This window comes from Morchella sextelata (assembly GCF_020137385.1).
Source record: "Morchella sextelata strain SCLS chromosome Unknown scls_3, whole genome shotgun sequence".
Lineage (NCBI taxonomy): Eukaryota > Fungi > Ascomycota > Pezizomycetes > Pezizales > Morchellaceae > Morchella > Morchella sextelata.
In genome coordinates, this window is record NW_025408618.1 from 1,756,199 (window position 1) to 1,820,993 (window position 64,795).

At 45.9% G+C, this 64,795-nt stretch overlaps 14 protein-coding genes across 14 annotated transcripts; 4 read left to right on the top strand and 10 right to left on the bottom strand.

The window, feature by feature from the left end:
* Window positions 1–2,926: 2,926 nt before the first annotated feature.
* On the bottom strand, window positions 2,927–5,431 carry H6S33_009293 (uncharacterized protein; the record flags this gene model as incomplete). The annotated part of the gene is made up of 4 exons (XM_044840672.1): window positions 2,927–3,930; window positions 3,989–4,142; window positions 4,241–4,566; window positions 4,642–5,431. The coding sequence occupies 4 exons, from the start codon at window positions 5,429–5,431 to the stop codon at window positions 2,927–2,929; spliced, it is 2,274 nt and encodes a 757-aa protein (XP_044698108.1).
* Window positions 5,432–8,102: 2,671 nt separating this feature from the next.
* On the bottom strand, window positions 8,103–10,040 carry H6S33_009294 (uncharacterized protein; the record flags this gene model as incomplete). The annotated part of the gene is made up of 4 exons (XM_044840673.1): window positions 8,103–8,423; window positions 8,474–9,607; window positions 9,673–9,747; window positions 9,810–10,040. 4 exons carry the CDS (start codon window positions 10,038–10,040, stop codon window positions 8,103–8,105), a joined length of 1,761 nt encoding a protein of 586 aa, XP_044698109.1.
* A 1,663-nt stretch (window positions 10,041–11,703) lies between these two features.
* Window positions 11,704–12,108, bottom strand: H6S33_009295 (uncharacterized protein; the record flags this gene model as incomplete). The annotated part of the gene is made up of 2 exons (XM_044840674.1): window positions 11,704–11,973; window positions 12,073–12,108. 2 exons carry the CDS (start codon window positions 12,106–12,108, stop codon window positions 11,704–11,706), a joined length of 306 nt encoding a protein of 101 aa, XP_044698110.1.
* Window positions 12,109–12,774: 666 nt separating this feature from the next.
* H6S33_009296 (uncharacterized protein) lies at window positions 12,775–13,692 on the top strand (the record flags this gene model as incomplete). Its single annotated transcript, XM_044840676.1, has 6 exons — window positions 12,775–12,786; window positions 12,863–12,926; window positions 12,991–13,031; window positions 13,117–13,169; window positions 13,228–13,250; window positions 13,667–13,692. 6 exons carry the CDS (start codon window positions 12,775–12,777, stop codon window positions 13,690–13,692), a joined length of 219 nt encoding a protein of 72 aa, XP_044698111.1.
* A 1,578-nt stretch (window positions 13,693–15,270) lies between these two features.
* Window positions 15,271–17,331, bottom strand: H6S33_009297 (uncharacterized protein; the record flags this gene model as incomplete). The annotated part of the gene is made up of 1 exon (XM_044840677.1): window positions 15,271–17,331. The coding sequence occupies one exon, from the start codon at window positions 17,329–17,331 to the stop codon at window positions 15,271–15,273; it is 2,061 nt and encodes a 686-aa protein (XP_044698112.1).
* Window positions 17,332–20,076: 2,745 nt separating this feature from the next.
* Window positions 20,077–23,448, bottom strand: H6S33_009298 (uncharacterized protein; the record flags this gene model as incomplete). The annotated part of the gene is made up of 4 exons (XM_044840678.1): window positions 20,077–20,656; window positions 20,718–23,059; window positions 23,109–23,333; window positions 23,407–23,448. 4 exons carry the CDS (start codon window positions 23,446–23,448, stop codon window positions 20,077–20,079), a joined length of 3,189 nt encoding a protein of 1,062 aa, XP_044698113.1.
* A 2,119-nt stretch (window positions 23,449–25,567) lies between these two features.
* Window positions 25,568–26,314, top strand: H6S33_009299 (uncharacterized protein; the record flags this gene model as incomplete). The annotated part of the gene is made up of 4 exons (XM_044840679.1): window positions 25,568–25,665; window positions 25,818–25,875; window positions 26,052–26,061; window positions 26,118–26,314. 4 exons carry the CDS (start codon window positions 25,568–25,570, stop codon window positions 26,312–26,314), a joined length of 363 nt encoding a protein of 120 aa, XP_044698114.1.
* Window positions 26,315–34,863: 8,549 nt separating this feature from the next.
* Window positions 34,864–37,236, bottom strand: H6S33_009300 (uncharacterized protein; the record flags this gene model as incomplete). Its single annotated transcript, XM_044840680.1, has 2 exons — window positions 34,864–35,955; window positions 36,013–37,236. 2 exons carry the CDS (start codon window positions 37,234–37,236, stop codon window positions 34,864–34,866), a joined length of 2,316 nt encoding a protein of 771 aa, XP_044698115.1.
* An 8,942-nt stretch (window positions 37,237–46,178) lies between these two features.
* H6S33_009301 (uncharacterized protein) lies at window positions 46,179–47,258 on the bottom strand (the record flags this gene model as incomplete). The annotated part of the gene is made up of 3 exons (XM_044840681.1): window positions 46,179–46,910; window positions 46,974–47,047; window positions 47,117–47,258. The coding sequence occupies 3 exons, from the start codon at window positions 47,256–47,258 to the stop codon at window positions 46,179–46,181; spliced, it is 948 nt and encodes a 315-aa protein (XP_044698116.1).
* Window positions 47,259–49,177: 1,919 nt separating this feature from the next.
* Window positions 49,178–50,174, bottom strand: H6S33_009302 (uncharacterized protein; the record flags this gene model as incomplete). The annotated part of the gene is made up of 3 exons (XM_044840682.1): window positions 49,178–49,581; window positions 49,640–49,821; window positions 49,888–50,174. The coding sequence occupies 3 exons, from the start codon at window positions 50,172–50,174 to the stop codon at window positions 49,178–49,180; spliced, it is 873 nt and encodes a 290-aa protein (XP_044698117.1).
* A 3,539-nt stretch (window positions 50,175–53,713) lies between these two features.
* H6S33_009303 (uncharacterized protein) lies at window positions 53,714–55,381 on the top strand (the record flags this gene model as incomplete). The annotated part of the gene is made up of 6 exons (XM_044840683.1): window positions 53,714–53,749; window positions 53,837–53,869; window positions 53,957–54,019; window positions 54,082–54,113; window positions 54,164–54,183; window positions 54,240–55,381. 6 exons carry the CDS (start codon window positions 53,714–53,716, stop codon window positions 55,379–55,381), a joined length of 1,326 nt encoding a protein of 441 aa, XP_044698118.1.
* Window positions 55,382–57,831: 2,450 nt separating this feature from the next.
* On the top strand, window positions 57,832–59,921 carry H6S33_009304 (uncharacterized protein; the record flags this gene model as incomplete). The annotated part of the gene is made up of 6 exons (XM_044840684.1): window positions 57,832–57,903; window positions 57,964–58,051; window positions 58,119–58,357; window positions 58,417–59,618; window positions 59,676–59,778; window positions 59,838–59,921. The coding sequence occupies 6 exons, from the start codon at window positions 57,832–57,834 to the stop codon at window positions 59,919–59,921; spliced, it is 1,788 nt and encodes a 595-aa protein (XP_044698119.1).
* A 542-nt stretch (window positions 59,922–60,463) lies between these two features.
* On the bottom strand, window positions 60,464–61,603 carry H6S33_009305 (uncharacterized protein; the record flags this gene model as incomplete). Its single annotated transcript, XM_044840685.1, has 6 exons — window positions 60,464–60,504; window positions 60,570–60,869; window positions 61,175–61,240; window positions 61,299–61,338; window positions 61,419–61,522; window positions 61,585–61,603. 6 exons carry the CDS (start codon window positions 61,601–61,603, stop codon window positions 60,464–60,466), a joined length of 570 nt encoding a protein of 189 aa, XP_044698120.1.
* Window positions 61,604–62,468: 865 nt separating this feature from the next.
* H6S33_009306 (uncharacterized protein) lies at window positions 62,469–64,496 on the bottom strand (the record flags this gene model as incomplete). The annotated part of the gene is made up of 1 exon (XM_044840687.1): window positions 62,469–64,496. The coding sequence occupies one exon, from the start codon at window positions 64,494–64,496 to the stop codon at window positions 62,469–62,471; it is 2,028 nt and encodes a 675-aa protein (XP_044698121.1).
* Between the last annotated feature and the right edge of the window lie 299 nt (window positions 64,497–64,795).

Consider the following 64,795-nt stretch of genomic DNA (forward strand, 5'->3'; position numbering starts at 1 on the left):
CGGAAATCAATATCTCACAAGTGACAAAAAAATGTCCCAGCTGGACCAGCTCCATGAGGTCGAAAAAATGGGCGAAAACAAAATGTTTTGTACAACCTACCAAATCTGCAAGGAAGGCTCTATTTGCAATAGAGATCCTGCATAGAAGCGAGATCGGAACCCTAACAATCTAAGGAGCAAACGGCTAGTCTATATGCCCCTTCCCTTCACCCTCTCCAGGGAAAAAAAAACACCAGCACGGGAGGTGTTTCGACAATCGTCCCAACCAGAGTCTCCCCCAAACCTGGGGTTTTGGGTCTTGAAGAAGTAAAACAGGAAAAAAGTAAATTTATAGCAGCGGAATACCCGGGGCAACGGAGCGCAAAAAAAATAAGCTTACATAGCTAGAGTACACGCATGTATGTATACAATGTCAGTGACCTTGAGCATCATGATCCTGACTGAATAGACTCAATAACAGCAGAGACGTCCTGGCGCAAATCCCCATCCCGCTTCCAGTAGCCAAATCGATAGCATACTCAGTTGGTAGCGGTAGTTGCCCGGCTACACTTTAACCCCCCACGCATATGTTCTCGTGGCTATTCGAACACTCTCGAACGTTGCTAGCAATTAATTATAACCCCTACTTTTTTATAACCTCTCAGATATTCCCATGTTTCAGTTACATCATAGCGGGGGGGTACAACAATATCAGAGTGTCACAGCCAGTAATGTAAAGAGCTGTTCAGAAGCTTAACCCGTAAGAAAGGTTATGCCACATTCAAATGGGTAGAAGAACTGGCCAATCAGAGGCCAGCAATGACCCAGACAATAACTGCGTACCCCTGCAGCCCGCTACCGATTATGTCGTCGACAAGGTGCAACTGGCCATGGTAGGGAAAGATCGTGGGGTTGTAATCGATTCATCGGATCCCGAAATATCGGAAAAACCCGCTTAACGCGTCTGCCCGCCTGGTACCGTGGTGGAGTGTCATAAAAGGAATTAGTTGGAGATGTCAATTGCGGCTTCCTGCGCAATGGTACTGGGTGATACAAAGACAAAACTTCCTAAAGAAAGCATTTTTTTATTTTTATTTTTTTTTATTATTTTCTTCTTTCCAGGCTTCAACCCCTGATGTGGCTATCTCAGCACCTACATTTCACTGGGTCGTTTCTCACTTTTTTTCTGAATAAACTTCAACTTCATCTCTTTTCGAAACATTTAAGAAGCTTGGCTAATCTTATATCTAGACATCAGGGGTACTGATCATGGCTTGGTAGGTTAGGCATCGCATTTTAAGCTTTCTTGATCACAAACGGTTCCTCTAGCTACATGAAAAATCACTCGGCCTACTACCACAAGGACCAGGCACCGGGAATTGATTGATTGATTACTTCATACCAGGCACCGGGAAATTGTGTAAGGGCTCGCACCTGAGACGCCGAGAAAAATCTTACCCTGCACATATCACCGGCGAAACATATCACTTATTCCCAATAGAACTCACATATGATGTTTGCAGTTATATGACCAGTTCCAATCCCAGTCAAGCCTTCTAGTTACACTCGGGAGAGGGAGATAGATAAAGCCAATGATCACCTACTCCCGATCCAGTTGAGAACATTTTACGGGCCAAGGGTGAAGTCGGAATAAACTATACGGAGGTTATTCTGCGGCCGGCGGGTGGCCAAGCGCTTTAGTCTCCTCCTGCCAGCATCTCATAGGTAGAGAGTACGGGGCCTGGCCCGAGGTGAAACTTTTCTGCCAGTCATGGAAAAAATGGATCGACAGGAAAAGAAAACTTCGGATGAACGGTCAGCTCAGGGGTACAATCGGTAGTCCCTTAAGCTTTCCATATCAGCTTCTACATACGCACCTCAGTTCATTTCTGCTTGCATCACAAAAAGCATCCGAAATTTCTTGGCCCTGATATCCCCCCCCCCCCCCTTTTTTTATCGGCGATTTCCTTTTTTTTCATCAGGTCCGTGGTGTTTAGTAGCAAATCATTGATCCAGGGCCCCAAGCCCCGTTAGCTTACCCCCGAAGGTGAAAAATCTTCTGTTAGTGTAACGATAGCTACAGAGGAAGAGGAAGCTAGCGGAGGGTTGATCACAGTATATCACTCACTCTACGTCATATAGGATTCCCTATTTTCATAAATGATGTCACTTAACGTCCGCTCATAATAAAATCCTGCTTTGCTTGGCAGAGAGTATCTTCTAACAATGGGTTGAAATTCTGTATTTAACATAAGAAACCCCCAGTAACGCCAATCGCCATCTATACCTAAAGGCTCTATGTCCAGGTCTTCGCGTACATACAGGTACAGAAGCAGAGAGTAAGTTATATATGACATGGACCATCCGAAACTTTTGGAACTATGAAGAAATAGAAAAGAAAAATGGTCCACAAAAAGAGAGAAGGCATGGATGTGGAAGGGCGGATCTGGGAGTAGGAATCCCATTTTCCTGAGCAAAGTATCGTTCGGTTCTTTTATTCATTAATCTCTCAAGTGAATCATTATAAATCGTAATTTTTTACAAACCTTCCCCGGTGCTGCGTGCGTGCTGTATATATCCGTCAACATAGCTCTTAATCAGTGCAGCAAGGGAAAACTGTAGGGGCAAATTCGCCACTCGCGAAATAAAATGTCATAGTGAGAGAAGGGAGCAAACGTGGTGGCGGTTATAGCAGAGGGAGAAAATCATCGAGGATGATAAACAGGGGGGAGTTAAGTAGGTAGTTGAGAAGCAAAGAGACAAAAAAAAAACCACCAATCCAACCCAAACCAAAAGGAAACTGAAGAGAAAGGCGAACTCCACAATCCATCTTGTTACCCAAATGAAGGCTTTGCAAAAGTAAATGAAGAGAAAACAAAAGAAACAAGAAATCATGATAAATTCCACGTAAATGTTCAATCATGTGGCGCATTAAGCCGCCCCACAATTATTTCTGTTGAGCAGGGACATAAAGCCACTCTGGAAGTCCTCCCCAATGCCTCAATACCCACACACCAACGAACCCTACAACCCCTCCATACCCTGCAATCCTCAGTAGAACCATTGCCTTGCGCCGGATCATCTCGTTCAACGCCAAAATACCAAGTGGGTCCCTGGAATTTACCCCACTCGCATCTTGCGAGGGCCCAGACGACTTTGCAAATGCCATGGTCGCCGTTGAAACGGGCACCAATTGGCCATCCGCTATACACTCGCCTAACCTCTCAGTGAGCCAAATAGCCCGTTCACCCCTGGCTAATCTCTCATAGCGGTCCCGTTCTGCTTTAACGCTACGCTGCAACTCGTGTGCCCAACGTGTAAGCCGAACTTGCGCCAAGCGTTCTTCGCGTTGGGTATGGTCTGCAACTCTAGCGAGAGCGAAGTTGTTTGCTGCTAGAGGACTAGCCGTAGGCGATATATGCACCAAGCTTGTGTTAGAAGCGGATAAAAACGTTGAAGTAGACAGCGATGCCCTCCGACTGGGCCTCGGGGAACCTATACGAGACGAATATGATAACGCAGAGGAAGAGGGTGCCAGAGGATTTGCTATCCACTGAAGGTACTTTTTTGCGGACGCATGTTTCAACCAAGAGATATTGTCCGGATCGAATACGTGTCTTACAAGATCGTCAATTTCCGATTCAACGAGAGGCACGATGTAATCTGGCGACATGAGTAGGCTTGCATCCATATTTTCAGCATCACTAGAAAGTGCTGATGATATTGCGAATGGTGCACAAGGCGTCGAGTTTAGAAGACCATGCGCAACATCTCCATATGTCTTTCCGAATAGGAAAGGACGAACACCCGCTTCAACTAATTCATTTAGGATTGATAGCTTGAGATGATTAATTTGTTGACCAGTCAATGTATCTGCTTTGGCTATGACTGGCAGAACATTAGTGAAGGGTGAGAGGCGTCGAATGAATTCGATATCAACTGGTTTGAGTCCTACACGTCGTGATATAAGCACAGCCTCATCCAAACGTATTCACTGGGGGGTACTGACTGTGGAGGATAACATAAAATACTATATCAACCTGTGACGTTCCGTTGCCTGAAAGGATGGAAAGTAACTCTCCATCCCCACTATTTACAATGGAGCGTGTACGTTCCATCTGAGCCTCAACGTATCCAACGACAGGCTCAATACACTCAAGGAACTGCAGTTACTCTTGCATTAGCTTTCTGAATACTATATCGGGCCATACCCAAGGACATTCATGGGGGATATCGAATAAAGATATCAAAAAGAGCCTACCGAGGTACCGGATCCGTAGCCGGGCGTATCTACAAAGCATAAATTCCGCTCCAATATTTGTTCTTCTGTTACATGTTTGGATTTTCTTCTCCTTAAAACTTTGCTATCATCCAGCTCTGACCACCAATGCGGATATGGCCTGGTGCTTGCATAGATTTCCGATATGGTCTTTGTACTATCATTACCGGAGCGGTTGTTTGCGGGGAAATAGGATGACGAGTTACTGCGAGACATCGATTGTGAGCCGCCAGTGGATATCGGGTCGACATGAACAATGTCCTCTGAAGCCTGCACAATAGACTTGATCAAGGATGTTTTGCCAATACCTGAAGAGGTGTAAGCAAGACTACGAGCTATAGTAAAAACGAAAGATACATAGGTATATGAAATAAATATCCTACCAGAATCTCCAGCGATCAGAACCTTCAATCTCCCTATATTCTTCCCTCGCAACGTAAAAGGTCGCCTGCTTGGAATCGTGATCTCTGGCATGATGAGTTGCGGAGCTATAGATGCATCAGGCGAAAGCAAACTCTCGGGGCTCTTTCCAGGATCTTTCTTTTCCATCGGCTCACTCATCACGTCCTCTTCAGACCTATAAGAATTCCCCGATGGGCTTCGTAACGGTGTACCTTGTGGATCTGGCGTTGGCCCTAGGATAGGAGTTAAAGGCTGCGACAAGAGGTCTGGTGGCGTACGTCCCGTGGAACCTGAGCTTGGATGTATCGATGATTGGAAAGATGCCACCGAACGGTCGTCGAGAGCCCTGTCGTCATCGCTTTCTTCGTCATCGTCGTCGTCATCTTCCTCGTCTTCACTGTCACCTCTCGACTGCTGGGAAAACTCAGTCGACACCGTAGATACAAAAGACCCCTTCCTCTGACGAGCAGATTCGACATCTTCCAAAGCACCATTCAGGCTTCTAACTCCAAAAGTGCCACTTGCGCTGGCAGAACCCACCACCGAGGCGTTCACAGTAGCTTCATCTGCGAGAAAGTAAGTCATTGAAGTGCTGCCCGTGTGCATCGGCGAATGATTTTGCTGTTGCTGCTGCTGCTGATCTTCTCCAGTAGTTGAGCTAGAGCTGGCAAGGCCAGAAGTCATTGTCGGTTCAGCGCTCGACGATTTCCTTGATCTTCCGCCTGTCCCTACAACGCCCTGGTTAAGGGCTTCTGATGAAGTTGGCCTCATGCGACAATATGTGGTAGAGAGCAGATTATTGTTATTCTTTTCTTCTAAGAAACTAGCTGATCTAAGATACGGGGTAGATGGGGGCTTCCGGGTGAATGAGGAGGGGGAGGTATTTGTGAGGTGTTGCGATAGCGGGGTTTATCCGATAGCTGATGGAGAGAGCTAGCAGCTCGCGGAACTAAACACCGACGAGTTCGGCGTTCCTGGGTACGGGAGGCGCAAAGAGACGCGAAACCAACCCTGTTCACTTCGAGATGGTCCTGGTCGGGGCAAAGTGATGAATCTAAATACTCTCTCTACCCTTCTTTCTAAGGGTTCACGGATTTTGAGTGCGTCTGCAGGGGGGAGGAACAAACATAACAGGGAAACAAGTGGAGCAGGACTGGGAGGAGATGAGCAACGTATGAGTGCGTAGGTGGAGAGGTGGATGGAGGTGGATGAGGAGCAGCTGCGATCTAGGTATCGAGTACCAGTGCATGTCCCAACTGACGGCAGGTGCGGCGTAGTGTTGTGACCTGAGAGGGGTTACAGGGCACACGACCGGGGCGATGTGTCAACCTGCAGCCTGCATCTCGGGGGAGCAAATACTAGTAGAGACAACACTACCGACGCAGTGAAGCAGTTCAAGCCTTTATTTCCCCACATTTAGATTAACCATGCATGATCGTGTAGGTATGTACATCACCTCTAGAATACCCAAGGTTTCTTCTATGCAGTGGAGTAAGACGTATTGTGACTAATCTTTGATGTTAGCGAGAGTGTCAATGACTCTCCCATCACGTATAGCAAGATAATCAACAAATAAAACAATACTAAATAAACAGTGGTATCTCGCATAAATGAAATGGTAAGCGAATGGTTATTTACTAGTGAAGATTTGTGGTCATTAAAGGAAAAGATATCATGAACGTTTAGGGTTAGACGCCAAAATTACATAGGTCTCATTTACGTTCTATATATCTAGAACATATAAATTAAACTTTTTATCGCGATCTACACCTGGCTTATTGGAGGCCTGTATTTATGGGGAAAGGGCGTCGGTTTAGGTCAGACTCCATGAGTAGTCCCGAGTCAGATCGCATGAAGTAGTATACATGTAAAGTAGTACCAAGCCAAATCATTTGAAGGAGTAAGCAGTACCGAGACAGACTTCATAAAGTACATGTAGTCCTGAGCCAGATCGCGTGAAGTAAAGCTGAGCTAGATCGGATGAAGTACATGTAGTAAGTAGTACCGAGTCAGATCCTATGAAGGGGTAAGCAACCCCGAGCCGAGTAAAAGTTCAAGGTGTTAATTGAACTCACCTTAATACCGGAAATTCATCGACAGCATGCTCTAACGCTCTGAGGTATTAAGGTAAGTTGAACCTGTGCGGACGTAGAGATGTAATGTATAGGTATGGTTTAGCATTTGAATTTTCGGCGGCTTCTTTGCCGCGATTTATAATTTAGCTTTAGGTCAATTGAGATCATCTAAGTGGTTTAATATCTCTTATCATTGTACATACAGAAGTACTAGAAAAACATTACTTAAGACTGTGTCGTAACCTGGGTTAGGGCAAGTAAAAGGTACATGTATGTAACCGTATGTTGGTGGGCCTGAATACATGTATAGCTACAAGTACTACATGTAGCCACACTAGCTACTGCAAAAGGTCAACCAAAAAAAGCATATTTCAAGGCTTTCAGAAATTAGAATGTCTGGAGAGTAAATTACTCGACGAAAACCCAGATAATTTCAAACCATGGTGCAAATCTAAGCTTTAGATATTACTAAAGTAAAGCTACCCAGTTTTTTTTGATTACATGAATCCAACAATAAATACGCCATTTTCCATTTTCCATTTTCCTACTCTACTCCCATCAACCTTTTTTGTTCCTTACTTTTCCGACAAGTATCCCCAAACAATACAATAAGGAAAGAAAAAGAAAGTTCGAAATATCACCGATCAATGTATCGTCCCGAGGGAAAAGGAAATAGGATGGGAGGGGGACCTAGCCCGAACCGTGAGGTCTTTTCTGAAAGAACCGGCAAAGAAAAAAACACCAGCAGACCAGAATAATGGTATAGCGAATCACGGTATAGTGGAACTGAGGTGACGAAGAAAAAAACCCCTCCCGAACAATCAAACCGAAAAATGATCAACAGCCGCCGAAGCTTTTGGAAAGAGAAGGAAAAAAAGAAAAGTAAAAACAAAGACACTTCCCCACTTCATGTGCCTGTCAATGAGTCAAGAATACATCCCACCAGTAAGTGCCTCCCACCAAACTCCACGATTCCGCCCACAGTGCTTGATTCAATAGCAAAATATGACGACTGAAAGAGCCTAGCAAATGAAATGAAACATGAAACACAATATTTCCAAAACCAAAACCAGGAGATAAGAATAAACAGCGGAAGCGAAAAAGAGAGAGAAAAAAAGCGACATTACCACGCAATGAGGACAAACGAGAATCGTTTCAACTACTCGAGAGGGAAAAGACCGAGTAGATTGAAAAGAGAGATGAGGATATTAGGGTAGCCTTTCTTCCTATTTTACGGTCAAACAAACAAGACCACTATTGAATCCAGTATGGCTCAAAATTTCTAAGCACTATAAGATTTTTGAACACCGAGTTAACACATGAAAACTCACCACTGTAAATCACAATGCCGAGTGGAGGATTTTCAGTTAGTTAGAGCCAGTGGGCGCGCCGCCGGCCCTAATACCACCTCTTGCTTGGTATGACCCTCCCCTGGAGCCTCCTCTTCCTCCGGGAGCTCCGCTACGGCCTTCGTTTTTATAGCCTCCTTCGCGAGGAGTGAATCCTCCGCGTCCACCCTGACTATTGGATCGATAATCCCTACCGGAAGTAGAACCGCGGCCTCCAGTAGCCCCAGTGGGGGCACGGCGACGTTCCTCGATAGTAAGAGTGACATCGCCAATTTTAAGCGGGTTTGCTATAGCGGCAGCGAATCCAGAGTGGGCCTCAAAATCAATAGTAGCAAATCCCTAAGAACATGTTAGTTTCTTGAAAATTATACAGGTTCTGTAAGAAATACCTTTGGTCGACCGAGTTCACACCTCTTCAGTCCGAATTTTGATAGGGCTTCTCTCAAGACCTGTTGGGTAATACTCTCGGGAACGTTCCTGATTTGTGCCGCTGTTGGGTTGGCAGAGTTGGCACTCGAGGCTGCTCGACGTTTGCTGCTGTCAGCGGTCTGCCATTGGGAACCACTGGTAGGTGCTGCGGGAGCACTTGGTGAAGTGGCGGCGGCGGCAGTGGTGGCAGCGGTACTAGCAGCGGCAGGGGGGGCAGAAGGAGTAGATGTTGCTTGGGTTTGGACACTTGGAGCAGTAGTAACTGGTGCAACTAGGACTGCGGGTTTGGCGCTAGCAGCAACAAGATCGGCCCATGTTTTTCTGGGTGCCGGTGCCGGTGCAGGTGCTGGTGTTGGGGCTGCCGGGGTTACTGGTACTGTGGCCTTTGGAACTGCTACGGGGGTAGGGGCACGCTCAGGCTCCTTCGCAGCTGGGGGGGCTGCTTTCTTCTCCTCGACCAGGGTGGGCACAGCTTCAACAGGTGCTACTGGAGCGGGCTCCTCAACCTGCGGCTCTGGTTCTGGTTCTGGTTCTGGCTCTGCCTCAGGCTCTGGGTTTGCCTCTGGTTCAGTCGCAGGAGCGTCTCCATTAACAGATTCAACGTTACCGTTAACTGAAGGCGGGACATCTTGAGATTCCGCAACAGGCAGAGCCGGCTCAACAGTAACGGTCTCTTCAACCTTGATCTTGTCGTCCTCAATCTCAATTTCAGTCTTCACCGTCTCCTTGGTAGACAGATCCTCTACGGCCTCGACCAATTCCTCAACAGCAATTTCAACAGCCTCGTTGACCACAGCTTCTACAGCAGGGTCTTCTAGGATATCCTCTACTTCTCCCTCCTCGTAGTCTTCACCCTCCTCCATGTCCTCATCATCCTTCAAGTAACGGAAGATGTCGTTCAAGACGTAATAACCGTTAGGTTGCTCCGCAAGGAAAAAGGTTTGGGAGAACTTGCGGTTTGGCAAGCCATTGTTGCTCATTTCACCGAGAACTTGAATGACGATCCCATTGTCCGCAGAGGCCTGGGAGTCGACGTTGGAGACACGGACCTTACAGTCCTTGAATTCGTAGGACTGGATTTTTTCTTGAATGGCCTACAATGGTATCATGTCAGTGTTTCTGATCATCATTCGAGAACCGGAAGGTTAGGTGTTATTACCGGGCGACCGGTAGCAAGCTGGAGTAGCTCTCCTTCTGTACCCCAAACGAACGAAGATTTCTTGTTGTAAAACAGCTATAGATTGCCTACAGTCAGTAAAGTCTATTTCTACTAGCAATTGAGGAACGGGAACTCACATGAAGACGCTCCGGTGTCTTGTTCAAGGTGGTATAATACTGCTCTACGAAGTACCAACCAACTTCATCCTTAGGAACAGACTCGGTGGCAGACGCCTGTTGAGGAGCACCGCTTTGTGTCTGGTAGTTGGGTGCCGTACCAGCAGTTGGGTTCGCCTGAAAAGACTGGGGGTCCGCCTGCTGAAGGTAGCTACCATTTGTGTTCACAACGGGGGGCTGAGGAGACGCCATATTCAAGTTTTGTGCAGACAGTTGTTTGCCTAAATCAAAGGTAGTGGAGGTAAGCAAAAAAAAAAAATTAAAAAAAAATTAAAAAAAAAATAACGTATGGAGGGCCGTCAAAGTATATAGAAAATGCCCCGCTACAGGGATGTGTTAAGAGGGAATACGACGTCAGACTCCGAGGGGCAAAGTGACAGATATTCGAAAACAAATAAAATTAATTATACCTATGCCAGATGGTTTGGATTTATGTGAGAAAATCCAAGGTAGTCAATGCCTAGAGGGCGTATCTAAGAAACGACGCAAGGGAAAAGGAAGAGCACCAAAAGCTGAATAAGATTCAGTTAGGCTGGAGAGATGATTCGATAATCAACAGAAGTTGATGGAGATTGGGAGAAATCAGGTTGATTGTTTTGATTGATGATGAAACGTCCCGAGAGGATGTGGAGAAAGGGAAAGAGAGTGGGCGATGTTGTTGTGAAGAGGACTGGGGGGGGGAAAAAAAAAAGGCCTCCCTTTGAGTGGGGCTTGCTAGTGTAGCCGGTCCTTTCCCGCACAAACTACTTTAAAGCTATATACAAAAAAAAAACTATTAAAAGAAAAATAAAATCAGCACAGTATCCAAAATCACGATATAAAACTGGAATTTCTCGTATTAGAATTTACAAGTATATCCGCTTCTTTACGTGTTTGCAAACCAACTTTGAGCAACCACAAGTCACAAAATCCCACATCCAACGATTTTTCGCTTAGTGAAGCGAATCCTTGATGATGACAATAACATTCGCGAAACAGATGCCAAGGCGTTTTCTCTTCGATGTCATTTGTGAAAGACGTTTCTCACTACGACCAGCTCCAAGCCAAGAAAATGAAACATACATGTAACATGAAAAAGACAACCTTTAATTTGCAAGAAAGAAAACATTTACAACCAAATGGCAGCGCATATCATAGAACGTAAAAACAAACAAAAAATATCAAATGTAAAAATAAAAAAAAAAAAAAAATCAAATGTAAAAATGCAAACAAAGGAACTCGTAACCAACACATGAGCGAAACGTTGTGAAGTATGCCCTTTTTCTATGCAGCCGAAATAATCTGCAGCCTCACCTTTACCCCACATTTTCGCAGATCAAGAAAGGATCCTGCAAATCGAGTCCATATGCAGACTAAAGAGTACAGCACAAGATCAGTGGAAACCACATAATCATGCAACATAAACCACACATCCACACCACCCACTCACCAACAACACAACACTACCGCCGCTATATGAAGCCTCCGAAAATGTGCCAAAGAAGCAGACCATTAAAGAAAAGAAAGAACCAAGTAAGATCCCCAAAAAGCGCGGGAGAAAAAGAAAAAAAAACCCAAGAGAAACCTTGTAAGTTTCGCTAACCAGCCATGAATATCCTCAAAAATGTACCCGCACCACGAAAATGTCCTTTTCGCACATAATTCGCCAACAACAGCTATGGTCCATCGCAATGCTCCAGGTGAATGGACAAATATCCATGGAATATGTATGGTGCGTTCGTCGGTCTGTGTCGCCAAAATAATTCTCCATGCCTCTTTCTAATAGATATTTTGGCCCAGAAGTAAACCCATGGTCAAATTCACACCCCCCCCTCCCCCCCCAAAACCCCCAAACCCCTACCCAAGCAAAGTGGATTTAACCGCTCTTTGATCGTGGTCTGGCAACGGCGTCTTGCTTGTCCATCCTCCACCTCAAAGCCCTCTCCAACTTAGCACCCAGAGCCAACTTTGAGATCATCTCACTTTTCTGTTCGGTGGGCACAAATCGCTGGCTCATCAAGCGTCTGTCCTCCATTCTGCGTAAACCAGATTCGATTTCGAAAAAAGCCGCCTTTTCGGAACCAGCGATAGACGGGTCCGAGGAAACGTTTGTGTAGGTCGAAAACCGACGGGTATCTCTCTTGGACTAAATGAAAAAGTGCATTAGAAAAGAGTTCATTGCGGAAAATAAAGATTACCGTGAGGGGAATTTTAAACCAGACGGAATATAAAGCGGGGAACTCACAATCATTGGCGTGGAAGATTCAAGCGAAGTAGGCATATAGTAAAGTGGGTGGGTTTTGTGTGAAGGTAGGTGGCCGAGCAAGTTTTGAAAGAGAGAGAAAAAAAAAAAAAAAACGAGCTGTGTACTGTTGGTGAAGAAGGGTTTGAGAGTCGAGAGTTGGTAAGTGGGACCAAGGAGTTTTAATAAGGGGCTGTTGATTCAAGTGACGGAACGAGCTTTACCGAGATACGGAAGATAAATGGGCTGAGCAAGCAACAAGGTGAAACGACCGCAGAGACTATTATTCTCTTGTGACTTTCTTTATTGTCGTTTCACAGGGAAGTGGGTTGTTGTTGCACGGGGAGGAGGAACACCAGCACCGGAATTGAGGATCAGGATATAGGTAAGAGTGGAATAGAAAAGGGTGCAGCACGACGGAGCTATTCAGATTCAACGGGAACTGTCAACGTCAGAAGGTACGGGGATCCAGGCAGGAAAGGCAAGGGAATTATATTCTTTTGTCACATACCTACCCTACCTCCCTGGGTTTCTGTTCTCTGTGGCAGGGTCAGGGGCTTGCTGTCTCGGAAAACGTGGCGAATGCGCACAGCGTCCGCAAGGCCGCCTTAACGATTTAAAAGGGTCCACCTTGCCGATCCAGCTGCATGATCGCTGCATTCGTAAAGGGCTCTTGGGTTTCAACAACGCAAACAAAAAATATCTATGATACCACTGGTGAGTGATAACTGCACGAACCGAACCGCTGGAGGCTTTTTTCTTCTTCTATTGACGCTTTACTGCACTGATAAAGCGACACTCGAAACAATCCCCATATTATTGTTATTTTGCGCATCATGCAGTGGTGACAGCTTTGGGTCAGACTCAAACTTTAGTTCTCCCAAGAAAACGCTAACCACCAGTCATTTGCACATCCTCTAGCGATAAGGAAAAGGGCCTTTACGTTACTTTTCCTCCTAAAGGTACAATTGATCACAATCGACGGACACCATTTCCCATGTTTACTTTTGCTTCATTAATTAATCTACTCTACCCGGCGGGCCGAAGAGCGGAGCAACCGGAATCTGGAAAGCGCATGTATCAACTACCTCTGCATCTAGGTATTTATCTCTCAGCACAGACAATCACCATATAATTGGCTCAATTCTTACGGTACAGTATTTATCCCTTCGCCTGTTTCCGTAAAAGCTGCGACATATTATTAGGTCCAGGGGCGATGCGGCGATATTCAGCAATTCTAACTGCTTGAAAAATATGGATTTATCGGAATAGATGGAGGATTGATCACAAACACGAGTGACTTGGCAGCCAAACGAGATTCACAAGTAAAGATTAGGTTTACTAATGAGCAAAAACTGTCTTCGTGGCCTAGCCTCCCAAATAGAGACTGACCGTGAAACACGCGGAGAGATGTAGAAGTACATGCACTCATACCTCTGAGTATTACCTGTAGGCTTTGCAGGCTATTAGAGGCGCCGGCTGGTCGGCCCATCCCCACCCTCTAGATCTCTCCCCTCTCCCACATGGCTCAATAACGTGGGGTAATATACTTGGACCAGATCAATAACGTGGCTTAATATATTTTTCACTATCATAGATCAGCAACAGCGATACCAAATCTAAAAGAAACACATTGAGAGCGAGTACCCAAGTTAACGGGGAGAAAGTGGGGAAACTAGTAGATATCAGTCCAATTCCTAAGTCAACTTAATTAGAGCTTCAGCCACTCGTACTACGTAGCTATGTAGGGAGGGAATAACAACCCCAGACACCTACCCCGATGTTAGGCTCTTTGCAGTCCGAAGCACGCAGCAGCAGCATGGCTGCCAAACCCTAATTTCTTATATGCCCCCCTGATCTCCTAAATTACGGTGAAGTTTAAAATGCCATGTTCCGGGTGAGGCTTCAAAGCGTACTATTTTTCATGGCTAAGCTGTTGGCGCGGTCACTAATCTCAACCACAGTTTTGTCCATGCCGTCTAAAGTAATGTCGTGGTATATATATAACGTGAACTTATACCCCTTGGGCTTTTGAAGCGACCCCAGCCTTATACATAACCGCCACGAGGAGGAGGAGGGGGCGTGTTTGCACGGTAATAACGCCTCCAGGCACAGACAATGATGGTCCCGGCGCGCCTGTATACTCTCTACTAGTGTTTTCTACTGCCCACGTTTTAATCTTGTACGATGGGGGTCCGCAGCGGGAAAGCTTCGCGTGCGCCTCATGGGGCAGATGCGGCATGTAGGTATCCGTCAACGACAAGTACCTGGGAATTATTTTTACCGCCTTCCTTGCCACGATGTTGCCTGGTTGGATATTGAGCCATTGACATCATGAGCGCTAGATAGGTGGAGATTTCGTGTTCAGATTCTCAAACACACATAGTGTAACTTGTCAGTAGAGTATGATTTCTTTCTTTTTTCTCACACGAGATCCGCAATTCAGAAATCCATATTTAGGCGTCGGCTATCGAGACGTTCTCCCAGTATCATGTTTCTATGGGGGCGGCCGGAATACTAACTGAATGCTTATTAGACCAGGGTGTCAGATCTCGCTTCCATGCAAGCAATGCACGGTATGGTATGTACGGTACCACGGACAGGGTTGCGTTTATTTTCCATTCCGATTGGAACAAACATGTATTGAACTGAGGTCTCTGAATTACATGGTATTAGATACATGCATACACAGCAGAGTACTTGCCCAACTGGCTGATACCACAGAGTCCATATCAAATATTCAATCTACTCTACATGTAATTGATCTTTCTACTGGGCATGCAATATTACTTGTTATGATCAGGTATGGCTAACCATGCATGTACGCAGTATGTATTTCGGGGTTTCTGTTGTACCTACAATAACCTTGAACTATTTGGCATGTCATTGTCAATGGCCAAAGCATTTTGTAGAATTTCTTGATATCATTGCTACATGGGTCTATGGCAAGTAAAGTTCTCAGTTACAGTGATATCAATCAATTATTCCCTTTACGGCGGAAATAAAAAAAAGTACCAATCAGTAAACGTACCTGCATGCGCACCTGGCATGTACGATACAACGATTGTAATGACCCCCTAATAGCATAGCTAGCCTTAAAGGAAATAAAAAGAAGAAAATCCACCTATAATCTCCCTCAATAAGTAATTATTGATAGGTGCGCCTGGATGGCTGATAACACTGAATCTCTTTTCGACAATACTACTCAGACTCTGTATTATAATTGACCCTGAGTGGCCGAAATCTTTTCGACGCATTATTTCTAGACCATTCTGTCCCTTCCCTCATTTTTCCCTTGGACATGGATTGATTTTTGCCAGCATCCTCGAGGGCCTTTAGCCCAACCAACTCCAGGCACCGGGCTACTTCTGCGTTGATCGTATCGATTTTTACTCTAGTTTCGTTCACGATGAGTTCGCGTTTCTTGTTGAAATTTGCCTTAGTCGCAGTAAGCTCGTCGTCTATTTGCTTGTTAACTAATTGCTGTTTCACTAAGCCTTCCTCAGCAATATGTTGCATCTGAATCACCATCTGCTTTTCGGCACTGAGATACTTGTTCTTTCCTTCATTCTTGGCTTCCGAAATTCTGGCATCCGCCTCATCCCGAATCCTCATTTCCATTTTCTTCTGCACCGGGTCATTCGTTTGTATCTCATGACTATATTCCAATTTTGATTTTGCAAATGTTGATTCCTCTTTCATCTTTCCTTTCCCATACCTATAATACCCTTCATCGATGGAACCCCCAATGGCTGTCTTTGCGTTGATGGAGATCCCTATCTTTTCTTCAAGTTTGGTTTTTGTATCCGCTATCGGCTTTGAAATAGAGATGTGCTTTTTGTTTAAAGCCAGATCTGTGGACTTCTCTACCTTTTCTTGAGAATCCGTACCCGCTAAATCTGCGGCTTTCATTATTGCGTGGACTTTACTCTGTTGAATGCTGAAGTACCCATCGAGCCCAAGACTGATATACAGAGGGTCTTCCTCTAAGCTGACGTTATCTGATAAGGAAGCTATGTCAGAACAAGTTGCTTTATTCTTCTCTCTAGATCGAGTCTGTGTAGATGACCAAGCGCTATTGTTGATCGGGTTATCAAGTTTCTTTGTCACAGAAAACTCCTCCATCTGAGATGCAGTAATGGCTAGCATATTCGCTGCCTGTGCTTCGCCGCAGACCTTTGAGTCCTCGAAAACAATCTTGAACCCAAGTTCTTTTCGAAGGAATGTACGACAGAAATAAAGCATCAAATCTCTATTGGCGTTAGGGTAGTAGTAACCTCCTTCCATAGGATCAAAATCGTCCTCATTAATTCTCTTTGAATTTGTGAAAATATTCTTCATTGTAACCTGTGTCACAGCCATCAACCTGGCGATAGAAGGGTCGGTACTTTTGATAACAACACCTCTAAAGTCACGACCAATAGGAAAGGCGCTAACAGCATGAAGCGTCTTGATTATGGCCATCAATATTCCGCGTTCCCTGAGCTTTGACGTATGTTTGTTTCCAGCTTTGTCATACATGCTTACACCTGATAACATGTTGAGAACAGAACCGGATTTAAAAAAGACCCCATATCCAATCTTTCCTGTATCTTTGTCATAGTACCCATCGACATGAACGATGACTGTCTTGTAAAATTGTTCATTAACACTGTAGGGCCTCGAGGCAAACGGATCCCTTGCAATCATAAAGTCTATCATCCCAGAAGGATCGGACCTAGGTACATAAAAAAGGTATGGATACTTAGTGATGAAGTCCATTCCAAGTTGACATACAGGTATACCCTCGGGCGGAAGCTGGATCGAAAGCCCAGGGTTTAGTAAAACTGCGCCATCGATTTGAAATCGTTGAGTCAAATCTCTTGCACTCCGGAGCACTAAGCCAAGATTTACCCTAGTGGATTCGCCAGTCATTATGGTGAATTTATTGTCTTTGGAAGACTGAAGAAAAAAATTGGTCTTCTCAATTTGAAATCCATTCTTTTCTATAATAAAAGCGCTGAGATCACAGGGAATAACAGTTATATCGGATGCTGGAGTAACGATACAGCGGACAATGTCATGTCCAGCAAACGATACACCTTTAGTGACCAAATCGTAGGATGGACTACATAAGCCCTTTTCATCAACCGGAATTTGGAAGATGCCAGGGATTCCGCACTTGCTGTTCTTCGGTAGAGTGAGATAGTCTTTTTGAATAACTAGAGTTCCAGTTGAAGGATCTTTGGAACTTGTTGGAATAAAACTTCTAAGATTTAGCATTCTGGGTTTAAAGAGAGGATTCTCCATCTTCATCTACTTTGAATCATGAGACTTGGTTAGGATCATGTGGTAAATAATAGACGATGGGGTGCAGTACGTAATCCACAGAAAGAATGTATTTGTCTCCGGCACAATGCTTTGAGACCGAAGCCTATTCGAAGAATTAGGATAGCACAGAGGAATTTGGTTGAGAGTATTTGATAATTGTTGGTGGGGTTCGAAATCTAGTAATAAAGCGGAGGAATGATGAGATGGAAAGAGGGTCTGGAGGCGTTGGAGCTTAAGTACAGCTCTGTTGGGGGACTTGAATCCAACACATGGTGCGTACTGCATTGATGGAATTCGAGTGATCTATGATGACACCTAACATGTATGTAGTACATGTATAAATGGCGTCACGCTAAACTGGGTTCCCCGCAACAAGTAACAACCGTGGAGCCCCTCGAGACCACCAATTATTTCGCAAACCCCAACTAAAGATGGAAAGCATTAAATATCCACGTGTAACAATACAATTTTGTACACAGTGCAAATGGCTTCTGCGTACGTACACGTAATTGGATTTCCCTTGTGTCCTTGATGGTCGCTTACAGGTTTCTTTAGGTGCTGCTTATGTGAGTGGGCTTTTCCGGAAATATTCTTGGCCCAATTCTTACGAATGATAGTTCGCTCAAGAGCTTCTTTCTACATTCTCAACCTCTTTAGGTGAGGTCTCACTGCTTCCGGCAACAGGTGGCGTGTTCATAGTCGAGATACATCACCAAAACCCAGCTTCGATATCCGAAGATGGGTCGGCGACTGTAAAAACTGTCCTTTGGGATAGAAAAATTGATGGTGGATTCCCCGAGACAAAGGTTCGTGCCAAAAATCGAGACTGTTAGCAATTTGAAGTCCTGTCGCTTACTCATAGCTTTTTAGGAACTCAAAAAGCGAGTGCGTGATGTGATAGACCCCAGTAGGGATCTCGGGCATGTTGATGGAAAGAAAAAGCCAAGCACAGAAACAGTGTTATCGTCTGTAGTAAGGGAAACAAACGAAACACAGGGAGAGCAGGCAGGACAGGCCCAGCAAACTAACCCCGCATGTGCCCCAAAAGACGGGAGTAATGTTGCCTGCGAAGATTGTAATTGATGAACATGATCGGCCTGATCCAACTTATTTGCCTTAGAAAATTCCAGAGTAAATAGTACATACATGTAGTGCATGCACGTAGTTATCGCCCACTGGACTCTTCCGGAAACAAAATATTCAGTGGGGTCCGGGTCTACTCGACGATATCATAATTGTAGAAACACATTCTTGCATAGACAGGAGATAAACGATGAAAGTGGAACGACGATGGACTCTGCAGTTGTCAAACCCCTGTTACCTTCACGGAAAAATGTTTTTCCGTAACAGGACATCACTCCATCCTCAACCCAGAACGAAAATCACCACATAGTCGTACCACCAAATCCTTTTTCGTCCACGCAGCATTTTCTAACTGTTTCTTATATAAAAAAGCAAAGGCAATGTCTGCCTCTTTAGACCCAGTAAGTACAAACCAAAGACGAAGTAGCCAAAAAAAGAAAAAAAGAAAACCATGCGTCACCAATTCAACGATTTTTTTCACGTAGCCTCTAATAAGGTTCTCCCGATACAGGAATGCTCGGAGAAAAAGGAACGTTATGATACCTGTTTCATAAAGTGGTATTCGGAAAGTACTGGACCCTCTCTAGCAGAAAGCTTGTGGCGCAATATCTAGGGAGCTGACTTAGGCAAACTTCTAGAGTACTTGAGAGGGGAGTCTCAGACGGACGAGTGTAAGGATTTGTTCAAGGAATATCAAATATGTCTTAATGTGAGCTTCAAACCCCACGCTCGCCTTTTCAAATAATTACTAAATATCTGTAGAAAGCACTTAAGTCGAAGGGGATCGATACTATGATCGAAGAAGCTCGAAAGACGTCTCCAAACAATGATAATGCGAAGCATGGTTGACACTAGACACCATCAAACTTTCTCCTAATAGTAGATTGAATCCCATCTTATTATTTCTTAGGTTACGGGAGTTCCGGCTGTACTGTGCATGTATATATATGGGAGACCTTGTTTCCAGCTCCCTACTTCCTCACTAGAATCAATAGATTCACCGATTGGTGTAAAGCTGTATATACCGGGTTACCCACAAGAAGTTGCTGATATGCTTAGTGGTGATAAAACTCTCGGCGAAGATTCCAATGATGGGGGTAACGAACCCAAAGGATGGATACGTAAGAATTATGATACTTAGCATAAATACCATTTTTCATACATATCATAGATTTAGCACTGTCAACGAATAATATGTCTTTATCGGCTCAATTACGAAAAGCTAACCAAATGAAACATATCATATCACATAGTCTTATCCCCACAGGCAGTGAGTGTGGGCGAATCTCAGAAATAAGACAAAGATCAAGTAAATGTTTGAAAGGGGAAATGTAGGTACTAATTTAACGTAAAAACCTAGATATTTTTGAAACCCCAACTTTCCGCCCAATACGCAAACACGATGACCGTGACCAGGGAGTAATTCCGTAAAATGAAGAAAGAAAACTACCCACCATCCAAACCAAAACCCAACTCGCGATTCGAAAACTTGCTTTTTTCTTTATTTTTTTTTTTTTGTCCCCCTATGTCCCATCCCTGTTTGTTTGGTTTTCTATGATTTTTCACAATAGAAAATCGACTAAAACTAAAACAAAAGGAAATGCGAAAAAGAGCTTAACCCTTTCTTCCCCAACCGCCACCTCCACTTGAAGCTTCCTTCCTTTGACTAGGAGGGATGTATTTACCCTTGGGGGCGGGCTTTTCACCATCAGCACCGGCGGCTGGAGATTCCGGTCTTTCTGCCTGCAATTTGCGACCACTGAGTGCCCCAGGTCTGTAAACTCCAGGTCTGGCATCCGCGGAAGGCCCATCAGCAGCGGGCCTCTCGACCTCCCGGGCTGGGGCGGCCTGAGGCGAAGGCACCTCTTCCCTGGCGATAGGCGCGGTACGTGGTGCAATGTTCAGCCTTCTACGTTCAGTAGGAGCGCCTGAAGAAGAAGCGGCACCGGAACCATTGACTGGAGGGGGTGGTGGTGGTGGGGTGGAGTCCACATCACCTCCCTTCGCAGCGACACGGTCACGCCAACCTCCTCGTGCGGGTGCGACCCAACGACCACCGCTTCCAGATTCTGGTGCAGTGGTTTCGGGCGCAGAAGGACGCTTAAAGTTATCACGTTCGAGCTTCTCGCGAGCTCTGCGTTCTTCGGCTTCTTGCTCACGTTGACGTTGTTTTGCAGCAATTTCATCAAGTTTCCTAAAACGGTTGGGTTAGTATGGGCATAAATAAATAGATATATAAGAGAAAGAAGACATACTTCCTCTCCTCTTCACGCTTGATCTTCTCCTCCGCCATTTTAGCCCTAAGCTCCTCCTCCTTCTTCCGTCTCTCCTCCTCTTCCTGGCGTTCTCTCTCCTCCTCCTCTATTCTTCTTCTTTCCGCAGCTTCCTCTGCAAGCCTCTTTCTCTCTCTCTCAGCGCGGACGTCCTGTCTCCTCTTCTCCATCTCAGCCCTGAGTTGCTTCTCGGCTGCCCTCCTTCTCTGTTCAAACTCTTGGTGTCTCTGTTGTTTAATTTCGTCCCTGAACTTCTCGTAAGGAACTACAAGCCTGCTCAGACGCTTCTTCAACGCAACAGCATCTTCGTGCTGCTTCTTAGAGTTCTCGAGAGTAATTCTCTTTTTTTCTTCATAGGCAGCCAAGTCCTCAGCTCTCTGCCTTTCAAGATCTTGGGGCAAAATTTTGACTTCTTCCCGGCGATAAGCACGCTCAAGATGGTCGATCCTCTTCCCAGTGATTCTCAATTTATCAGCCATTTCCCTCTTTTCCTTCTCAAGCTGTGCGAGTTTCATGGCTCTCAGTTGGTTGCTGTCAAGGTCCTCAAGATTCTCAACGTCAATCTTGGTATCGAGGGACAATTCATCCAATTGTTTTTTCAACTCCTCCTTGCGAATCTTTTCCTGCTCCTGCCTGAGCCTCTCTAGTTCACGTTTCTTCTGCTGCTCCGCGACACGAGCAGCTTCGGCGGCACGTGCCTCCTCAGCGCGGATCATACGCTGCTGTGCCTCTTCCTTCTCCTTCTTGAGTAAGGCGCTTTCAGCAGCTTCCTTCTTCTTCTCAATGATAGTTCTTCTGGCAAGAGCTTCCTCGTGTTCCTTCTGGGCACCGGCTTGAGCTCTAGCATAGGCTGCTTCTTTAGCCTCAAGACGAGCTTGCTGAAACTCGGGATCAACGTGAGAGACAGTAAGATAAAGAGCTTTTGCAAGTCGAGAAAGCTGTGTACGAACAATCTCCGAGGGGGTGCTCTGGAGTTTCTGGACAGACATTGTCTCCTTCTCAGCAGATCCGGTTGGAGAGCCGGTATGGAGGGGTTTTGTAGAAGAAAAGATATCAGACTCGAATGTCAGAACACCCGCAGCGTGATCGATGCGAATTGACAAATCACCCTTTTTACAGCCATTCATGATGAATTTTTCGATGACTGAAGGAGTGACTTCAAAAGGCGCAGGGAAAGAGGCCAAATTGATGACGAAGCTCAGCTGAACAGTGTCGTAAACTTGAGAAAGCTGTTGGAACAATCTGGTAAGAATTACCTGCTGAAGCGGCAAAACATACGGCTTCATATCAGGCTCCGCTGCAATCTGCGTGAGGATCGGAGAGATCTTCTTGCAAATGCTAAGAGGGTGGAAATCGACCTCAAGGATGCTGTAAAGATCACGGATTTCCGGTCTTGCACGTTTAAGCGCTCCCTTGCCGATGGCGTCTTTAAACAGTCCAGCACGAGTAGGAGCCCTGGCCATGCCAAGGAGGTTAGTCAAACGAGTATTCTTGTTTCTCTTGGCCTCGTCAACATCAACTAGAGCGCCCTTGGAGCGAGCCTGGCTGATGACGGGAATAGAGAGGGCAGCCAAAAGATACAGAGAAGCGGCACGGCTAAGATCAGCTTCGGTGGTTGCAGGAGAATCCTTCTTTGTAGACTGACCAGCGGCAACCTGAGCCGCGCTAGTTCGGAGAAGACTGTAATATCTACTCCAGGCTGCAGCGTGAAATAGGTAGTTGTCCGATACCAAGAAAATACGGGTCAACTTCTCGTAGTAATTTGCCATCATGACGTTCTTTGCAGGCCGCTTGCTAAGATTGAGAAGGGTGTGAATATCCTCTACAGATCGGAAAGCCTCCTGCCATAATTCAAGCTCAACGGCCACGTTAAGTTGCTGGAAGCGAGTGTCAAGATGACGCTGGAGTGTATCAGGGTCATTCAAGTTGATGGCATGCATTTGAGTTGAGTACTTGGCTGCATTTTGAACGTGATTCCTCAAAAGTTCGCAAAGTCTTCTGAACTCGGTTTTACGAGTGTATTTCAAGCAAAATTGAAACGCTTGCAAGGCGGTGCTCTGATACATAATCTCGAGACGGGCGTTGTTGCGGAGGATATCGAGAACGGTGCGATATGTCTCCCACAAGAATTTCAGCCAAGGAGTGACAACGGCTCTGTCAGTGCGGTCCCTGGATTGTTCTCCGGAAACTGTAGACAGCATAATAGATTCAGGGGTCTCGGAGGCCTCAAGGTCGTCAATCGCATCAACCGTGATTTGCTCAGCCCGTTCCTGGGCTTCAGTAACCTTTGCCTCGGCGAGTTCGATGAACCTACGAAGAACCAACTAGCATGTGTCAACGGAAGTAGTTTAGCATTCGAAGAGAGTTTCAAACCTCGATAGTCTGTACGCTCGTGTTCTGAGCAATATTCTTGTATTGATATAACCCATCCTTTGCCGTCTTTCCTTTCCTTAGGCTCACACAAAGCTCTACGAAGAGGATCATAACGGGTTCCAATGATGCGATTGGAGAGTTACGGGACCGCTTGGAGGTGACATGTTCGTGAAGGAGCTCGAGAGCACCTGAATTCTTGTTTACAGCGACAAGTTCTTGCGCACGCTGTGATGGGATGGATTAGCAATATTAATTTTATGGGGTGGGGTAGGTGGGGTATCGTGGAGGGATAACGAACCTTGAGAACATTCTCAGGCTTTGCGTGAGGAGGGGGGGCCATGATGGCAGACTAACCACAGCAGAATGGAAATTTATGAATTAACCAAATTTTCCAGAGCTGAGATCGATTTTTGGTGGTCGGTGGTTGATGGCGATGATAACTGTAGCAGTTGAGGTAGCGAAAGTTCTGTGTGAAGATTGATGATGAGGCTAGTGTAATTTTTTCCTTAGCGAAACGCCAAAAAGGGTAAATTTTTGACCTTTTGCCAAAGCAACCTTTCTACGCAAATTTGCTGCCTTAGGCAACATCATCATTCTTCGTGCGTTCTGTGACTGCTCTAAGCGTTCAAAGGCTTATGTACCATAACTACTATAGGAGAGATAGAAGAGTTGGAAGGGTTATCTTTTGCTCCTAAATACGCATAAGACTTTCTACCATGATATATTTTATATATTATGTAGGCATCTGTTTTGAATTATGAGAGCACGAACTTCTCGTTTCAAGGCTCGCGTAACAATCCTCGTTTACAACCTAGATGGAGGATGGTGAATCACCACGCCTCAATCCACGCCATTATCTTTCAAATTACTTAGTAACATACATGTATGTACTGTACCGTCCGAACACTCCCAGAACCGTTTTTGGTATATATAAAGTACATGTAGGTATAGATGCAAGCTTTTGGCATGCCCCCGAGGAGGAATAAAAGGTACTCTGGTATCCAAAAAGACCAGCTGAAGCATAACTGTACCTACATGTACTTAGCTGCGACGTTTATCTGTTTTATATAAACGAATAAAAGCCCGGAGGTCTCGGAATTCGGTGTGGAACTGTTGCTCCTTCTTTTTTCGGGCCCTTTTTTTCTTTCGGGAATCCTTCGCAGTTCAGGCCACTACGTTGCGGGGATGTTGAATATTCGAAGAGGTGGATGCCCTTCCATTTCCAGGCGTTGTACCTACTCCCCTGGTAGTCGCAGAAATGCAGTCCTCCTTCTTCAGCCTGCACGGTGTTGCGACAGGCCTATCCCCATTGCGCTGCCTAATACTAGTACGCTATTCCCAGTTTAGGGTATGCTGGCCCGTTTTAGTACTGGTGGAAACCACTCTCCCAGTTCTCTCCAGAGTCTCTCCCTACCGTTGCCCCAGCACCAGACCCGAAATTTCAGAGTCTTCCCCTTCTGTGCTGCTCGTCAAAAATCGTTGTCCGTGCCTATCTAAAGTATCTCTAAGTACCTAGTAGGTCTTGCTCAGCAAATCGCCTTCATCCCTCACACCCCCTGAGCCAACCGTTCGGGTTTTCCTCCTGCCCATCCCGCTCTTGCTCGCTCGTCTGCAGTGATAATTACCCACATACATACACGCTGGAGGACCGTTTGACGAGCAATAAAGTAAGTAGGTGAAAAGGCTCAGTAGATCTTGTTTTGGTGTTTCCCAAGTGTATTCAGTCTGTATATTACTGTGGGACAGACCGAGTCGTCGACAAGGTAAAGTACTAGAAGTACCCCAGAAGCATTCAACCCCTCTTCGCCCGTTCCGAGAGTACCGCAGTACCACAGTACTCTACCGCAGTACCGCGGCCTTCCTCTTCTCAGGCACTTTGCCCACCCTCCACCCTTCATCGCACTAAGCCATCACCGTACAATCCTGTCGCGGTAGCGATACATTGTTCTCCTTTTTCCCACTAACACAACTGACACAACCAGTCTGCCTTCTCGCCTCCCCCCACCCCCCAGCTGACTGACTGCTCGCTCGCCTTCCGCTGTTGCTGCTGCTGCTGCCGCTGCTATTGCTGCTGCTGCCACTCACCTGTCCACTGTCCACTCCAACCCCCATAATCACAACCAAGAGCCCCCTTTCAAACAAACGGTAGAAGATCTCTTCTCGAACGTTTCCTTACCAGTCATTACTAAATCCGACCTTCAGCCTCTCCTTCAAGAAAACTGCACACTGCTCAATAATATTTCGCGTTACCCCCTTCTTTTCTCTTACCTTGTACTCTCTTCTAGTGTCGGTGCCCCTAACGAAATCATCCTGTGGCCCTAAACATTCATCGCTATCTTCCGAACTCTGACAGCTAGAACTAAATCCTTCATTCACAACGTTCGGCACAGTTCTCAAGAGACGAGATGCCTCTTCATAATAATAATTCTGGGGTTGCTGGAAAAGAAAAGAAACAAACGATGGCGGAGTTGAAGTTGAGACGATTAACAGAGTTAAATGCAAGACTGAGGGAGGATCTGGATAGACCACGAGTAAAGGTGTCAGAGGCTTGTCAATCGTATGTCTTCCATTTTCCTATTCACTTGTTTATGATATCTTCAAGTTTACTTCCCGATGATGTCTTGAAGTTATCAATATGATTACATGTTATCATCACAAGTTCACAACTTTTTTTTATCAACGCTTACCATGCTGACATTCTCGTTTTAGGATGATCAACTACACAAAAACTACTAAAGACTTTATGGTACCGTCGACTTGGGGATCGGTAAGTTTATATTTACTTCGTTGCTTTCCCGCTCTTGCATCCTTCTATCGTTTACCGTATTTCCATTCAAGCCAACACGCCTTTGTCACATCGTATTCCATACTTTTGACCATTTTTAGACCCACGTGATTCAGTCTTAGATGCCTTTACTTACTCTATCCTTTTCTCATTGCTAGGTCGACAAACGTGAAGACCCATACGCGCCTCAGCAAAGCGGACCTAACTGCTGTGTCATCTGCTAGTCCACGGGGCAGGAACCTTCCCAACTTTACCGAAACGAATCTCGCAACGCTCAACAAAATTATCTCCCACTACCATCAAACATTTTCTCGAATACCCTGTTTTTTTTTCTCTCTCTTATCATCAAACACTTTCAATTCTGGCCATCGACGGGACCGGCATAAGCCTAAAAATAAATACATCGACATGGAGACCATAATGTACAACATAAGAGCATCATTACTTTCTGTCTATGGCCTCGCCGACCGTTCCCTTCTGCTCCTCGTTTTATTTTTATGGATTTCGCGACTTTTCGGCAACAGAACAGCAAGGAAATTGGAATGGGGTGTTCGTGGTCAATTACTGGTGAATAAGGAGTAAAAAAGGTCGTTATTCGTTTCATATCTTTTTACGTTAATTCTTTTTAGTCTATATTACTTTTTTCTGTCACTACTTTCAGTATAACTTCTTTTTTCTCGTACCTCCTCGGGACGGTGGTGTTGTTGTTTTTGCGAGGAAAGATATCACTCAAGGCTGTCTATCATTTATGTCCCGCTTTGATTCTATCTGGCGCGTTTGCTTGATTTCTGGTTTTCGAGGGGGACGTCGAGCTGGTGTTTTTTCCTTTTTTTCTTTCTAATCTTAACTCTTATCTTGCTTTCTTGGTATTCAGGAAGAATATGATTCCATTGGTGTGGAAGGGCTGGGCTAGTCTGTGCAGGAGTGGGACAGCTGTGTGGAAAGTGCCGATGACTTTATTCTTTTTTTTCTTTTTCCTTTAAACATTATATTAGCGGGGTGGTGGAAAAGAGGATCATTGTTGCAGGAATGGAATAACGAATAGTCTTGGGCTATGTTCTTCCATATAACCTTAGGCTTGGGTTTGGGCCTGCAGTTTTTTTTTTTTCTTGCTCTTTTTTTTTAGCTCTTTGCATGTCACTTTTTTCCGTCTATTCCGTACAATTCTAAACGTCTGTAATGCTAAGGGTTAACTTGAAGTGGAAATCAAGCAGACCAGTATGAACACGAGTGATTCATGAACGAGTGACTTCTTATGTTTTGATTCATGAGGAAGAACTGGTTTTTTCTTTTTAATAGCTCCACACACAGTTACCCCAGATATGCACGCGCAGCAAGGGAGGTTGGTTTGCATACATGTATGTATGCGCATACACAGGTACATATGTAGAGTACAGTACACAAGGGTCGTTCTGGTGATTTCTTTGCACCAAGTCAAGCCCGGTTGGAAAGTAGTGAAGGCACCAGGGTCAAGCATTGGGAGTTTGAATAGGTAACGCGTCATTCATGGCTGCAGCTGATTTTCACGATGATGCCAAGCTCCTGACACTTGTACTGTATGTAGAGTAGTACATGTATGTATGTACTCGGGGCAGGCAAGAAGAACCTGAAAATGACTTTTTATGGTAACGACCTCTGATTCGTGGCTGGCGAAAAGCTACACCAAATTGAGCCCCTGCTTGCAGCTTGCATTTTCAGGTTCTTATTGCCTGCCCCGCGTAGGTACATGTGTGTAAAGTACATGTACTTACATGTATGCAGTCTAGAGTAGTGCTTAGAGCCCTTCCAATTGGTGATTCACAGCTCATGTCCTGCCAGGTGTGATCGCAGAACACGCCAAAGTTGATTGGAGGTCGCCTGTTCCAAGATCTAATCGTCTTGGTACGATCACATGACATTCAATAATCGAATGTCGAAATACTAATCAAGTTCGCATTTATCAACTTTCTGGATTGTATCGGTCTGGGTCCTTTTGAGTCTATCGATTTTCAGATCAATACTTTAATATCAAAAACATAAGAAATATCGAAATCATTTAACCGCAGGAAACGCCCTACGTAACGAATTATGGTATTCATAATTAAAATTCATCACCTTGAGCTTGAGATCCTGATCATGAATCCTCTTATCTTGATCTTTGCATGTATATGTTCCTAGCTTCAATATTCTTAGGATTATAACAGAACCGCTCCCAACCTGTGTCTTTTGTCTTCAGATGGAAGCAATTTTTAGGAAATCGTACATAGTAGGGCAATTGGTCGCTATAAGCTATTTCTTGGCGTATTTCTTATCAGCTGGGGATATTTATTAAAACATTGTTTTGGGGGTGTCTTTATTTTAATAAATTTCTACATATGTCTTTTAAGTGATTTCTACAGAGCACAGATGCACGTTTCCCATATTACGGCCTCCGACTTTTTTCCTGGTTAGTTCAGCTGGAAGAAGATATAATATAGAGTTAAAGATCTGCAATACCTAGAGCCAATAGGTGATTGTCCATATGCATCAGACCACTTGATGTGCTCGGGAATCTAGATGAAATTTCGGCATTCATATCAACCCTAGCCCTAGTACTTCCTAAAAACCCGAAACCAACCGAAATAGTACTCTCCTAGACCCAGATTTGACCTACACTAACAACTACATGTAGGTATATATCCCAATGTTTTTTTAACCATAGCTCAAAGGTTGAACATATTAAAATAATCTCATTCGACCTGACGCGCCAGTGGGGAACGCATTGGATTAAACAACAAAGACCTCTCTACACAAACAGCGAAAGGTACGTATCTTTAAGTGGGCTCTGGTTGGGGTCTTGGCTTTAGAGTTTTAGGTATCATTGGCTTTTTTCCATCGGAACCGGTTTTCGAAATATGTCCCAAAGAGGGTATAACATATTACGATCATCCCCGGCACGATCCACTTCTTAACGTCTTTTGAGCAACGACCCGAACAGACTCTCCACTAGAACTCGACCGTTGTTAGAGCAACACTCCTTCTGTGCACGTGACTCGAGACAATCCTTTTAACGGGAAACCACCGAACATAATTAAATTCCTACGCGTCAAAAAGAATCATTAGCTCGATATTACTCAGGCTGTTTCTCCTGTTTCAGTCAACCGGGTAATATATTATAATACAACAAAAGTAAGCAATTTTTTTTTGCATCATAATCATGAAATATCACTCGATATTCAGTACTAATGTATAATATTGAACCTGGGAAGAGGTCCTATTTGTACATCCCCTGGATTAATTAAACCCAAGACATAATTCTCATATCGTTACCCTTGGCTTGGAAACAGAGAAGTATATCTCAATAAGCAAAAATGTTTTCATCAAATGCTACTTGCCGTAGACAGCAGCGCCGGAAAAGAACGAAGATCATTGCTTCAAAAGGAAAAATTTCTTCTTGTTACACACACTTTGCCTAACGTACCTGAACGCAGCTTAAACAGTGACACACTCTTGATTGAGTAACCATTCAAAACTCGCTGTTTATTGATCGCGGTAGTCTCCATATGAGACTACCTTCAGGGGTAGCATAAAAGTCATTCTCCAAAATTGTTTGTGGTTGACGGGTCTTAATCTCAAAAAATGGCTGTCTTAGACATGTCCTAGGTTGCAGACCATAACACTGTTGGTTGGTAGCTGTATCTTATTGCTCCGTGTATACAAATCAGTTATCTTTGGCTGAAATTCGTTTTAGAATAAAAAGCGTTCGAACAGAGAGGACACGCGATAGGGCTGAACTTACACGTATCAATAACTAATTAAGGACCCGGAGACTACAGCCACACCTCGCTATGCCGGATGCCAAGAACCAGACAATTTCCATACGGGATAGTAAATACTCACGAGAAATCCGGGATAGCAAATTGGTTTTGCAGCAAGAGAATTAAAATCCCAGGGGATTTCGTACGGGACAGCAAGGGATCCGGGATATTGAGATCCGGCATAGTGAGGTGTGGCTGTAAACTGTTTGGTTAACAAACAAAATTGGAGGTGATCTCCATATTATGTTAGTTGGGTCCACAAACAAGCCGGCTCGAGCTTTCAGTGTGAGTCGATGTCTCAAGCCTTAAAAGCTTAAGTCTCCATGATTCGGGCCGCTTGAATTATACGTAAAGCGCGTAGACCCACAAGACTGATAATATTTCTGTCGCAGTTCAAGTTCTCCGACAACGGAAATCTTGTTCTGGGGCCCTCTTAGATATATCAGCGCTGTTGAATGAGGAGGCGAGTAAAACGAATTATCTAGCCCTGCAAAAGATACTAATCTGAATTTAAATATTGGCAAAAGTAAACATTAAAAAGTATTCGAGTATAAAGTTAAGGGGGTAAAAGAAATAAGTCTAATATGTCTATCTGATCGTATCTGGCCCGGTCAAAAATAGAGACCGGAGCAGCAGCTATAAAATTGAACTTCATAACCAATGGGACGCTCAATTTGGCTTTTCTAGTGAATATGGTGCCCCTATAGTCCGCCTGAACAGCTCCAAACTAACAGAGAGGGGAAATGATCTTATGCGCCCATGTGTGCAATCTCACTGTTGGAAAGCTACCTTTATCATCACGATTTTATCCGTGTTCCCCGCGGTATAATTCTAATTATGTTTAGGGTTTAAACATGAGTATAACCATAGGGACTCTAAAGATTTATATCATGGTAGTATCAACGAAACATGTGTGCGAGTGATATATTATGACTCAAATATATCGAGCTCATCTTTTGTAGATACAGCCACTTTCCGGCATATTGGTGTTAATAGTCCAAGGAGAAGAAATTAGCGAGGTCATTGCTGTCATACAAATACAGCTCCATCACGTCGGATTTAGACTTCGAGGAGAAGAAATATAGGGACGGCTTGTCATTTGGTTAGGTATATGTCACCCGAAAGGCCAAATTGCCTCTAACTCTAGTCAGAGTTACTGCCTGAAAGTACAGGCTCCGTAGCCGGTGGTGTAACGGTGGCAGGCCTAGGTATAGCAAATTTTCAAGTCATTCTAGGAGCGCCTCTTCCTCTTTAATTTCTTTTTTTAGAATCGGGATTTGAGTGAAAAATCACTGCAATTCTTGAATTGTTAATTGAAGTCTAATGCGCTGATTATGATATGCAATTGATTTCTATATTCGTTATGGGCGACTAGTACTTGGAGGACTTTCAATATTCCAGTGGAACAATATGGCAGGTTTGACGAGCGGCCTAAAATATAAAATATATCACGTAACGCTCTCTTCATGACGTTGAAGATTCGTGGGCTAAAGTTATGGTGTAAAGTAATTACATGTTCTTCTCAAAGACTTTAAATATTAATGCCTCTACCAAATAGTGTGTCCTATGGAGAATGCCGCTTTAATGGCTATTAAGCCATCAAGTCTCTTAAGTCAGTCCATGTCCCGTCTCCTCTGCTCAATCCCTTCATTTCACGGGGATCCAATTAACCAATCAATCAAATTTATACAATTAATGAAGTAATCAATCGATCAATCAAATTTCGTAGGAATCAATGTTCCGAGTGATTTATTGTGACTTGTCCACAGACCCCGCGGCGCCACGTGTAACAGCTAGTTCAAGGCGTTCTGAGGGGCTTCAGCACGTGCACTTGGCAATTGAGGTGTTTCTAGGACTAAAAAAATTTGCATGTGGAAAATGTACCCCTCTATATATATCCACGTTGGCTCCCCCCATGTGTGTGTGGCTTCTTGGCTGTCTGATCCTCCAGTGACATTACAGCAGTACCCGATAACCCACGCAATTCCTTAGCCTCATAGCTATCATGACGACGTCTAGAACGAACCCTTCGGCGAATTTCTCCTAGGGAAAAAACAAAACCAGAAAAGGTGCTCGAGGGTTCGAGCTCTCAATGGCCAGATCAAAGAAATCGCGCTGGACGGGAAATCGTGTTTGCGAACGAGCTGCTTTTGTGGGCTCCTTCAGAATTTTGCAGTTTTTTTTTTTCCGAAAAGAAAAAGCCGGGGTGCATGGTGGTGACCTGCGTGGGGACTTTCTTTGGGCATGCCGTGGGAGGGTAACCGGGCATTTCCGCCGGGAGTGTTCTTTTTCGAGAAGCCAAACGGCTCAGATACCGTACCGTACATAATCTACCCCACCATGCGCCCCGACAATGACAGTCGATCCCAACCAGCCAACGTTTCTCACCGCGAGACACACACTCAAAACTCCCGAGAGCGATTGATCCTTACTTGAAGTTGTATCCTACCCTACGTAGGGAAGTACAGGGCAGGCACTGTGGCACATTGTATGTACCGAATGCTCGGAAAAGGCAATTGCAAACAACGTCAAACATCAAGCCCTTCCCATCTTCCGCCTGAATCTGTAGTTTCTTAGACATACAATAGGGTCAGTGCGGCCGTGGGGAAGTGGGCGGAAGGTGGCCCTGGAGTTCGTATTTAAGTTCCGACTGATCGTGACCCCACCTAAAGTCAGTCTACGGGAGTGAATTACGATATAAGAAAATTCAAATGGGGATAATTACCGCTCCTCCCTACCTCAAGAATATCATATCCCGTCTAGGAGTATTCTTTAGCCTGATCTTCTCCTCGTATGCATATTGCAAACAATTGCTATTTTGCTATTTGGTACCAGTATTAGGTGGTAGTGGTACTGCCTCTCTTGGCGGGACCGAACCGGTTTAGACAGAGCAGAAGACAGGTGAAGCTCGGACCATCGTCTGGTGAGGTTCAAAGGATTGAGTGAGGGGTCACCCCCACCTTTTTCTTTACCCTTACCAGGGCTTCGAGGGGACATATAAGATCAGTGGTTATAACTTTTGGGGGTTTTGATGTGTCTGCACCTGAGGGGGAAAACTTACGTACGTGCTCTACGTCAGAAACCGGCCCTGGATGTGTTTATCCTTCTTTCTCCAGATTCGAATTCCTCTGTATCTAGCTACGTATGTATGAAGTAGTAGACGTGGGTTGGTGCTACATACCCGTACGGCCGTAACGAACGTTGTGGAGTCGGATTCCACATCCTACAGCCCTTCGCGCCGTTTCCGTACTGCAGGTTGCAAATCACTTTTGGGGGTTGATTATGATTATGATGCAACGACAGACCTACAGTTGCACAAGCTGTGAGCAAGGGTCAGCTGACTGACTAATTTGCTTGACCCAAAGTGCCTCTACTTTCTATTAATCACCCCAGAACCAGAAAAGGCACGCTCAACAGAACAGAGGCAGGAGAAGGCGTTTTTTCTCACTCCCGTACGTGTAAGTGCTGATATTTAGAACCGTTTTTTCCTTTCCTTTTCTAACTCTTTTCCCCCCTCTTGATCCAAAATGAGAATGCGGTTGTCTCTCAAAATGTGTTATTGCGCGGCGCTGCCAGCGATGATGAAGCAGCAGCAGCAACAAAGTGGGTAGGGTATCTAGATGTAGGCAGGTAACGTAGGGTCTGCACCCTGCAGCAGATGCTAGAACAGGGCCCACAGCAGCAGCAGCAACCAGTTGAACTCCTCATCAGCATCATCAGCATCAGCTCAGTCATAAGCGATCACCCGTTGCACCCTCCCGAGAAAGAACGATAAGGAGACAGGCCCCAGGCCCCGGGGGGGGGAGGGTTTGTCGGGTAAGTTAGGCAGGGCAGACATACAGACAGAGAGAAGACAGGCAGGCTGGCCAACCACAACCACGTGGTTCCAACCAATCCTAATCGGCCCTGCCCACGGTGGTGTGAGAAACACAGCGCCGAAGCCATCACTACTCCAGCAATGAGCTCCGAGACTGTCGAGTACGCACCGTGATCCGCATACAGGACGAGAGGAAGAACAAGAACCAAGAAACCAAAGGGAGAGGAGGACCCTCAGTAAATCATCACACAGAATGGGGCAAAGAAGCCGTAGCTAACCAACTACAGCACTCCCGTAGCCAATTCTGGTAGAATATCATCTGCAGATCAAAACTACCTTTGAATGTCGAAAGTGGCAGGGAGCTGCCACGCAAGTACTTTACTCACGAGAGAGCGGGGAAGTACCTATGGTACATACAGTACTTGACTTACAAGCTGGTGCCGACACCACTTGCTTCTTTCTTCTCTGGAATGATTTTGGTTTTGGCTGTTTTTTTATTTTATTTTTATGATGTGGAATAGAATATCCCCAGACTTTGCACTTTTCCCTTGTAAATTACTCTCTCTACCGTAACTGTAAAAATGAAACCAGAACTTTTTTAAAAAACAAGGCCACAAGGAAGCAAAGCAAAAATATAAAAAACTAAGGGCAAACAAACGCAACGCAGCCAAACAGCCAAACATTCAAACTAAATTGATAATCAATCATCCCTCCCACACGCCAGTTCCAGCTCCCAAATAGCCTAGGAATTGAGCAAGAGTCAAAGGATATAAACCAATACTACATGCATAATTTCTGGATCTCATTCTCTCATACCAAAAACAACGAATAGAGTACCGTTTTTGCTCTCCCTTTTTTATTTCACTCTCTTTCTTAAACCCTAACTTTCTCCAGAAAGTGACCGGAAAAACAGAAATATGAAATGCATGCATGTCAGATATAAATAATAGATGCAGCTGGATGATTGAATATAGAGGGGAGAAAAAAGTCCTCTGCAAGATGTAAAAGTAAAGTGAAAATAAAAGGAAGCGCGAATAACAAAAAAAAGCTGAAAATTAAGCAATAAAAACGAACACCTACTGAAACCCCCTCCCCATTGAACTTTCGAAGAAAAGCAAAAAGAAAAAAGAAAAGAAAAAAGTCCAGCCGAACTCCCAAACCAACGAGTAAAACTAACAGGAAAATTTAGATATGATACAACGGCAAAATAAAGAAAAAGGGGGAAAAATAAACTTTCTCCGTAGCCAAATTTGATAAGAAATAGGTCATGCATTCATCATCCTCGTCAGGCATTCAACCGGTGACAATATTATGCAGTTTACTCAATCCCCAGAAACGGCCGAAGAAACAATTTTCGAAACTCCAACGAATAAGCAATTAACCAGGTCTCTTCCACTGAGCTGCAGGGCTGGTATTCGTTGCCCCGGGCGTCGACTTTCTCGACGCGGCCAGTGACATACCCTCCTCGCTCAATACACTCAACCAACCGCTCCCAACATCCATCTTCAAAGCCTCGACTTTACGCCGGTATTCATCTCCCCTCATCTCCCAGTCAATATTTTCTCTAGGGGATGAAGATGCATGCTGTTGAGGGGATGATTCAGCCCCGGAGGATGATTCATCAGGATGGTGTGGAATATCTTTAGGTGCTGTTGATACATTTGAGCTGATCGATGAGTGCACGGGAGGTGGTTGAGGTGACTTTGTTAATCTATGCTCGCCAATTGACAAGCTACTGTCCTCACGACCAAGCTCAACCACTCTCCTTCTTCCAGGTTTCTTCTTTGCCCTGGCCACATCACTAGTGCTGGTAACCATCTTGATCGACTTTTCACTTTCTTGCTTTTCCTTCTTGGGATCGATCGCTGCAACTGTGTTGACGACTACGCTTTGTGGTTGAGGCATCCTCACCACCGGCACGCTGGGTAGCTCTGCCGCTCTCTCGACCAAACTCCGCTTTTCGACCATCCCGGGCCCTTGAGAGTCTAACGTAATATCATCTGTATAACCCGGTGTGCTCCTGAAAAGGTTGAATATCATCAATCGGTATGAGGGGTGAGTCTTCGTAAAAGGGTTTGCCGCGACCCAAATCTCCGCCATGTTCGGTACGCCCGTTAACCGAGCCAACTCAGTGGGGTCTGCAAGCTTATTTTCCCGTAAATCCAGACGTTCCAATGATAGCAGCCGCTCTATGCCCGCAATCGACGCTAGGCGGTTGCCACGAAGATTTAGCGCGGTTATGGCGGGGAGGGGGTTGCGAGTCAACGAGTGAAGTGAGTCGATCATATTGTTAGATAGATTTAGAGCTCGCAAGTTTGAAAGCGTGGACAAAGTCTCTGGAATAGATGTGAAAAGATTGGAGGAAAGGTCAAGTGACGATAACGAATTCGCCAATGGAATTAATGCGAAAGAGGAGATGGATGTCAAGCTGTTATCCGCCAATGACAAATGCCTCAAGAACCTCCATTTCTTCGCCATAGGATCCTCCTTTACCGGGCTAGTGCCACGAGGTGACCCGGGAATAACGGTAGGCGGGCTAGTACCACGAGGTGACCCAGGAAGAACGGTAGATGTCGAAGAGGAATGACTACTTCCAGATTCCGATCTTCGCATCCGATGTGAGCGATGGTGAGTACCTGCCGCTGAACTGTTCCTAGAGCTGGTCGGCCGAGACGGCGAGCTACTCCGTGGCCGGGTTTTCGAGCTGTCTCGTGAAGTGTTCGAAGGATCTCTCGACATCGCATGATAATGGCCCGTGGGTGCGCTTCCGCCAATCTGCACCGGACGAGATGTGGGCGAAGGAGGTGCCGATGAAGACTGGACTTCCGCTGGGACAACCGATACAGGATACGACATAATTGGCGAGGATTGTGACTTTGCAGACCGCGATCGTCGTTTGTCCATATCATCCAGAACAATAGCAATAATGAGCTCTGCAGGGTCCTCAATGCCACCTCTTTTGACCGTCAAGCTCCGTACTCTCTCAGCCAATTGATCCCATCCAAAGAACTGGCGGATATCGATATCGCAAATCTCCAATGCACTGACGTTTTTGAAAGCCAGCAAGGGAACTGCGGTGTCGAAAGGAAACTCCTCGAAGCCATCAATCAATCGTGACTTCCTATCAGGAGCTAGCCTAAGGCATGGGATTTTAGTAAAAGCTGAATATAGATACTTCAAATCTGCATCAAGCGCTGCCTTTGCTCTCGCACTCTTTAACTCTGCTGATGTACCGAGTCCAAAAGAGGACCACAGGGAGGTCATCCCAGTCATGACACTCTTGACGCTAGACACTGAATGAATTGACAAGCTATCTGAAGACCTATTTCTTCGTTTGGACTGAGCAGACGAATCCCTGAGAAACGAGACGTAGTTTGCTGGTGAACTCTCTGCATGTATATTCTCGAGACGCACACCCATAGACCCAACTGGAATGTTGAGCTCTTCGAATCGTGTCAAGAGGTAGTAGAGGTGATGGGGTGTGAGCGACAGTTTCTGGGGCTTGATGTACTGCGACGAGAACGACAGTGATGGTAGAGAAAAGGCTGCCGCTAGAGCTGAGCCGGATGATGATGAGGTGGAGTTAAGTGGTGACGATGGGTGGCTTCCTGTACCAGTTATGGCAGGTGCCGAGTCCCTTCGGCGGGGATTCCGCCTCTGCAATTGTAAAGCATTTGCTAGAGCCTTCTCGTGAGTCCGCACAAAGTGGGCGAGATGCTTGATGAACTGTTGGCCGTCTTCAGAGTCCATCAGTTCGAATACATGCGGGTTCGTGGACGAATTCCTTTGTAGGTAGAGTGTCCCTGAATCAGGAGGAGGCGAGCGAAGAGCTTTATCAAGTACTGTTATGGGGTCGCTGCAGCTCTGGAGCTAGCAGGGAGGGATCAATCACTTGACTAGGATTGATGAACGGAGGTGAGGGACAAGTCGAATAAATGTTGGATAATGTTCGGTAGACGGACGAGTAGGTAGCCTATTACGTGGGGAACTTTGAGATGGAGATTAAAATGTTAGTCTCCATAGGTAGGGAAGCCGAGACGATGTGGCAGCAATAGCAGCAAGCGGCGACGTAGTAGGGTGTGTGGGGAAATACGGAGGGTGTCATGGAAGAAGAGGAAGTGTGCGAGTGCGAGTGGAAGAGAAAAGGAAGCGTCCGAAGAAGGCTGCAAAATATGCTGCATTTATGTACTTACACTTTACAAGAGCTGATCCGATTATAACCAGCGGATATAAAAATTAAAGCACCAGAAAAAATATTCACAGGCCCAGAGTAAGGAATGGGATGGAATTAAAAACAATCGACGAGATGCAAGATGCAAAGAGAGGGGGAGAGAGAGGGGGATGAAAGAGGTTTCGGATTCGGGAAGAGGAATTAATCGTCGTTGTTTCGTGAAAGTCGTTACCAAGCGCGACTAGGCACTTTACTATTTGCACGTCGCCTCGTTCAAACTAGGCGCACCTTAATGTGTCTCTGGACAAAAACGTAACACAGAGATCGAGGTCAAAATCTCGATCACTACTCTAAGAACCCTGGCGTTTATGCCGGAAGTTTGAGATGAGATAAATATACCTATCTCTTCGGGATATGTAGAGAGGGAGTGGGGTATGGCGGTCCGTGGGAGTCGGGGGAGGATGAGTAGGTAGATAGGTAGGAGACGCGGAGATATATCGGGAGGGTGTGCGACGGGGGGGTATGAGGGTGAGAGGGGACGGAAATGGATCACCTTCTCTGCTCCAGGACGTCGGAGTGGAGGGGTGACGATGAAGGGTAGGTAGAAGGGGAGAGAAGGGTGCACGAGGGGAGTAAGAGGATATTATGGGGGAGGTTGATACCTCTACTGGGTTTTTCGATAGCGCTGAAAGGGGGAGAGATAGAAGCCTGGTCAGAGTACGTGCGACATTCGTGCATGAGTGGGTGTTTTATGTAGGAGTGAGTATGGTGCATAAGCTGGGGGTCTGTGATACTATTGGGTGTGGGACTGGTACAAAAATATTGCCCCTCTGGTACGCGATACACACGAACTCGCTGCCTTCTTTTACTTTGGTAGCCTTCATGTCTGTGCGAGCGAGAAGGATAGATAGACTGGTGTCCTTTCCTCCCCTGTTGTTTTTACTACCCTAGCCTGGGACAGTAGGGTCCTCTCGATCACAAGAATCCACTCCAAAATCTTCCGAGTCCTCACGCGGAAACCTAGCTAGAGGGAGAGAAGGGTCAGAAGGGGAGCGAAAAAAAAAAAAAAAGAGTCTACTGGAGTACAGAGACCACTTAAACGCCCTACTCTAGAGGTCCACATACATACCTACATTACATGCTCACAAATACTCTACACGGCATGCATGACCTCCAACCAATCTATGGTAAGTGCATGCCAGGAAATGAAGAAGTGCCAGGCAAAAGAAAGGAAAAGGAGGCGAAAAAAAACATATTTAAAAAAAGGAAAGAAACATGCCGCCGGCCTCAGCTTTGCCCCTCTTTCGAGCCAATACCAAACACCGGACACTACTCTCCGAACCCCAGAGGATAGAGTACTAACCTGTCGCCAGCAAAAGATAAAGGAAGGCCCTCAACAAAGCAGCAGGTAGGTAAAGCACTGGCATCAGAAGCGAAATAACGAATCGTGGAAACGCAAGATACCCACGGACTTTTCGATTTCCAGTGCTGCTAGGAAACAGATGTACCTTCCAGTAGGTAATTCAACTCCCTGGTGTGCATATATATCCTGCATTCGCATATTCGCATCTTTACCAGTGAAAATTATTCGAATATTTGGCTCTGGCCCAAAGTGACCGTCTTTTACTCTAAGGGGTAATTCAATTGCGCAATGTGAGGAGTGTCTGGCGTCTCGCAAAGGGTCCTCCCCCAGTCCTCCACAATCCTGGCCATTCGGCACGTTCTTACGCCAAGTCGGGACTGCACGAGACCCCCTGTCACACTCAACCTACCCTATCGCTTTATTCGGGCCAAGCTTTTTTATCCACCGATAGATATCCGTTCTGTCTCTTCCAAGTTATATACCTGGTGGGATGCCCCATCCTCTGCTGGTTCTCAAGTATCTTACCCACAGGCTACAAATCCATTGGATATCCAGATACCATACCTCCTACCTAACGTATGAGCCAGGCAGTCCCGTGGGTGTATTTGTTTCGCGTGGACCAGCCCGCCCTGGCGAGTCCCAGGAAAAAAATACCCGACAGACAGGCAGGGCAGGCAGGCAGAGAGAGAAAAACAAAACAAAAAACAGGAAACAAAACCCTTTGCACCTTCCAAGGGTGGAGGGACCAAGGACCAAGAGACCAAAAAGGAACAAAGTCGTGCACCGAAACATCAGGTGGAGTGGTACTGGTAGAAGCAGCCATCACACCTAGTGCTCTTATTTTTACTCTACCATCTCTTGACGTCTGTTGCAGCCAATCACGTTCACGATACCACCACGAAGAGAGCAGTGCTAGCCATACATGCGCTTTCAGCGGTAAGCGCGATGTGCATAGAAAAGTCTTGGCTGACGCAGGCTTGCATCCTTTTTACACCATGCCGCTATGTAAGACACCAGTCAGAAGTCATCCGTGGTTTGAAACATAGTCAAGTGAACGACAAGAGCTCGCCATTCGAGGATTTGTGATCTTCCATGCATATATCGTTTCATGACTCAATAGAACCGACTATCAAAACGAGATTCTGAAGATGAAGATGCCTGCTGCGAAGGATGCGTGATATTGTTGTTGCTGTAGACTGTTCTCTCCAGCGCGCGCATGACAAATGAAAGAACAAAAACGCCCCGTTCTCATATTTACCCACGATCAGCTGCAATTTATCGGCGGCCATCTTCAAAACCGCACGTCCAAAAGCTTATACTGACTCTAGACTCAGGGTCTTCCCTTCGTTCCGCGCCCTAACAGAGAACTTTCTCAAAATGGCGTCCCCTAGAATTCCCGCGATCTAAGATTCCATGCGCACGCACTGGTAAATAACCGACGTCACCGATCTGTTGATCGAGCCGCATCTGCAACGCCAACGCGGGTCACTGCGTCTTTCACATCGCCAGCTCAGCGAAACAAAAACTGGTGCACCCTTACCTTCTGTTATATACCGGCTACTCTAAGATTATTTCCATCATAACTGGTTTAGATTATAAGTATGTCAACCGATCTGATACCCCTACCGGGCCAATGCGGAGGTATCTACCCGGGTATAAGAATATGTGCTCTGCAATCACCCATCATGGCGTATCACTCGTGTGCGCTGTAATTAGTAGAGGAGAGATCTGATCAGCGAGAACTGGCGATATATTAAAGAATTTACCAGCTCGTCACCAAGCATTAATAACTGGACGTAGCACATTCGGTTACTGTTAGGGCCGGGGTTTACGGCGGACATGGAAGGTGTCGGAGTAATGTGCGAAGTTGAATGAGAGGGGGAGGTAGTCGCATTAGACTCGTCATTAATAACTGTCAGCCTTGCAAGAGACCGCCGGTAGTAAGTACGGGATCAACTACGAGCACAGCTAGGTACATTACCACTAACTACTACTACACATGCTCTACATGCTGTGCCTATGTACATACTTTACTCTACATTCATGCCCACATGTACTTAATACAATCGATCAAAGCGTGTGGAGTGATATCTAAAACGTGGCACTAACCAATCCACCGCACTAAACACACGTGCTCTGCCTCTTCTACTCACCGCATTCCAAACCCACCTACTTTTTTTTGGGCGGCACTTAAAAATTTGGTTAAGCTCACTGAGCGACTTTATCTACACGAGAGCTGCTTGCTCATGCCCATTCCATCGATTCCATCCATCCATCCCCACAAAATTCCATCCAAAACTCGAAACCACGGCTCAGGCCATAGGTCTGGCCACAGATCTCGCCATGGTTTAGGTAATTTTTGTTCTCCTTGAGGCGTTTCTAGTACTTAATCTCTCCACCGATCGATTTTGCAATAAGGTGTGAAGTGTTTTTTTTTCTTGACTACGCCCCTTGGAATATCGTCGTGTGCCAGCCGTCCGGGACCTGAAGCCGTTATATTTATATTTTTATATTCATCATGTCCAGCATCAGGGCCGGAATCTATGGGAACGTCATTCTGCAGTCACATATTTCAATCATCACCAGCTCTGCTGCGGAAGGGGGGGAACGTTAATTGACGATGGTGATACTTTGCAGACAATTGCAACTGCAACATTTACAGTCAGTGCACCGTAGCAGTACCGACCGGCAGGCAGGAAGGCAGGTATCTGACGACCGGTATCGGACAACACATATGCTGGATGCTTCGTTAAATTCAAACCCATCAATTTTATTATGCCCAATTAGCGCCGATAGCATCGATATCGATGGATCTGGGTGGATATGGTTGAGTTGCTGCATAGCCCGACCTCCATACCGAATGGGCAGCGGGGTCGGATGATATACCCGCCTCGGCCCAAAGCGGAAAAGGGAGAAAAATTAGTTGCAAAGACTTCCTTGCGAAAATCATTTTTAGGATGGGGGAAGCTACGGTTTTTTTCTGTTGGTTCGTAACGCGTACCCCACATTTGTTTCGTTTTTACCGCGGTGGGGTTTAGTTGTTATTCGCTTGTGGTTGTTAGATAGTCGTGCTTGACGCTGTTCTGGGATGAGTCAGTTAACAGAATTCTTTACGACAGGTTAGCTATCATAGTTAGCTGGAAGTTAACATGAAAGCGAGTTAACCACTCTGAGTCAGCGAGAGTGAGATTTGATGTTTGTGAGCTGGTTTCTTCCATAACTGGAAATTGGGTTTGATATCATAACAACGTCAATGAAACTTGGTGAGACATTTGATAACATCGCCGACCTAATTGATTCTTCTCGCATCGGGGACACTATCGGTCTATTCGACGAGGGTAGTTACGTAGAAAGAAACCAAGGAGGAGGATGAATCACTTTCAGCTCGAGGGTGAAAAATAACCACAATTTAGCAGACACCGCATCTCAAGTACCTGAGAGATGTGCTGATTCCCGATCTCTTATGATGATCATCACCCCTTCAACCATCAAAGAAATTAGTACACCACAGTTTCTAGCATTGCCAAGGCCGATATTGGTGGTATTCTGCCGGTATTGTCCCGGATCTCAAGTCGCACTCGCACTACATGTTGCCATTAGCAGACGAGATCTTCATGGCGCTTTGTGTAGAGCACACATGTTTTCGGGCCATTCAAACATGTGAAGGCGGACCAGTTCACGGACCATCTTTGTTGATGTCAGTGGAATATCTAATTATATCATTACTTGTTCTTTTTGGGAAAAATCAGAGATAAATAAGACTCACAGATCCATGGATACAGCTCTCTTGATGAATCGGTATGGCTGCATCGGAGACGGGTGTGATACAGTACTCGGCTCGGCACGAGGAGATCTTGGAACCGGAATTCGCGCATGCCTTGGTTTCGAAGAATCAAGATCATATTTCTCGTCTCCATTTGGTTCTTGAGATGTCGTCCTTAAGCTGATATATTCCCAATCTTTATTCGGGATATACTACGTCACAAGGATTTCTTTTGCCTTGACGAGTGATAATACATGATGTAGAAAATGCTGTGGGTGTCATTCCCAAGCACGTGGCCCCTTGTGACCTCGAAAACTAATCTCACATCTCTACAATATAGTATATATGTTCGAGCACGTGGCTTAAAAATATTTTTTCTGGTTTCGATGAACGTTGGTGGTGACTTTGCATCGGGTTCAGGGCATATATCGGAACCCTAACCCAGTATTGAAAATTATTTCATTTTTTATTTATTTAATTCATTAATTGAATTATTTCATCATTCGTATACTGGCATAGACACATTTAAACGTACCCTACAGCCTGGAGAATTGAAAGGCTAGAGGGGGGAAAGGTTAGCTAGGGTCGGACAGGGCGGCTATTGGAGGCCGCCGAACCCCGAACAGGTTACTTCGTTTAGGGCATATATACGATACACCACATGATTTAATGCCTCGTTTGGGCTATGGCATTACATAAGTGTAGGCTTGGATTATGTTTATATTTGGATGTTGAGGGGGAACTAGAAGGTTGTGTTCTCTCGATTAATAGTGTGTGGTCAACAGGGCGAAATTCCCCGTAGCCTTGCCATGAAGTCCTCACACAAGACTTAGGATTCATCGCTCGATCGCTCGGTAAACAGTGATCCTTGTATGTACCATGACCCCTCGAGGCTTAGTAATAAGGGGTAATGATAGTATTGGCTGGATTTCTTTGGGAGAGTAGTACTTTACTAATCCTAGCTGGGAGGAGGGATCGATGTATAGAATTATCTACAACCGGGCTCGGTTTTGTCGATTTCGTGTTTGGCCAGCTCACATTAGGCGTCTATATTGTGATTTATTGGGCTTGCGCTGAGGTCAAGAGTCCTGCTCCAATTAAGAATGAGGCGGGAATGTTTCCGTGAGATGGTGCTTTGGCGGTCCGCCTCGTCTTGAGCGGCCTAGTGGATTATATTATCTTTCGAGATATTCAGTCGTCATGGAGCTATTCACGTATATTTCGCTCAGTCGTCAGGTAATATGTTTGTGGGGTCGCTGCGGGTGGTGGGGGCTATGACTCAGCGTTCGAGGATCTGGGCTGGAGAGGACTCGTTTACTCAATCACAAACATACCACAGGTATCGAATGTGGATCTCTCTCGATATACTGTACTTAGTGTGGTCTACAACGCGGACGGGGCCACTTGACCTGGGCGGTTTAGGACATCATACTCGCCAGACCCAGTGGACGCCTTGTCTTTGACATCAGCGTCAGAGAGACTACACCGGCTCGATAAGACATCTGCGGGAAGCCTCAGTATACCTATCTGTAAACCATAGTGCTCATAATACAGAGCCCAAGGCACAATTATCCGATAGCAATAAATCCAGCAAGTCAGCGCACTCTCTAGTGGTAGTCTTTGCGGGAAAGCGGGACTTGGAGGAGCCGAGTGGACGAGCGAGAAAGACTTGCATGACGGTATATAAAAACATTAAAATGTTGCTAGTGTGTTCATTACTGCTCCCATCGCTGGGTCTGGATCAGTGGTAATCTCGTCAAATTGTTAACTTATAAGAGACTAGAAATTTCCTTGTAGTGTTACTACTCATCCGGAATGACCTCGAATGCATAGATTTTGGTGGATCCCCCCAAAACAAAGGAGTAGACCCTTATCATTCATAGAAGAGCGTGTACCTCCATGTTCTGGCAGCATAATGGAGAATGTGCCGCACAATGAAAAAAGTTGGGAAAATGAAAGAAGAAGAAAAGAATAGAAAAGTAAGTCTGGAGTCAATTTACCGGCCTAGGACATGTACGTGGGTCCAATTTATTTATTTCACCTCTTGTTCTATCTAGGCCGTCTTTGTAATATTGGAGTAGGCTACATATATGTAGCGGAGGGGCTCATCATGTAACTATCCAGGAATGGACCTTTCTTTTGCCCCACTGTTGCATACAGCATGATAAAATATATATCTTCTATGGCATATATTCCAGATAAACTCTGGTATAAAGTTGTGTTAGGTTTTTGGCATTGGACCCTCTATCTCCGGGACTTTCTCCTTCGCCCTGCCCTTTTGTACCACGCGGGCAGACGTTAAATGTCTACGCAAGATATAAGGGATTATACATACATGTATGTACCTTCCTTCAAAAGTATACCATAACTCCCCTAAGGAGTAAGTACGTCGACCGGTACTTCCAGCAAGTACCCTGATTACTAAACCTGAGGCGATATGTCTCGAGGCGAGGAGCATTGCCGGCGGCTTTGTCCTCGTGAACCCACTGCTGCGCAATACGTCGAAGCACGTACTGCATACAAGGAAAGGAGCATTTCCAGTTTATAGTACCTAAGCTGAGACTGAGCTCGAGTTAGAGTTGGGCTAGAGTCAGGGTAGCGACTGAATGATATGGATCACACTATATCACTCGGTGCCACCCACCCACCGTTCGTCTCATTGTGAGGCGAGAATGCAAGGGTATAAAGACAAGTAAGTCGACCTCCGGATAGTGGGTAGATGTATCCGTCTTGGAGCGGTGTTTAAAGCCGACATGATATCTATAGTCAGCATATATAGCCCCAGGCTCTTCTGTATGTACGCGACTCAGTGGTCTGCTTGGGGCAGTGTTGATTAAGGTTCGAGGGATGAGCTCGTATCGAATTGAGGCGGAGGATGCGGAGGCGCGGGAGGCCGCATGATGCTCTGTATCAAGCCGCTGACTTGCTGGTGGCTTGTGTATGTGTATGACTGGGGTTCTATTATGATGAGCTTTCGAGACTTAGGGGAAGGAATAGAGTCGATCCTATGAGTAAGAGAAGCGGTAATAGTGGAGGGCGGAGTGAGTGGTAGAATCTGGAGCGAGTAGAAAAGGGAAGATAATGGAGTGAGAGGCGGAGTGAGTAAAGGGGGAGGGGGGGTGTGTGCGCAGGATGAGGAGCTAAAAGGAACCAATCATTTCACCATTATAAGAAAATTGGGTTACAAGTCACAAGTCACAAGTCACAAGCCCACAACAAAGAAAAAGTTAAGCATACACTATTTAGAACATTCAATTAAAGTTTTGGTTGATAGAAATTTATTTACAGAACAGAGATCTTCCACTACTAAGTACTTATTAAACTATGACCCGTTATGTGATATCCTTCCATCCCCTCAACCCAAAACTAACCAAGATTTCTCCCTGACGAAACGCTTACTCGCAGTGGACAGCGCCGTCACTGTGAGTGTGGCAGGCCTTCGGAGCTTCGGTGGTGGAAGTAGCGGCCTGGGTGGCAGTAACAGTTGGGGTAGCTACTGAGGAAGCGACCTGGGTGGCAGAGACAGTAGGGGAAGCTACCGAAGCAGAAACCGCCGCAGAAGAGGAAGCCGACTCATGGGCGTGCTCCGGGGCCTCACCTGCACACCCAACGCCCGGGTTGCCAACCATAAGCCCATACGCATCCAGCGCAAACCACTGCAAGTTGTCGGTGTTGCGAACCACATGTGTCGCATTGGTCTCTGCAAACTCCAACGCCTCGTGGTACTTGCCATGTGTGAAGTGGTCAATGGCCAATTCCGAGATCTTTGGCACATGGAAGAACCTGTGGACAAGATCGGAGGCAAAGAAGACGTTGGTGGGAGAGGTGGCAACCTGGTAGCCCAACGCACACATCTGCGTCAGCGGGCGGCGGACACGGTAAGACATCTCGCAGATAACGGTCTCCTCGGTAGCATTCTCGCCGCGCCAGTGTCCGGCCCATCCGGCCTGGTGGCAGTTGCCGTCAATGTCGTCGCAGCGGAGGAGAACGCCAGATTTGTCCCCGTAGAGGAGCTTGTCGAACCAACCAATGACTTCAGCGGTGGAGCCGGCGCCGAAGTATTTCTTGAAGAGGGGGTCGTCGGAGCCATTGTCGAGGACATAATCACGAGCGACGGAGACGAGTTCCTAAGAGAAAGGTATCAGTGGGGTGGATCTTGGGAGTGTGGGGGTGGAGAGCAATTGGCTAACCTCAGTGTCCTTTAGAGCAGCTTCGAGCTGACGGCGCTCAGTCACGTTGCAGGACTTGTGGATCTCAACTCCCACTGGAGAAACACAAGGTTAGAATTTTGCCCAATGTTGAAAAGGAATATTGGGAATTGGAGAAAACATACAAGCACCAATAACCGGAGGCACGGTGGGGACAGGAGTGTAAGCCGACGAAGTCGGCGAAGATCCATGAGCAGTGTACTGAGGAGCAGCGAATACACCAGACGCCAAAACGGCCACAGAGACAAGATTCTTAAGGTTGAACATTTTGGATTCGTATCGTAAAAACGTCAAGTCGTAAGTAAGAAGAGGTTCGTTACGTGAGGGAGGAAGGGGGTGGAGGGTGGATGATAGAGGAGGAGGGGTGGTGGGGCATGGACTTTATAGCTATAGGCCCGGTACCTGGGTGGGTACCTAGTTGAGCGTGTAAGCTTGCGAAAAAGAGTAGTCTAGGTCAAAGTTACCCAGACAAAATTTACAGTAGTGCATGCGGTTTTTTCTTCTTTTTTCTCCTTTTCAAATCAACTCTGACTAGACTAGCTCGTATTCACGACCCGGATAGTTTACTGTAACTGCTGCACTAGACTACCCCCGTAAACTTAAATGATATTGACTGTCTCTGATCTGATCTTACTCGCATGTGGCTACCAGGTATAATTGAAAGATCCAGAGATCATCTTGAGTGGGGGAGAGTAGAGGGTGGGGTGAGTTGGTCAACCTTGTCCTCCTTAATTGGTTCGGAAGCCAAACATGCAGCCGTTAGGAAGGGGGATGGAGGGGGGTACTCAGGCACAAGACGGCAGGTGAGTAGCTAATAATTATTGACATCATACCGACATATGTCCTCCAGGTATCACGACATTTGCAAAAAAGCGAGTGTGTGGACCGCTGGGGGTAACATCAGTAGTAGTCTCTTGCCCAGACCGTCGGTACATACGGCGCAGTAAGCAAGATTAAAACGAGGTGCCAATTGGGTAGATGGAGAGTGACATGAGTTAGTTTTCGACGGTGCCAGAAGTAGTCCCCATAAGGTCAAGATTTCCGAAAACCCTATAGCGAGTATTACCTGCACTGCTCGCACCCGGCTATTATTCACGTTTAGACGGGTAGGTAGTACCTTGGTCCTTGAGAGAAGATGTTACTTGTAGAAAAGTAGACACCTTGTGGGAGGTATTTTTCTCCTCTTTCTCTTGGCGATGGTATATCTTGGACACCTTGATGGTCTACGAGAGGTTGTTTTCTTAGTATTAACCCTGTCTTGGTAGGGTAAATCTCTTGGCTGGGTGACATCGAGCGACTTGGCAGCTAAGTAGCAACAGGAAGGGAGGCGAGGCCTTTGGACGCTGATTTGGACGTTTGGCGGGTGCGTGCAGCTTGTCGTAGTTGGCTTTAAGCTTAGAGCAGATGTGTGTGCCTGTTTGGCCGCTGTTGTGTGCATGTGTGGGAGAACGTAAAGATCGTGAGGTGGGCGCTAGCGCTCATGGGAGATCACTCGGTGAGTACCAAGACATACGGCCACTAGACCTATTGTGCTCGCCAAGCTGGCTTCTTTACAATTGCCGACAACACTGGGTAGCGCTGATCGATCATCCACTAACGAGTTCAGCTATTACACGAAAAATCAACGCCTACATGTAGTTATTGGAATTATCAATTACGAGAACTAATATGCCTAGGAAACTCAACCAAAACTCTTACTCCCGCCAACAGCAAATTCCTCTTGCGAGGATCCGGGGCGTTAATATCGAGGCGTGTATAGTCTGGCTACAGACCCTCCAGACCACGGATACTTCCTGAGGGTAGCTTGTCTTACGGATTGTTGGTATGGTGAGGCTAAGCTATCCATTTGAGCCGGGAGTAGATTACGTATCTACTTAAAATTCGAGTTCGCAAGGCATTTCAATTGGTGTGACCCATAATATAAGAAAACCAGGTCCATAGCACTGTTGAATAAGGTAGCGAGACCGAGATTACCAGCATCCTATCGCTACCGGGCGAGTGCAGGAGAAGGCGGATAACCACCGTAGAAGGTTCATCACTCAATTACCGGGTCAAGAGTTCCCCCGCACACAGCTCAATTTTATTCACTTACTAAACAAACAATCATTTAATCCAACAACCTATTCAATTCGTTATCCAACTAAAACCACATCACAATAAACCCTTATCCAATACAAGCCACTGCACTAATAAAACCTCTCACTCGGAGGAAAATCCGTGCTGGCACTAACACTCGCCCACTCTGCCAACCTCTTATTAAATTCATTGTTCTCCCTCGTCACCAACTCAACCGTATCGCTGCCCAGAGCCAGTGTCTTCGGCACCTCCCTGCCCGCCGCAACGCCAGTGCTCGTGAGCACGTCATACATGACAGCCGCGCCCCGTTTCGGGTCGCCCAGCTGCTTGCCGTCCCGCTGTGCTAAGAACCCCTTGACTGACTCGTTGATCTCACGGTAGTCCTCGATAGTTGTTCTGGGGAGCATGATGGACTCGCCGCCGGTGAGGAGGTTGGTGCGGAAGTAGCCGGGCTCGATGAGGCAGGTTTTGATACCGAAGGGCGAAATCTCGTTGTCAAGTGTGAGGGAGAGGTCTACGGGGGCGAAGGTTAGTATGGAAGGTAAAACTAAATCAGAACAGGAGATTCTTACTCCTAATTGCAACCTTAGACGAATGGTAGATTCCAATAAGAGGGTCAAACTTCGAAGCCCCCATACTCCCCACCGTCGCAATAATCCCGGCCTTGCGAGCCCTCATGTGTGGCAGAATTGCCCTCCAAAGGTTAAGCACACCAAACACATTGGTATGATACTGCGCCAGTGTTTCCTCCGGTCTATATACCCCACCATATATCAGCTTTCATACTACAACCGTAAAACAATAAATATCAGAAACCTACGTGCGCTCCTCAATCGTCCCACAGGCAACCCAGGCCGCGTTCAGAACAAAGATGTCGATATGGCCATAGACGGCAATCGCCTCCTCGACAGACTTCTTGATGGCGTCCAATGGTTGGTTCTGGTCGATCTTGAGGGTTGCAGCGCCGGCTTCTTGGAGGGCGGTGAGGCGGGAAGGGTTGCGGCCAGCGGCGATCACGCGGTCGCCTTTGGAGAGGATGTGTTTGACAAGGTCAAATCCGAGGCCAGAAGAGGTGCCAGTGACGAGCCAGACTTTTGGGGCGGACATTTTTATTTGTGTTGGAGGATGCTTTTGTGTTGGGAGAGGTAAATGAGTTTGATATTAAGGTTTGTAGAAAAGGCTTGATATTGAAGCTTGCTGAAGATGTCTGATACTGAACTATCCGAGCACTACAATACAAATGCGATATCGTCGGTATTTATCTTCTTTCCAGTCCCATATCAATACCTTGATTTCCCTACTTTACAGATATTTTCCATGGATACATTGCTTGTAGAATCATATCGTGCCATGCCATCACTGCAAACCACCGAGCCATTTCCCATGATCGGCGCTAGTCTTTCGGAGATGTTTTTGCTACTATCGGCGTTAGGCGTTGCTGCTTTTCGGTGTTAATTCATGTTGATCATTACCCTTGTTGGTTGCAAAGTAACCTCAGGGTGCTGTGCCTTCACAGATTCGGTAGGGATTTGCCGGTTGCAGTAATCGTATATTTGGTTTATGAGATTAATTAGAGCAAGAGCTTTGACCTGAGGTTATGTAAGGATTGGGTTTAAACGTTTCTGAATATCGATAGAAATATATGAGGTGACGTATTTTTTCCTGTACTCGTAGTTTTTTGGCGTTTCCGGACTCAACTGCTATTGCATGCCATACAAAAGATAGCCTTGGCGAGTTTTTTTTCTGTGTATGCAATAGCAGTTGCGTCTGGAAACGCGAGTAGGGGAGGGCGTGGAATTCAAGGTGAGCTGTTTCCAGTCTGTTCATCTCGTATTTGCTTTTTTTGCAAAACATATGGAGGGTATCCCTTGAACCGTCAGGCCGAATTGCAACGAGTTACTCAAACCCTTTCTGGTAATCGTGATATAAGTAGCGCTTGATTTTCAAATTCTGTTGCAACCTGTCACGCATGATCTCAAGTCTCTAGGCGTTGATCTTATCACGATTACCCTAAAGGTTTGAGTAACTCATTGTAATTTGGCCTGACGGTTTAAGGGATAATGGCCCCCATAGCAACTTTGGGGGTTATTGTGGTACCATACTCGACAAAAAATAAAGTCTGGCGGTGAAATAAGTAAGTACCGTTGCAACGCAGCCATTCGGCCAGGTACTTAATTCACCTCCAGACTTTATTTTTTGGCGGGTATGCCTAGCTAGAAGCTTCTCTGGATATCGTGCCTCAAGTCTGGAAAGTCTTAACCCATATAATTATTTCTTCGAAATTGCTCATTGCTACGCATAGTCCACGCGTTTTTTCTAGATGGAATGGCCCGTTATAAACGTCGTCACAAATGCTTCTTGCTGTGTCAGAGCCCGCAAAGGGTCTGGCATATAATACGAACAAAGAAATGCCCATGAAAACCCAGAACAAAGTGGATCATAAAAGATCACTCGCCCATATTTTATACATAGCATAAGGGTAAGTAATTGATATAATCTTATACCTTGAAAATATGACAAGATAGGGGGCGGGGGCCTGCAGTGGGGGTGGGTATATAGCACAGCTTTACAATCTCCTCCAATCGTTTTCCAAATGCTCTCTGCCTTGGAGAGGATATGCTTCTTTTTCTGCTGGCCAATTGGTCTCCAGGTGCTATTAAGTTCCCTTGGTTTTAGTGGTAAGTTAAGGCGATGCTTTTCCTTTTTGTTTTTCCTAATATGATTGCTATGGTAAGAGTGAGTGAAGCTTTGATTATTATCCTTGGCAATCATCTCTGTCGACTCCTGAGCAGTGATGTATGTCGTTGGTGACCAAACAACATGGTCGCGAGTATCGTTTATAGAACCACTTTTTTTTTATTCCATAAGATCGGCCATTCCGTTGGTGGCCGTAATTGATTGTAGCCTGGGATATAGATAAGTCTCCCATTGAACGCTTTTTGCAAAGTGTCTATATTTCAAAAATCCAGGGCAGATTGAAACTTCACTGAACGTATTATCCTACCTGGTGGCTGAGCCTTTGAGCCACTTGTTTCCCATGGTTTTTATCGGAGCTGGGTTCTTTCTCCCAATGAAACATCCTTCAGTCATTAGAAATCACTCGTTTCCTGAAGCACAAAGATGAGCGGAACATGTGTCCATCAGTATCGTAAAATGATTAATATATAATGAAGCCTAGATTTCTAATGAGTTAGAGGCCCCTCTTTGGACGGGATGTGTTCCTACTAGTATTCGCAATACCGGTAACATGTGTGCGCTGGTACATGGGGCGGCATCGTTTTCCATACTCCTATGGTGCAGGACATCGTGGTACTAGAAGCTCCACAAAAGGCGGGCTTTGATGCGAACTGGCCGTTATTCTACCGGAACGTCTTGAAGCTTCATTTGAGGACGGGTACATGCAAGGGCATTTTCAACCATGTGATTGAAAAGAAAGAAAAAATAGTATTCCCAAATAGAGTATTTCTCTGTGGGCAGGCCAAAGCATGTGCGCTTATTAGGAAGGGCATCTTGTAAACCTTCCACTTATGCAAAGACCTCAGTAGATGCGCCCTTTAAGTAGACCATGATCTGTAGCTACTTTCTGGGCCAATTGCTCTGGGAAGCTTCCTCGGTATGAATGAGGGTTCAGTGCTCCGGCCTACACTGCTGTATCCTCTGTACCGATCTCGACTCCTATCCCTAGTCAATATAGCTCTCGGCTTAATCAATACCCAGTTGATCCGCCAGGCAAGCTGAGCCCGAACCAATGGCTTGGAAACCCTGGGCCGCCGCGTTTCTTACCAACAATCCCATTTCTCACCCGGCTAGTCCATCCTAATGATGTCCGAATAAGGTATTCTATGGTACGGTTAAAGGATTTGACTGAGAAGAGTTTGGTTCCCGGCTTTGCCACTTCTTATTTCAACCTCCTGGTGCCTTTCTAGAATTCTCAGTGGTTGTGCTTTCTAACGGAATTCGGATGCACAGCAACTCGGTCCCCCGGGTAACTCGGGAATTCCTCGCAGGGAAGTCATGGAGATGCCGAGCTGAAGACAGGGCGCAGACAAAACCGAGGCACTCTTCTCAAACAAGCTAGATGGCACTTAGTAAAAGAACGCAAGTGATGGAAGCCCGAGTAAGCTATCTTGTCTTCTTGGCTTCAAAAAAAAAAGACCATTTCAAGGGTAGAGCGGGGTACTGTGAGTAAATAGTGCTGCACCGCCTCAATATGTACGTATTCCTAGAGTACGCGTAAAAGAAGAAAAAAACGTCTTGGAAGCAGAGAAACAAAGAAAGAGAAGGAGAAAGAGAGGCTCAAGATGAGGGTTTGACAGAGGAATGTTCCAAATTCTGTCGCACATGATGGATAGCTTACGTGCGTTGCTGCGGCTTAGACCCTGGCAGTGGGAAGATCAGTTCAGGACAAGGCTTCGCCGCTGCTTTCGTCATTGGCGGGGGTCCCCGGGTCCGAGAACAGCAACTTCACTGTTCTTACAAACGTCGCTCGGGAACCCGCTTCTCCGTGTTCACTCACTCCATCACTTTACTCCTCATCCTCTTCATCTTTACACAGTGTACCACCCTTTTGCCAATTTTTCAAAAGATACCGAATAGCTCGCTTCCCCATAGTTTTATTACCACACTACCACATAGATACAGACATCATGAGTTGGAAAGGATTTCAGCGAGGTGTCGTGAGGGTGCGTAACCTTGTTTTCATTCTCGGTCGCTCTGGCCCCCGTGAGCTCTATTTGGGAAAACAGAACTGACTGGGAGTTATTTCGCAGGCACCTCAATCCATTAAGCAGAAGTTCAATATGGTAAGGCGCATCAAGACACTTTTCACATACATGCATGGGCACCATAATGGTTTGAAACTATGCTCACAGGAACTCTGGGGGTTCTAGGGAGAAATTACGAAGGATCCTGTATATCAAGACGCGGAAAGGCGTTTTGCGGAGCTCGAAAAGGTATGTTGTATGATTTCACAAGCATGCAGTGGATGGTGCTGAGGTGTGCGGGGGTGTTATAGGAAACAAAGAAGCTCCATGACGAGTCAAAGAAGTAAGTTAGGTAGTTTCTATATAATCCGAACATTGCTAACTAGTGTGTAGATATTTTGATGCGATAAACGGTACTGATCGTACGGGCAAATAATTGAAGTTGATTACCCTACTAATAATAATATAGGCATGCTGGATCATCAAATCGAATTCTCAAAATCTATAGCTGAAATATACAAGCCTATCTCTGGGCGAATGTCCGACCCAGACTCTATGAAGATCGAAGGTAATCCAGAAGGTATTCGCGCCTGCGAAGAATATGAAGCCATCGTACACGATCTTAAGTCCACGCTGGCGCCTGAGCTTGAGATGATCGAGACCCGAGTTATTCGCCCCGCCGATGAGTTGACGGAGATCATCAAATTGATTCGAAAGGTGGCTTCGAAGCGCGATCATAAGCAGTTGGATTACGACCGACACCGGGCATCTTTGAAGAAGCTTCAGGACAAGAAAGATAAAACGCTCAAAGATGAAAAGGCATTATATAAGGCAGAAAACGACGTCGAATTGGCGACCCAGGAATTTAATTACTACAATGATCTACTCAAAGCCGAACTTCCGAAGCTCTTTGCGCTTGAGAGAGAGTTTATTCGACCGCTATTTCAGAGCTTTTATTACATGCAACTAAATGTTTTCTACACTCTGCACGAGAGAATGCAGGGTATTAATATTGGCTACTTCGATCTAACCCTCGAGGTAGAGGAAGCTTTCAATAAGAAGCGCGGGGATGTGCAGGAACGGGCCGAGGCTCTTACGATTGTACATTTCAAGACGACCGGAGGGCGCACAAAACTAAACGCTAAGTTCAACAAATTTGGAAACAAATCCGACAGCGGTAGCATTACGGGCGGACGACGAACAGCCTCTCTAGATATCACTCGCCCCTCCGGCGATGGCGAAACCAACACCCCCCCGCCACCATACACCTCCACCGGGGTTCCTGATACATCTATGGAGAAGGGAGGCCTTTTAAGCCCTGGTGTAACCGGCGTTGGAAGGAGCAATTCCACGGGTACAAACTACTCTATAGCGGCGAAAAAGAAGCCTGCGCCGCCGCCACCTCGACCAAAGCCGAAGAGTCTTAGTGCAAATGTTGAAAGGGCGACCGCTCTTTACGATTTTGAAGCACAAGCGGAAGGTGATTTATCTTTCAGCGCTGGGGACATCATCGAAATTGTGCAAAGGACAAATAACGAAAACGAGTGGTGGACGGGGAAACTACACGGGCGACAGGGTCAATTCCCAGGAAATTATGTCAGGGTGAACTAAGGGGACGAGGGAGGTCTGGGGAACATGATTGTTGTGATATGGGTGGTTCAACACAAGTTCCAAGCATCAACTTGATTTATCTTCTTTCCTTGACTCTAGACATTCGTTGCACAAAGGTAGCAGGAGCCATAAGCTGTTTTTTCTCTCTTTTTTTCTCGATTGGTTCTTATTATTTTTGGTTTGAGGATTTCGCAGTACTTTTCTCATTTTTTTCACCATAGGCTGGGTGTTGCTCCCTGTCCTTTACTTATCACTTCTTTTCTCTGTATGTATTAGATTCTACCGTGAGCGTATTCGGGGGTTTTATAAACTATTTTTTATAATTCAAGATCATTTCATCTTGTCAGGCACCACCAAGTGACGTCATTATATGCACAAGGGTTTAGGGTTTGACAGTCTGCGCCAAGACTTTGGACCCTTAAATGAATTTTTTTTCGTCGCCCATCATAAAATCACAAAACAACACGATAGGAATTGACAGACTCGACAGCAGCAACAACCCGAGTGCTACACGCCATACAAGGCGATGAGCATCTTTATGTGTGCTGTAACACATCATATAGGTAAGACTACAATTTCCCTAATACGAACCCCCAATTCCCTTCGCTTCCCCCTTTTCGATGATGAGATCTTGCAAATACATGATAGGAAGAGTCTTAGTGTCTCGACACTTTAAGGGGAGCCTCGAAAACTCTCTGGTCGGGGACACGATGACGATGTAGCAGGGGTACTGAAAGTTTTTATTCACTTAGTTATATATTTTTTTATAGAATATTGTTTTGGAATTTCAACTTTGGTATTAAGGGTACTAACATATGGGCGTCAGAATAGGAATTAAATTGACCAGTATGTGCCGTAGACATTCCCAGCAGCGTGAGTTTATATGTGGTGAGCGGGCACATGCGGACATATTCCATCACAGCCTGGTAATACAGCTGGGCGGGCTTATGCAAGGATGTTAATCTGAGCAGTCAGAAGCCTGGTGCGTATTCCATGCGGGCACATGTGAGGATGTTCAGAGTTGTTAGCATGCATGCCAACGGCATTCTTGACGGTCGTTGTGACCATTACGGGTCTGAAACACGACATGGATGGAATCCTCCTTGACTTAGTGCTTAGAGCAGACCGTGATGTACAATAATTAGGATTTAGTTAGTTTTGAAAAAAATAATATCAATATTCAAACAAAGCAAAGTAGAGATCCTTTATCATTACAACACATACAGCATATCATGTGGTTCATTCCACAGTTTATCACAAGAGATGAAGAAAGACAGAAAGTGAGAGGAAATAAGATACGGACATTCCCGGAACAGTTAGAAATGACTCGACGTATCTTTGACACGTACAACTCGGGTTTGAGATCGAGAAAAACCACATTCCGCGCTGTAGAAAATACCCCATAAAAATCTGCCGTTCCCTTCCCTGCATACAGGTTCGAGTAAGTACTGCTACCTACCTAGTCTTCTTCAACAACACGATAAGACGGCTTTCTCGGACACATTGATCGAAGATCGGACGAAAAAATCCCAACGATGGTCCGATCTCGCTATTTAAGGACTCTTCATGTTTTACCAGGGTGGGGGTCAAGGCCACAGTTTTCCATCCGCAAATGTTCAATTGGAAGTTCCAGTATGGTGGGTATCATCATCTCACGCTGCTTTTGTCCTCACCAACCTAGCACGATTTGCTGGTCACACTGTGATCCTGTGAATGGGACAAATATATGGGGGTATGTAAAACATATATATTCCCTTTCGGATAAATTGAGCTGCAAGAGATCGATTCACATCTCCATGTACGTTGCCAATGCCAATATCAATGTCGTGGCATTAGGGATTGATATATGAAAACCATGAGATTGGGAGATTTGTTGTGATGAGTGGATTTTGCCCCCCGATTCATCGTTCTACATCTCGGAGGCTCAGCCAGCCTGGTCAATCTAATTCTGTGGTTAACAGCTTGGAGTGATATATCACCCAACCCAAGAGAACTGCATGTCCATCTCCTTTAGAGCACCGGTCCAAACCATGTCTGCATAAGCCCGCTTTAGAAAAGAGCTACATAAGTAGAGGCTCCAATCTAATCCATCTAGGGTAGAGTAGAGTAATCATTCGTGGATAAGTTTAATAGACATGCCACGTGCTTGGTCATAGTCTCATGGGGTTCAGATATTTAGTAACAGATCATCAAGATAAGATAATACCTCGTGATGTAGGACATAGGTATTGGCCTTGGCGACTTACCACTTGTGTTCGAGTAACCTCACGACCAGCACCATCGTTCGTTCGGCTTCAGCCTCGTGGAGATAAATTTCTACTTCTGGTTTGCTGCAGCCGGAGCTCACCAACGGTATCGTTTTTTTCGGTTATCGAGCTCCACCCTGTTACTACGAACTACTAGACTTCTATGGGCCGATAGGACCCCACCTCCCCACGTTAACTATCAAGATGGCTACATCGCCTGTAGGGACCCCCTTGAACCCCCAGGTTCAGCAGTGGATACATAGAGTTATACAGCCCGTATGTTTCATCTTTCTTCTAGAGCTCTTGAAGCTCCTGCACTAACTGTAAACCTCACAGGAATATCACGACACACATCTGACCTACCACAATGTCGCCGCAACTCTTTACCAGTTTCCGACATTATCGCCTCGTACAGATGTTTATAGTAAGTCTCTGGCTAGCCTCTAATACAAAATCCTTATCGTCGGCTAATTTATGATTAAAATAAATAGCCCACGAAGATGGTCGTTCTCAATTGCTTCTCAATCTTGTTGGAACATTCCCAGTCACTTTCCGCGGCGCTACATATCAAATTCCACTGAAGATATGGCTACTACACGAGTACCCTAAGCAGCCGCCGATGGTGTTTGTAAATCCAACAAGGGATATGCTCATCCGCCCAGGAAACCATGTCGACCCGAGCGGACGGTGCTATCACCCATATTTGGCCAATTGGGTCAACTACTCTGATGTGTGTTTGGAAACGAATCTTATTCTGATCATTACCAATATCAGTGCTGACTGGGATAGAGATCAACTATCGTAGATCTCCTGGAAGTCCTACGCCAGGTATTCGGTAGAGAACCACCTGTATATGCAAGGCAACAGCAGAACACGCCAGGACCTCAGACTAGAAACGAAACACCACCCCCATTGCCGCCGCTACCCCCCGGGCTTGGAAGAACAAACTCACCAGCTACCCCCCCGAATCATGCGCAAGCTGCTGTTCCTCCTCCATTGCCGCCATTGCCGAGGGAGCTTTCTGGGGGTACGCCCTCAGTGCAACAGCAGCAGCAGGTGAGCCATGCAGGATACCAAAACCAGCATCAACAATCACCTCCGCCGATACCTCCGCATCCCCAACCCCAGCAACTATATGTTCATCCGCAACCGCAGCAACAACACCAACAACAAGGCTGGCCTAGAAATGAGAGCCCAAGGGGCGGTTCTCTCCCTAGTTATCAAGATCAAGGCCCTCCTCCACCACCTCTACCTCCAGCCCCTCATCGGTCAGAGGAATCATCGCCAGTCCCCCAGCAACAGCAGCCGTTACAGTACAACCGCGCCCATGCACCAACTCCATATCATCACCCACAGACATATCACCAAATAGCCCCCCCGCCAAATTCCCCAGGCTCAGGCCCAGCTCTATCTGCACGCTCAACTCCACCGCCCCATCAAAATGTCACGCCATCTAGCCGTTTCCCTAGCATCCCATCTGTACGACCAGTATCATTCAACGGATTTCCCCATTCCCCCCACCCTCAGAGTTATTCGATGCCTCAGCAGCAACAGCAGCAACAACAGCAGCAACCTCAACCTCATATACCCCCAAAGCGACCAGAAGCAATCGATATTATGTCCCTTCCGCCTACTGAGATAGCACCTCTGGTGCCTTCCGCCGCGCCGCCACCTCTTCCTCCTAACCCTGAAAAGGATCGTCTTATACAAGAGATCACAAAGGCACTACAAGCACGAGCCGAAGCGCACCATGCGAAGATGCACGTATCACTTGAGCAGGCTGCCGCTCAATGCGAAGCTATACTAAGAGCAGAGTCAAACATGGAAAGAGAGAGAGCAGAACTGGCAAGGATCATGGAGCTATGCGATAAAGATGCGGATATATTGAAAGAGCGTATAACAATGGCAGGTGAAGTTATCAAGGACGCCGAGTCGAGGGAATTGCCCGGGGTTGATACGGTCGTGGTCGCACCGACGGTTGTGCACACTCAGTACGTTATGGATGGACAAGCCTTGCAAGTGAAAATTACTGATAATGATTCCTTTAGGCTATATGATCTTGTAACGGAAGACATGGCGATTGAAGACACGATATATGTTCTTGGGAAAGCCTTGGACAAGGAAAGGATTTCATTGGACGTATTTTTAAAGGTTCTTTGCCATGGTTTACCCTGCATGTCTAGTAAAGAGAGCTAATTAGTGGAAAACAGCACACACGAACATTGGCTCGGGAGCAATTTAACCTACGAGCGCTTGTAAAGAAGATTACTAGGCAGATCGGAATTGAATCATAATCCCATGTGGGGTGGGTGAGGGGTACTCGCATATGCACCATTTTTTGAAAGTTAACTATAGCTGGAGTAAAAAAGTGTATAAAAATCTTCGAATAACCAACATGTTGGCTTTCGTCGAGGTGTGCTATATTACTTATACTATCATCATTGGCATGAGCTTAATAACTCTTCAGCCGAATTATCAAAACTTAGATAAAGTTGCATTCGGCTGTTTTCCTTTTGTATGCCACCGTCGTGGAATTGAATACTTTATTTATTAGACGCGCGGAAAACAAAACAAAACGAGAGACTCCAACAGGAGAGACAAGCTTGGAATAACGCATTTACTCCTGGCCTAATAAAGAATTGGAAACTAAAAGTATTTAAAAACAAAGGAAATCGACGTAGTAGCTCCCCCCAGATATCGTGTAATTGGCCTCAATTCTTTTTCCACATATCCGCGTAACATAACGGTTTAGCAGAATGAATCGAGGATATTTTGTTCATCGCTTGACCGTTCTTTAATCTTGGGATCCTCATCACAGTTTCTTTCCCGATTGAATTTAAACGTATTGGGACATCCATCTAAATCCCTCTCCATACCCTATTTCCCGCAGATGTCAGTAAAGATTCAGGTCTTAAAAATCCGGATGGGGGTGGTAAGCACACCTTGCCTCATAACAACTGAGCACATGAAGACTTCAATGGGTCTTATTCCCTCCAATGGGATTTTGCCCTTTCCAGTGGTCTGATACAGTCCTAACTGGTGTCTCAAATCATCCTCGGAGATGGCCTCTGGATGATCGATCTTGTTACCAAGGATCAAGAATGGAACCTTAGACAGGTCCTCCATGGAAAGAAGAGCGTCAAGCTCGGCCTTAGATTCTGCAAGTCGCTCATGGTCTTTGGCGTCAACGAGAAATACAATCCCAGACACTTCCGGGAAATAGTCCTTCCAGAGACGTCGGGCTATAAAAAAGAACGATCGTCAGCGGAAAGAATCGAGAATGATGTAATAGCGCATCAGGGGAAAAAAGTAGAAGGGCTGTGTTGATAAGAACTGATGATGATGACAATATATTACTTCATCGCGAACCAAGTTTGAGCCGCAGGGCGCACAAGGAATACAAGAAATAACCGGAACGTCATTCAAGTATGACACCCGAACCAAGAAAAAAGAAAATCAACAACAGCACTTTCGGGCAAACGAGGAAGGGGATGCAAAACCGCGACCCCAATCGCGCAAAAATATATAAAGGGAGATTTATAATTACCTTGTTGATGTCCACCCAAATCAAATGTTGTGAACTTAACGTTACCGATAGCCAACTCCTCCGAGGCTGATCAAAACTGTCAGCGATAAATCCTGAAGTATGAATAAGAGGGAAATCTGCTCACTGGGATGTAAGGTTGGTTGCATGATAGCTACACGATCGTTCTAGGCACCGTCACCTAACGTCAGTTTCTCTCTTTCCAGAACACTCGGCCACCGTAGAATATTGTCCAAGGGCTAAAAACCTTCAACATGTGGAGCAGAGTCGTCTTTCCGGCATTGTCCAACCCGAGGAAAAGAAGCTTTGCATGCTTGTTCGTGAGCCCAAAAGATGCGAGAACATCCCAAACTACCACAACGTCAGACGATCAGGACAGCTTTCAATTGTGGAAGGCAACAAGATTTGCTTACACCAGTTTACAATCCACATGCTGATAGGCAATGAAACGAGTAATGCTACTATGCGAGGTTCTGTTGTACGTAGATGTGTAGGGCTGTAAGATATCGATTGATCGTATCTTAGGTGTTGAGGGTACGGTGGTGGTTGAGAGAACAGAGGCGAGCTTAGAAAGGAGCCTGCAGAGCAACAAGCAAAGGTGTCCGGAACGTGAATGTGTGTCACAAGCCACTTCTATTCCGGGATTCGAGTTCGGGCCACGCCGCAACCAAAATTCGCCAACTCACCCACGAACCAAAGTACCTATTGCCATGCAATGCGCAAATCCACCGACCAGGCCAAAAAACTGGCCAATACTCTACTTTCATCCATCCACAAGTTGTGCCGAGAAGAAACGCCACCAATATTCTAGGGAAAAACTTCTCCCTTTGATTTGATTGATTCCTATTTTCGATCCTATTCTCGAAGACTCTGCTCGTAGACAAGACAAGAAACCACCCCTTTTCCGTACCATTCCAGAACCCAGCCCATCTTTTAAAAAAGAAAAAAAAATAATAGAAAAAAAAAATGCTACAAATAAACCGCCCGCTAAAAAAGAAGTAATGTACCCGTCGTGTCATCATGATGAGGCGAAGAAAACGAAAGAACATAAAAACAATAACAAAAATGATTCCCATCATGTCTAATCGTACCAAATATTTACAGGAAAGGAACAAGTTCTTTACAAAGGGCTTTAAAAAAAAACTGCCCATGGTGGGAACGTAACTTTCGAAAGAAACAGCAAGCCCCGCTAGAAAAAAATAATTGAAAATCGGCACAGAAATTAATGAATCCTTTTGGATGAAGAGATGTAGATAGAGTAATAAAATGAATAGAAGAACTAAAATGGAGGGCCAGGTCAAGCAGAAATTACCCACTGCGCTTGTGTCCTGCCTTTCCCTTTACCACAGATCTCTAATCCAAGCTCCCTCATTTTCTCAACTCCTTGTCCAGCGCGGCAATCACCGTCTCTCACTTTACAGAGACGTTGCCTTCTCTCTCGCTTCTTCTCCAAACCTTTGACGATATCAATGGCACCCCGACGCCTGATGACAGGACTAACAGCAGAGGTATTAGGTGAGGTTCCGGTAGATGTGGTGCGACTACTCTTGCGATGCAAGAACCCAGGAATGCGCGGGAGAGACTTAGTCCGGTAGATACCCGGTTGCGACTGGAAGTTCATCGTAGGACGATGCTTAGGCGGTGGTGGAGACTGAATCCGACGTACTGGCGCCGGTGAGTGAGCGGCAGTACGTCGAACAGGTGCAGGTGAATGAGCCCTATTCTTCATTACAGGAGCAGGAGACATGTTCTTCCGAGTGGGGAGAACTTTCTCATTGCGTCGGCCCCTTCTTCGGTTGCCCTCAACTGAACTTCCACTCCAATTGGTCTTGAAGCGAAAGCCAGCCTCACTTTCATTAGATTTGGAATGATCCTCATCGTCCGAAAGTTCCGGATCGGAAGTTGGAAAACTAGGATCAATGTCTTGAGGGGTGGGGATATGCTTTGAGCGCTTCCGCTCCTCCATACACGAAACATACGCCTCTTCGAGCGGTTTGTCTTCGTCAAAAGTACCACAGACAAAATCTGTACTATCAGGCAACTCAGGAGTGCGAGGGCGACGCTCGAGGGGAGGGGTGATGCGAGGCCTCATCATTGATTCGATGGAAGACCCAGATGAAGCACGGCAACAAAGAGGGCGATTGATCTGCGGGGACATTGTGATGGGTCTGGATCCGTAATTGAAGAATTGGTCATCATCGTCGTCGTCGTCTGAAGCAAATCCCTCTTCGTTATCGCTTTCATTCCCACTCAATGCGTCGTGATCTTCATCATATTCATCGTCGTACTCATCGTCCATCTCCTCCTCATCCTCCTCCTCCTCCTCATCCTCATCATCCTGATCCGCGTCCTCTAAGTCTTGTTCTACCTCCTCCTCCTCCAGCGCCTCCTCTTCTACCTCTTGACTCAACTTTCGAATGTCCAACTCCTTCTTCAATAAGTCATCAACCTTCAGGAGACGACTTTTGTCAATGGGTTGGTTCGTCCAAGAGTCAGATCTATCATCGACTGAGCTGGCAAACTCGTAAAACTTGTGATCTGGGAAGTTTGTGGAGCGTTTCGGGATGGATGATGGTAGGACGGGTGTCTTCTGCGCGAATGGGCTAGTACATCTCGGCCCATAGGCTGATCGGGGTGGCGGGGAGCGGATTGTAGTCTTTTTTTCATCCTCTCCACGTTGGGCACATACGAACTTCAACATGCAGCCTTTCTTGGGGGCAGCATCTGAATCGGTTCCTGACGCCTCTACCGGTGCCGGCCGTACTGGTGTGGGCTTCTGGGGAGTAAGCTTGTCTGAACATGCAAATGTGATGCATCTCTTTCTTCCCGAACTTTCGACAGCCTCATCAACAACCTCAACCTTTTGATCCTTTGTTTCCATCTGGTCCTTTTTGCTGAGGAGTAGGTTGGCAAATCCCTGAAAGAAAAGGGGCGGCGGCGGACTTGGAGTGCTGCAGCGAGAAGGGCTGGTCATGCCCTCATCGCTTGTCAGGTCCGCTGTCGAGATACTGGTGTTGCTCCAGGTTGAATCAGTGGACATGCCCCTCTTGGGGTTTCCTCGATACCGATTTACAGGAATCGACTCGGGAGTGGTGAGGAGTGCACGTGTGAGAAGTGATTCTGTAGTGTGTGGGTGGCGAACTATGTGCTTGATGAACTCTCTACCCTCAGAACGGTACGGGTACTGTAAATCCGGGGGCTCATCTGCTTCGTCCGCGAGCTCTTCGTCGCACGATGACGGAAGATTTGTCGCATTCGAAGTGAGCAGGTTCTGCATTTGCAGGAGTAGTTGTGGGACGAAAGCGGTGTATCTGTGTTCTGGCATGGTGAAGGCGAATGTGGGATTATATGGCTGAAAGAATTCTTGATTACGTGATCTGCTGTGGAAAATACTACAAGATCAAATGCCACTGACAGTGCCGGATAAACCTGATGTAATGAGGTAACCCAATGAAGAGCCGGGCTGTGCTGTAGTAGAACACCGGGATGCTTATCGGAATGAGATAGATAAAAGTATGAGTGCTGAACGACGGATATATGTATCGATGCTGAAGGTAAGAAATAATTCGAAAATCTTGAACAGCCCTATTCACAGCTTGTGGGAACCGGGAAAGATTTATACAG